The 72,089-nt window shown below is 40.0% G+C and overlaps 1 protein-coding gene and 1 long non-coding RNA gene across 3 annotated transcripts; one reads left to right on the top strand and one right to left on the bottom strand.

The window, feature by feature from the left end:
- The first annotated feature begins 13,172 nt into the window (after window positions 1–13,172).
- LOC143271812 (uncharacterized) lies at window positions 13,173–24,101 on the top strand. Of its 2 annotated transcripts, XR_013048999.1 has the most exons (4): window positions 13,173–13,502; window positions 15,850–15,932; window positions 21,927–22,037; window positions 23,346–24,101. It is a non-coding gene; the product is annotated as an uncharacterized LOC143271812 (long non-coding RNA). The 2 variants fall into 2 exon arrangements; XR_013048998.1 differs by having other exon boundaries at window positions 21,927–24,101.
- A 1,660-nt stretch (window positions 24,102–25,761) lies between these two features.
- Bpnt2 (3'(2'), 5'-bisphosphate nucleotidase 2) lies at window positions 25,762–50,724 on the bottom strand. Its single transcript, XM_006994517.4, has 5 exons — window positions 50,231–50,724; window positions 39,047–39,209; window positions 37,739–37,834; window positions 32,819–32,980; window positions 25,762–31,500 (listed from the first exon to the last, which is right to left on the bottom strand). The coding sequence occupies exons 1-5, from the start codon at window positions 50,609–50,611 to the stop codon at window positions 31,229–31,231; spliced, it is 1,074 nt and encodes a 357-aa protein (XP_006994579.3). The 5' UTR covers window positions 50,612–50,724; the 3' UTR covers window positions 25,762–31,228.
- Between the last annotated feature and the right edge of the window lie 21,365 nt (window positions 50,725–72,089).

Genomic DNA, 72,089 nt, shown 5'->3' with positions numbered 1-72,089 from the left:
GTTTGGCAACATATCCATTTAGAAAAGCAATGATAGTAGCTTGCCCCCTAAAGCCTTTGACCAGCTTTAAAGCATCAGGCATGAATTCTCTTCTATAGAGTGGGCCTCACATCCCTTCAGAAAGCTGCTGGCTACTAGCCTGTCCGTTTGTTTCCTGTTGCCATGATAAAACACTTTGACCAAAAGCAACTTAGGGAGGAAAGGACTCATTTGGCTTAAACTTACAAGTCGGAGTGCATCATTGGAGGAAGTTAAGGCAGGAATTCAAGCAGGAATTAGAAGCAGAAACCACGAAGGAATGCTGCTTTGTGGCTTAGTGGTGGGCATATGCTCAACCAGCTTTCTCATACAGCTACTTAGAGATGGCAAAACTCACAGTGGGCTAGGACCTCCTACATAAATTTATAATTGCAATAGTCCTCCAACAACATGTCCACAGGCAACATGATCTGGGTGATTCTTCAATCAAGACTTTCCTCTCAGGTGATCCTAAGCAATGTCAGGTTGTCAATTAAAAGTAACCAAGACACCCTCATAATCTCACGCTAGTTTTGTACTACTGGGTCCATCCTGCCTGACAGGTGAGTACTGTAGTATTAAACAACCCCAGTCCTCACCATGGCTTACCTCCTGTGAGTTCTTAGTCAGTGAGTTTCCAGAGACCTTTAAATGCAGGCTTTTCCCCTTGTGCTTGGTTGCCCACAGTAAGTAGATGGTAAGTCCCCAGTGCTGAAGACACAACACACTTTCGTTCCAGGACATAAGAAATCAAGCTGGAATTTACCTGAAAACTTCCTCCCTGTTGGCTACTTTCAAAATGGCAGAAGGTTCTCTACAGGCTGCTGGGGGAGATGAAGCATCAGTGGTCTTACTCAGCTCTGGATCTTGAATTCTGTCTCTTGCTGAGTTTTCCAAAACATGCACTCACACTAAATAATTAATTATTTTATTATATATTATGCAGTCCATCATATTAGGCTCTTCATTTATTCATTCTCTGTTTATGCCAGATGGTAAATCATCCACCCACCCATCCATTGCTTGTTGAGTACATACTCCTAGCTACATTTAAGCACAATGAAAATGCAGAAGATTGGGTCTTTTGTACTCAAAAAATATAATTTCTTGGATGAACTAAGCCAATAATGATATATAGTTCACATTCCTATTTAAAACATAAAAAGACAATAATGGCCAAGAGAAATTTAAAGGCTGGATATGGCATACCTGCAATCTTAATACTCTAAATGTTAAAACAGAAAGATCAAGAGTTAGCAATCAGCCAGGGTACACTGTCAAACTAGGTAGGGGAGTGTGGGGAGAGAGAGAGAAAAAATAAAAGAGAATTTGAAAATTCTGATGATTTCTGTTTGTAAAACCTCACTGAAAATGGAATTAATCAAACATAACAAGGAAGGAAAAGGGAAGGGGAGGAGGAAAGGACTAGAGAGGGAGGACAAAGAACATACAGTTGGTAGCACAGAACACAGAATCATTCTGCAAAGGTATTTAAAGAAGGTTTCATAAAATTGTGGCATTTAAGCTAGTTCTGAGAAAATAAGCAGAAAATGTTAGATGTAATTGAGGTAAAAAGACATGTCTTTAATTTTTGCATTCCCATATCTAGGAGAAGTTTTCAGAAGGTTGAGTGAGAAGTTGGAGAACCAGGTGATATGCAAGGGTGACTAATTATTGAGTGGCAATGAACCCCACGTGGAATAGGCAGTACAAAGGGTGATGATGGCTTTTAAGGGTCAGGACTCAGCCCATCTCAAATGTATTCTACACATCACCTCTGTGGTTTGTTAGAGGAGGGTGTTAGGGGCAAACTGGTCTCCTGCCCTCTGAAGCTCACACACCAGACTCACAGAATCTGCAAGTGACTACAGTTTTAGAGTCACTGAATTGAAGCTGAGAATGTGTGATCTAATAGGAAAGTCCAGTGGTTTAACTGAAACTAATGGGAAGACGACATCTGAGCTCCCTGTGTTAGTCAGATTCACTCTATAAATATGCACTGAACAACACAATTCACACACATTGTTCTGGGCACACTTTAAATCAATGGTCCTAAGCCTTCCTGATGTTGTGACCCTTTAAATATCTGATATGCAATATATCTGATAAGCGACCCTCAAAGGTGTCTCAACCCACAGGTCAAGAACTGATGGTTTAAATAAAAAAAGAAAAGAGTCTGGTCACATGAGTTGTGCTTTCTGAAGGAGAAAATTATAAATGCAGTGGTTTACATAGATAACAAGATCAGGGTGAGAGCCAAGGCTCTTTCCCAGCATGTACCAGGCCCTGGGTTCCATCTCAAGCTCAGAAAAAGAAGAACATACATGAAAGGTCCAGCTTGTTTGGTAGGAAGGTCAGAGCTTCATGGTGAAGTGCACCAAAATATGCCCCAACAAGTTTCACATGTGACAAAGGACACTAACATGTGAAGTTCTGGGGAGCAGAAATCATGGGAAGGAAAAGTTAATGGCAAAGATCTGAAGGTGAACACAGCCTTACCTACAGGATACAGTACCAAAGGTCTGCTGAGTTCTAGGAAGTGAAGATCCAAAAGAAACAGAATGAAGTTTGGAAATTATGTCTGGTCAGGGGGTTGGGTGAGCTACTGTCCTGGACTGCTGTAGTGCAGGGATTTCTGGGACAGAAGGAGACCTTCAGTACTAAAGCCAGGAAAGACTTGAGTCAGTGGAATAAGTTGGCCACCTTAGGCCACAATGAAGAAAAGGGAAATGACATTTAAAGTATATTGAGAATGCCCCAAATATGACATAATTTCAGTTCTTCAGTATTGCCTGTATTTTGGGGAGAAAGATTGATAGGGTTGGAGACAGACAGAGAGGACACTCACAGAAAGGTGCTGCTGTCTTATAGGCAAAGATGATGTTTTGTTGACCCAGGTGATAACAAAAAGATGGAGTGAGGTAAAGAGATGGAAGACTTTCGTTAAAAATAGAACCAAAAAGGTTTTGACAGTTAGCTGCAGTTACTGGGTCCCTGGGAATGAAGAAAGGGTAGAATCCTGGCTGGCTGTGATGCTGCCCTTCCTTGGGTGAGTGACAGTCAGGGATCCATGGTGCTGAGGGAAAAGAAACACCTTAGTGAGGGCCTCAGATAGGCAGCTGTATAGATAGATCTGGAGCTCTGAAGCAAGGCAAGGGTAGACTAAAAGCACTAAAATGGAACTAAGAAATTCCCTGAGTTGACTGCAGAACCACCAGGTCCTCTGCTGAGTTTACCCTGTTTCACATCACCTCAATGATCTGTCCCATAATTGTGGTAGATCACCTCTGTACTGGGCTGAGTCTGAGGAAGGACCTTACCCAGCACCATTGTGTCTCTGTCTGGGCAGCCACCATGATACATTTCCCTGAGTTGATATGTAGATCCGCAGAGGGAAAACATCAATACAGGGATTTGGGAACCAGTATTTTCTCTGCTGAATCCATCCTTCTACATGTACATCCTTCCAGGTGTCAAGAAAAGAGGGATGGTTTGCAGCAAGGACTTAACCTCTCCTTTCACACTTCAGCCTTAATGATGAATGCTACAGCATGTAGAAGCTCTGGTGGTATATGTGTTTGATGGAACCTCAAGTCATCCTTATTGTGCCTAGTTTTCATTTGGAAAACACAAATAAGTGAGGTGGCTTTTCTTTTTTTCTATTGGCATAGAGACGAAATAAAAGTACATTCAAAATTGTATACCTGCTTAGGTTAACTTCATAGCATGGAGCCAAATATAAATTCTGTCACCGTCTACAGCAGCTGGTATTTTAGGTATGAATTCAAATAATCTTCCAGGTGATTATTTAACTTCCTCCTCCTTCTCTACCTCTCCCTCCTCCTCCTCTTCCTTCTCCTTCATCATCATTCAAGGCTGCATTCCACTTCATCTGTGGACATAGCTTTCTTTTCTCAAGGTCTCTTCAGATTATTCTCCTTGTTGTTTTTTCCTGTCCCCACCTTACCAGAATCGGGGACCCTTATGGTACCTTGAGCAGGAATCTATCCCCTCCCACAGGTGCTGCAGGTGAGCATCCCAATCTGCTCAGATGTATGGATGGAGTCTCATAGAATAGAGGAAAGCTACCTCTCCCGAGGCTTCACTGATGACCCAACTCTCCAAACAAATTTTTAAACTGAAGTTTACACTGGTGGAATTTCAACCAACAGACCTTTCTTACTAGTGAGATCAGGTTCTGAAATTCTACCTAAATTTCAAAATATGGCTTTTCTAATTCAATCTAGACAGAGCGATGCTTCCCCTGTGTGGTGGAGTTTGATATTTCACTCTGTAGAAATGAATTTACAAGCAGGATCAAGGGGAGAACTGGTGATGTTGAGACATTCGTATTTTTTTGTTTAATAACACAGGTGACAATCTCCATTGTTAGATAAAGAGAGAAGCAGAAACCAAAACAGATGAGCTAACTGATAATATCCTTGGCAAAAAAAAAAAATGCATTGCTGTGAAATGTCAAAAGTTAGTATGTATCTTACTCTGTGAAAATAACTGCAGTAGGTAAAGTTTTTGTTTTTAAGTAACACAATGCTCATATTGCTCAAGAGGGAGGCAATGATAAGTTCATGTCTCTCAATATTGTGTACAAATAATAATAATAATAATAATTAAAATAACACCTATGTAAAAAGAGTGGTTTCCACTCACCAGAAAATGATGCACAGGTGCTCCTCAACTTCCAATATATCGCACCTCAATAAACTTATCACAAATACAAAATATCAGAGGATAAAGTACTGTATTGGCCCCCTCCTCATCTATCAAGCATACTGGGTTAGGAGCACACTGCAGAGCTGTGACTGTTGCCCCTCACGGATGACTAAAAGCTGAAGCTCATTGTCACTGCTGTGAACATGAGAGAATCAGACTGCATAATGCCTGCCTGGGAGCAATCTGGATTCCACCCCAAAAAGTACTGTCTCTATTAAGTACGTATCACATCCATAGCATCATGAACTTGAAGTAGCATAAGTGGAACCATTTCATGTTGAAGTCTTCTGCATATGACATGCAGAAAACTGAAGCTAAGCAGTCCTGGCTGAGGACAGCATTGCCCATCTAGGAAGTTTTTCTTAGAGTCAGTCAAAAATGACAGCAACGTGGAGGATATCTCTTAGGTCCTAGTTCTAACCTAAGATGTGTGACATGTAGCAGGAACAAAGCATTGTGGGGGTTCCGAGAAACCACAAAGGCACATAATTGCCTCAAGTCTTGCTTCTCAGAACCCACTTTCTGGATTAGCAGCATATGAGTGGCCCCTGGAAGCTCCTCGCAAGTGCAGTATCTGACCCCACAAACCCAGAATCCACAAGCAACAAGATAACTCATGCAACTCACATACTTCAATGTTGAGGAATTCCTGGGTAAGAAATTGAAACACCCAGGAAAGGATATGGTCAGATAAAACCACTGGAGTTGAAATGTAAGTCCCAGACTGAAAGGGGCAAAGACAGGCAGGTGATAGTCACATAGTTAGCTTCCCAGGGACAATGAGTAACATCCAAGCCTGTAACAACAACCACAATAGAGACACTAATGTGGGTAAACATCTAGTGGTCACTTGATTGTGGCACTCTAAACTCAGTTCACTGTGCATTATTTAATGGGACTTTGGAAACAACATCCCCATTTTACTACCGGGAGGAAGAACTACCAGGAGGAGGAATTTTATTTATTTATTTGTTTATTTGTGCATTTATTTTATTAGTTTTTGTGGCTCTGGAGAGTGAACACATGGCCTCATGTCTGCCGGTAGATATTCTCCCACAAAACTGCCTTCCCAGCCCTTCTGATTTTGATACAGATACCCAGTCTTGTGAAGTTGTCTACACTGGCTTCACATTCACCTGTGTTCCTGGGTTGCTGTAATTATAGGCTGCTGCCACCTCTGTGCCTGACAAGAGCACAAAACCTGAAACCGGAAACTGGTTTAATTGGCTAAGGCAAATTGTAGCACGCATTTATTCAATCGACAAAACAATTCTCAGACGTCAGAGGACATGCAACATATACTGGGGAATTTGTTAAAACGAGGAATCCAGCACCTGTGTCACCAGTGCTAAATATCCAAAGTGGAGGCTTTAATGACGGCCCGTTGTGTTCTTAAATTGTTTTGTACATGCTGTTTTGAGGCAAGGGACTTAAGGATAATTCAAAGAAATACTGCCTCAGTTTCAGTGGTCAGAAACTTCTCCCACAGAGCCCTCTGCCCACACCTTGTCTTTGAACCTGTGGCCTCCAGAACTATGATTCAAAACTTTCTCTATTATTTGCACCTCCTGGACTGTGGTACTTATGTGAGAGAACTAATTCAACTGACTTTAACCCAGAAAGGCCTGGGTTAAGTCCAACCAACTAGGCCATTAGGTAGTGATAGATAATTGATAATTGAGTCCATAGAACTAAATGAAACATTCACTATAAGAAACAGAGCATACAGAATTCTTGCCTGGAAGTTTGAATCATGGTTGTGAAACTCAATTAGAAACTGAATTTGAAAAAGTTAGTCTAAAGACCAACTGATGCAGAAGCCAAACAAACTTGCAGCCATATATAAGTAGTTTTTAGTCCCTTAGAGAAATCTTAGTACATGGACAGTGTTAAGTGACTTGTTTAAATGACAAATTTACCACTTTGAAAGCACCAAAAACTCCTTCTGTGTCTTTACTCCTTAATAACTCCAAGGAGTGTTCACCTTGTTCCTTTCAGTTTGTGGGTGGCTTCTGTCATGAGCATCATTTTGACATTCCCAAGAAGCCTTACCTGGATTCTAGCTCCCTGAAGAGGAGCTGTCTGAATTACTGGACTTTGTTACACATTCTTACCAATTTTTCCATGGTCTTATTTTTTTAATTAAAATTCTCCAAATTTATTAGGTCTGACAAATTAACAATTTTTTATTATAATCCCAATTTTCTAAAATAGTTCCACTTATTTTGAGTGGTATATCCTCCTTCCACAGTCAGACATAGCCCATAGGTTTACTCCTTGAGAGGCCAAGCCAGAGCCAGCTCAACCCATTGGTTTATTGGATTTATTGAAATAACATCATTTCCTCTCATCATGGATTAAGTCCACAATACTAACCAGTATGGAAGGGAACTTGTGGTCTCATATTCTGCTTTTTTCAGGGTGGAGCTAACACAAGGGATAAATGACAAAAACCTTGAACCTGGGCCTCTGGGCACCAGTACCCATTACATACAGACCCACGTGCTCTTGTTAAATTCGGGCAGTCAGCTAGGCACTACACAGCACTCAGAACTGTAAGCTATTGCTGTAGTTAGAGTTCCTCAGAAGGATCCAGAACCTCTTTGGTTTTATAGCCTGCAGTCTACTCTTGGGGGAAGGATTTCTTTGCCTACCCTAGCCCAAAGGGCCACAGATCAGCAAGCTGCATGTAAGGAGCCTTTGTGGTCAAGGCAAAGGAGGACAAAATTGTGACAGCTTGGGAATGTGGCAGAGTCCCAGGATAAAAGCCTGGAGCAGAAGTTTCTCATAGGTTGTCCCTGACCAGTGGTGAATTGGGTCCCTTTGTCGTCATGGATGGGCGATGGATTATTCAGCTTTCTATCTCTGTAAGGAATACCTGAGGTAGTCAGTTTTGCTTTGTCTCAAAGCTTCAGCCCACAGTAAATTGGCCAGGCTGTTTGGGGTCTCCAGTGGGGCACTGCACCATGGCAAGGGGCATATGCTGCAGCAAAGTGCATGCTGGACCAGAACTAAGAGGGGGGAAGGAAGGAATTCCACAATTCCTTCTGAAGCATGCCCTCAGAGATCAAACATTGTCCCACTGTGCACCACACCCTGAAGGTTCCACTAAAGTCTGGAAGCCAAGCCTTTACCATGAGGTTTGGGTAACACTTTAGTTTTAAACCACAGCAGGCCCTGACTAGTGATGGATGGTGTCCTTCCAGTCATGCCTGGGTAAGTCAGAGTATTGGCAGCTTTTCATCCCTTCAGCCAATGATTTCTGTTTTTCATCAACAGACCTTGCCTGCCCCCCTTTGGCAGTTTTGAGCAAGTGGCCTAAACAGACTGGAGTACTTTCTAGGACTTTTTCTTCATGCATGTGAAGTCACGAAAAGAATGTGGATCTAGATTCACTAAGAGATATGTTTGTCATAGAGTGAAGGGAAAACAAATTCTATAGAAAGTGGGAGGGTGATGGGGGAGATGGGTCAGTTGGTAAAGTGTTTACCAAACAAGCAAGACGACCTGAGCTTGGACTCCTAGCACCCATATAAAAAGCCAGCTGTGGTGGCACAAGCCTATAATCATAGCGTGGGGGAGGCAGAAGCAGATGGAGTCCTGCAGCTTGCTGGCCACGAGTCTAGCCAATCGATGAGCTCAGCTTCAGTGAAAGATCTTGTCTCAAAAAAACAGTGTGGGGAGAAGCTGAGGAAGGCAGTCATCGTCAACCTCTGGCAGTCACACACATGTGCATACATCTGCACTCCCCCCCCCAACATTAACGAATCTGTAGGAAGAGAGAGTGAAAACGAGACAGCATTCAACTGAGAGAACCAAAAGAGAGAGACAGGAGGAAAGGGTAACAAGACCATTCTGAAGAAGTCAATCACTTTTTGCTGAAGCATTCACTTAAGTTCACTTCTGCCCTTACATAGATGGGGGAACTACCTGACAGAGGAACATGTTGGCTAAGATGAGATTAGCTAGGGGTCAGCAGGAAGCAAACACACATTTTTATGTCTGTGTGACTGTTTTAAGGTAGTTGGACATTTAATTTCATGTTACCTTCACTGTAGGCCAAGGACCAGCGCTGCCTTCTCCCGTTTACAGCCGAGGAGCTTGCCTACTTAGACCCTCTAACAAGAGCAGACAGTGTGCTTGCGCCTGGCGCGCCTGCCACCCCTGAGGAGACCCCATCGCAGGCGGCCGCCTGTAACTTTTGCACTCAGAGACCCCTCATTGCTGGAGGCTTCTAACTCTTTTTTGGTTTTTTGAGACAGGGTTTCTCTGTGTAGCTTTACGCCTTTCCTGGAACTCACTTGGTAGCCCAGGCTGGCCTCAAACTCACAGAGTTCCACCTACCTCTGCCTCCCGAGTGCTGGGATTAAGGGCGTGCGCCACCACTGCCCGGTGGCTTCTAACTCTTAGAAACTTTCTTTGAAGGGTGGAACTCAGATCTTCAAGGGCCACAGCTTTCACAGCCATTCCCATCGCTTGTGGGGTCCAGGGCTGACCTTGCCCATCACCACTTTCTGTTGTCTGACAGAACTCAGTACTTTAAATATTTCCTTTTCTTGAGATACGTAATCCGCTGAGGTTTCCAGAATGTATTTGGCTCGAGGTCCCAAACAACTGTTTGACACACTGCAGAATGTTTTATCGCCCCTCCAGAGAATAAAAAGTGTATTCAGTAAAAACCATTTCCCTCCTGCTCTGTACCACCCCAACAGCTGCTTTAGGCAAAATTGCAGCCCCCTTTAAAAATATTTTCCATGACAATGTTCTCTTTGAAAAATTACATCTGGTCCTCTGCCAGATGGAGATTTGATGTAACCAAAGATCTTAATCCAGCTAGAGAACTCAATTCACTGAAAACAGAGGGCGAAGCAGGGCCAAGGGTGCTGTTTGTATTCCTACTGTGAAATAAAGGCTGACCACGCGTGGATGTGGACCTGCTCCCACCAGAGCTGGAGAATTCTTGCTGCATGATAGGAAATCTGGTTTGAGAAAGAAAGTACTCTGCCTTTTGGCCTGACGATATGGAATCCTTCATTTCCGGGTGTGCTCGTGTTTAGCCCCAGAGCGGGATTGGCTGGCAGAGAACGCGGCTGGAGGAAGAGGCTGCAAACTCTGGGAGGAAATGGAGACCATGTGAGTTGCTGGCCTCATCAGTGAGTTCACTGTGAGTCATGCTTTGTCTCCATTGGCTCCAAACTCCAAACTGCTCCAACAAAACAAATTAAAGTTGGGGAAATTGCAAAAGATAGAGAGTCAGATACCATCTCCAAAATACCAGGTTCTATTAGGAGGACTTCTTTCAGTAAAGCTCGAATCCGTGTTGAAAATATGAAAGAGCCAATCTGCAGGCATTGTGCTTTCAAAGTACTAATCTTTGAGAAGTAATAGTGAAACCAACGGTCTGTGCCCTAATGCCTTATTAAAATGTAAAATTACCTATTATTTATTTATTTGAAAAATTAGAACAATTTTTAAAATATGGTAATTTTTAAATATCCTTGACTTCTGCATCTGTGGTTCCTACTCTCATGTCAGTCACATGTAGCTCTCCACACATGAGCACCCAGAGTCGAGTCAACAGGACCCTAATGGCCACAATAAAGAATTCCTCAAACAAGCACCAGATTAAATACTATATGTTCCATTTATCTATTTTGGTGGCATTACTATTAGCATTTAAATTGGCTTACAAATCCTAAATCTTATAGGGGACAATAGTCATCTAGTTGGAAGCTTCATGCTATTCCTTTTGCTCTTGGAAAATAACTCAGGTCACAAACAACTAACACGATGGATACTTCATACAAAAAAAAAAAAGAATATTAACTCTATAGAATTTAATTTAGAACCAAATGAGTAAATACATGTATATCAACCAATGCATGTTCTATAACCACAGAATGAAATCTTGTTTGTGCAGAAAGATATTCATGGTAGAATGCGGATAGATCATGAAACATCTTACTAAGAAGAAAAGTCTAGTCACAAAGGGTCACATATACAATGCCATTTATTATGAAATACTCAGAGTAGGGAAACATACAAAGAAAGTAGACAGATTAGGAATTGTCCAGAACTGGGGGGCGGGGGTACAGTCTGGGAAGAAATGGAGTGATTGTTATTGGGTATAGAGCCTCTAAAATAATGATCATGTTTTAGAGGCAGGTGTGGAAATAGTTGTACAATTTTGTAATATTTTAACGTCTATGGAACTGTTCACTTTAATACAGTATTTTCTCTGGCATGTGAATTGCAGCTCAATAAAGCTTCTATGTTGGAACAAATAAGCAGACACCTGGGAATTTATAATTAACTTTGGCTTAAAGTAGTGGTCCTCAAAGCAGAGTGAGTCTCTGAACCACCTGGACATGTGCAAACGAAGCTTGCTGGACCTCCTCTTCTCATTTCTTTGTTTCCCAGCCAGGCATTCTAGGGTCGGGCTGAGGATTTATATACTGAATGCAGCCACACTTTCTAACTACTACTATAAAGGAATCTCTCTCTCTCCCTCTCATCCCATACCCACCACGTGTGTGTGTGTGTGTGTGTGTGTGTGTGTGTGTGTGTGCGCGCGCACGTGCATATGTGCAAGCATGGATGGAGGGATCTTGATTCCTCAGCAACCATCTAACTTGTGTTTTAAGACAAGGACTCTGTTTGGATGGGGCTCATCAAAACGGTGAGGCAGACTGGTCAATGACCTCCAGGGATAAGCGCGTCTCCCCTACTCTACCACTGGGATTATAAGAATGCATTGTAAGCAATGCCAGGCCTTTTACAATAGTGTTAGGGATTGAACTTGGGTCTTCATGCTCGTGCAGCAGGCATTTTACCAGCTGGGCAATCTCCCCAGCCCCTAAAAAGCAAACTTTTAAACAAGAATGTCACTTGTCACAAACCAAGCCCTGCCTCCTCTTTCATACAGCCTGTGTGTGAAGTAAGCTAACACTTGCTGGGCTCTATGAACTTGGCCAGCAGCAGGAGTCAAGCCCCTCTCTAGGTCACATACACTTATCCATCACTCAGTATAAGTTTTGCTGCACAACACCGGGGTTAAGGTGTGGCTGTTTATGATGAACAGTTGTGGACAGAACTTTGTAATCACCAGTTTGAAGAACAAACTAAGTTTAGTGGAAGACTAAATCCTCCTGTGGCTGTGACTCAGCTTGATTTATTATGTTTTTTTCAGGTTCATGACAGAGCATATTGGCCTTGCAGTCCTATGAGAACAGGTTTAATTAGCATGTTACTCCTACTAGAAAGGGATATTCTTAGCTAAAATGGTGAGGATACGGTTCTACTTCTGAGGATTATTGAGAAGATTGGATAAGTCAGGGTATGTCTTGAGCTTAAAATGGCACCAGCCATACAGCAAGCACTCATGGGCTTTCCTCCAGGTACACCACAACCCCGAATGCATGTCAAAATGTCCAGTACATAGTTCTGAGCATCGGAAGAGGTCACATGTGCTCTCCAAGTCTTTTCTGGTGGTCATGCACTATTGCTGCTCCAGCCCCCAAACTGCTTCAGTCAACTGCCAGTATCTCTGGATTAAGGAGCCAGTCTCCTTAGGGAGCTGGAGGATTATTCCTCCATGCTGTGGCCTGTTTGTTGGAGTCACAGGATCCCTCAATGACAGATGAGCACTGAGAATGTATTTTTTAATAGGGCTTTTATTTACAACAATTGAAGCCACCTTGACGTGAATCAACTTGAAATCATTAACTCATAAAGGGGACTGCAGGGATCTTAGGAAGGTCAGAGAATGAAAGCTAGGAATGAAACTCTAACTATAGTGCGGTTTAAAAACCCAAAGCCACTCGTTCTGGGTTTGGGTCACGAAATGCATAGTACCACAGAAGCTGTCTTTCAAAGTCTCAGCCAGACTTGCTCTGCTGATGGATTACTGATTATCTCACCGTTACCCTTGTGTTCAGTTTTCCTCACCCTCAATTAACCCTGACATTGCTTTCCAGGATGAAGTCACATGTGAGGCTGAGTCATCTGAGCCACAAGCTGCTGGGGAGGAGGCAGAAACAGACAAAGAGTTTCAGCTTCTACTTCATGAAGATGAAGCCATAAACAGAGAAGGTACGGCCCAAAGTTCTGGGTGTCTGGGAAGAGAACAGTATCTGTTCTTCATGACAGCCTCTCATTACACAGAAACAAGCTTAGGAAAAACCGTGTGGATATAGAAGGACACTAATCCCTGATGGAGCCAAAGGTCTAGTCAAAGCAGGCAAAGACAGAGACCAGACCCTGGCAACCAAATTCCACAGTGGGTGATCAGGATGCTTCAGGCATGGCCAAAGGGAGAACAAAGACAATGAGCTGCCTCAACAGAAGGGGGCAGAGAATGGAATGGGCATCTGGCACTGTCATAGTATTCTATTGTTGTGAAGAGACACCATGATGATGGCAACTCTTATAAAGGAAAGCATTTAATTGGGGGTGGCTTATAGTTTTAGAGGTTTAGTCCATTTTCATCATGGTGGGAAGTATGGTAGCACATTGATGCTGGAGGAGGAGCAGAGAGGCAGCTGGAAGAGAAAGAGACACTGGGCCTGGCTTGAGCATTTGAGATCTCAAAGCCCTCTCCCAATGACGCATTTCCTCAAACAAGGCCACACCTTCTAATAATGCCACTCATATGGGGGCCATTCTTATTCAAACCACCACAGGCACCAAACCAGATTTCTTTCTCCAATAGCAAGATGGTCACAGATGTCTCTAGGAATTTGAATCACCTTAAGGTACCAAGGAAAGCAGGTGGCAAGGGTGTGCTGAGTGTGAAAGCATGTAGACCCCACCAAGCCTGGGTCCTTTATCCTAAATCATAGTTTTATTACCTTGAATTGACAAATGTGGAAATAAATATTAACTAAATGAGAATAGCAAAGTGTGTTCTTCCTCAGCTGTCACAGTGAGGCAGTCAGCTACCGTGCCCTCAGATGTGGCAAAGATGCAAAGGCAAAAGAGAAGTGGGAACAACTTTTAGTGGGGAAAAAAGGGAAGGCTGTAGATGTGCTGAGTGGAGGCTCTTGGCCTGGGGGAACTAAAAAAAAGCAGGGAATTCTTATATGATAGCTAAGAATGAATGATTTGGCTTGCTCTGGCTTGTATTGAGTTGGAAGAGAAAACAAAAATGGAGAAATTTGCCACTTATTGACGAAATGGTGGCCACTTTGGGCTGATGGTTACCAGAAATTACTATACAGCACCAGAGATTTTCACAGGAGAAAGCCTGTCAATTTGACTTAGAAGAGACCTCCTTGTTTGTTATAGATAAAGGCTCAGTTTTTTGGGCAAAGGACTACAGCTTGAGATACAAGTTGTTTTCATTTTTCGTCTGACCATTGCCTATAATTCAGTCCCTCACAAGTTTAACTTTGTTTTTATTAACTAGAAAGTAATGTGCTAAGTTGAACTCAGATATAAGTAAATCTGCATTTTTATATATCAGACTTATGGTTACAAATTCTGTTGCTGGAGGGCTTCTCTCCAGGTTCTACTAAGCTCCGCAGTCCCACAATCCACTTATAAAATAATCACTCAGATGCTTATATTACTTATAAACTGTATGGCCATGGCAGGCTTCTTGCTAACTGTTCTTATATCTTAAATTAATCCATTTCTATAAATCTATACCTTGCCACATGGCTGGTGGCTTACCAGCGTCTTTACATGCTGCTTGTCCTGGCCGTGGCTGCAGTGTCTCTCCCCCCTTCTTCCTGTTTCCCCAATTTTCTCTCTTTGTCCTGCCTATACTTCCTGCCTGGTCACTGCCCATCAGTGTTTTATTTATATAGAGTGATATCCACAGCAAATTCTATGTCTACTGGTTGATATTATTGATAATCTCTGTCATTTCCCAGCATGTGAAGTGTCTTCCAGGTCTAAAGAGCTCAGAGCTCCTTATATTGGATAATCAATTAGAACTGCCTAATTGGTTATCTAATTCAGTAGATCAGCCCTGAAACCATAGACACACAAACAAAAAAACAGAGTCAGTTATTTGTATTTATATATTTGTGAATATATGCATATAATAATTAAAGAAAGAAAAGGTATCAATTTGAGAGTGTAAGGACATGGGAGAGGGGGGGAAGGGGAGGGGGGAGTGATATGATTATATGTTTGTTTAAAATGAGTTTTTTAAAAAAAGAGCTCAGAGCTCTTTGTAGGATGGGATCTACACAGAAAAGAAGACAACTGAAAGGCTTCCTAACTTAAACTGCATCAGTTCCTGCTGGTATCTGTGGTCCCCCCTTAAAGACTCCAGCTTTTAAAATAACATTGTTACAATATCCCTAAAGCGTGTACTCGACTCTTAATTCCCAAGAAATAAAAATGAAAAGTCTGTTGAATAACCTCCATTTAAGGTTTCTTTATTCTTTAAATAGTTTTGTTGTTGTTACACAGTTATCTCCGTCCTTGTCTCTGGAGGGAGGGAGTTTTCTTTCCTTGAATCAACAACCACTTCATCTTGCTCCTGGCAGCAACTCCTGCCTCCTCCATCTTATTCTACCACTGTTTCTTATTTTCTGTGCACATTGCTCTTCTCTCATAATGTTGTTTTAGGTCAGCAAATATTTACTGAGCCTTTTTCTGTGTCAGACACCAGTGGTCACTGGGAATACACAGAACAGCTATGAGCATTCTTGTTCTTGGTGACCAGGTGGCCTTTGCAAGAAAGGATGGTGTACTGGGTGGTTTTGTGTGTCAACTTGACACAAGCTAGAGCCATCAGGGGAAGGAGCCTCAGTTGAGGAAATACCTCCATGAGATCCAGCTATCAGGCACTTTCTCATTTAGTAATCAATGGGGAGGGCCCAACCCATTGTGGGTGGTGCCATCAGTGGGCTGTTTGTCCTGGGATCTATAAGAAAGTGGGCTGAGTAAGCCATGGGAAGCAAACCAGTAAGAATCATGGCTGGCTATACTTAATTAGGGTAGTGGCAGACTATGTGTTGTTTTCCAGAGCAGTTTTAATATGGAGTTACAAGTTTTACAGATTTTAAACCATACCCAATTTCTTAGCTGTTTTTCTTTATAATAAGGTAGAACAGCATAAAATAACTTTCTCTGTCATCATATCAGAGTCAGCAAAACCCAGAGCAAATCCTGATTCCGGACAGCAAGTTGTGAACATAGATGAGCTGTTACCAAGACAAATGGTACAGGTAAGCTCAAGCCTTCAAAACCAATCAGAAACAAGTAAGTATACTGTGGCTACATTTCCATCCAGACACACAAAGTAGATGGGATTCTTTAACAGAAAGACAAACAAAATTTTTTTTTGTAGGGATAGACGCTCCCAGGTTGGGAGAAGATCCAGCTGTGAGACATGATAAGTCATAGCTATGGTGAGAGGTGGCGGGAGACCAAAGTGGCGGTGTCCGCAGTGGTGGTGGGGAGGGGGAAAGGGAGTGAACAGAGACAAAGAGGCAGGTTGGAGAAACTGGGGGATCTGCTGATCATAAGTAAGTATGAGATGCAGGCAGGCAGAGAAGCAGAAACAAGGTAGGGGTGGGAATGTAATGCTCACAAACCTGGATGAGGGAGCTAATTTGGATAAATTTTGTAGCAATTGGGAATCAGACATAACCTGCAAGGAACCATTCACAAGCCTTTTTCAAGACACGAAGTCTAGAGTGCTAAGTCCATTGCAATAGGCTTTGGGGTGATACAGAGGAAAATCCAAGGCCTAGATGTCCCAGCATCCCAGGCATTCAGGGAGAATTGGATTGAGTGGGAACAGGTTGGAGTGCCCTAGGCACGGCTGCATCTTGGCAAGTCTACCTCAAAATCGGGGTGTGGAGGGGTGGTAACGGTCCTGGACCCATAACAGCAGTGACGTGGAAGGGGCAACTCACTGGGCCCAGAACTGATCTAGTCTAGTGGAGACTGAGTAAGTAGTGGAGTGGTTTTCCCATGTGGACAGGGGCGAACAGGAAAAAGCTGAGCTCCACCTGGCAAATGATACTGAGTTTCTCCACTGATACAGTAAATCATATCAGGCCAAATTAATAAGTCCAGGTTTAATCTGGCCAAACGTTCTCAGTTGGTCCCAGGAAAGAGGAGAAGCCATGAAGGGAACCACGAGGGGGAAGTCTATGGGCTGGACTTTAAATACTCTCCGGGGCAGAGCCCCTGCTTGGTGGGCTTTCTCACAGGCGGGAGCAGGGGGAGAGAGAGAGATAGAGCTGAGGTGGATCTTCCATCTAAACAGGAAAACTGCAGCCAAACTAACAAAAAGAAAGAGAGAAATGTCCAAATTTAATATAACAAGAATTGAAAGAGGAGCCAGTCTACCAGTGAAATCCAGAGCATCATTAAGGAATACTTTGAAAACATCTCTTTAAACTGGATAAACTAGAAGAAATTGATTGATAAAGACTCCCAAAATAGTATTTAGTATTTTCTAAAACTTGCTTTGTTACACTGAATGTGGCCTATTTTAGAAATGGTTCCATAGGCCAACAAAAAGAATGTCTGTCGGATGGAATTATTCTGTAGATACATGTTAAGTCCATTTGAACTACAGGATAGTTTAACCCTGTGGGTTACTTGATTTTTAGTTTGATTGTCTTTGAATAGATTAATGGAGTATTGAAACTTCCCACTGTAGTATCTGGGTCTATCTGACCTACTAGTGTTTATTTTATAAAATTAAGAGAAAGCGTTGTTTTCCTGAATTGTTTCTTTTATTAATACATGGAGGCATTTGCTATTGCTTCTATTTTTGGTTTGAAATCTACTTTATTCAATGTCCATACAGCTGTACCAGCTTGTAACTGGCTTCTGTTTGCTTGATAAATTGACTCTATCCTTTTGCTTGGGCTGGATCATTGCCAGTGAGGTATTTCTTGGAGACAACATATAGTTGAGTCTTGTTTTTCACTCCAGTCAGCTATTCTGAATTTTTTAATTGAAGTGTTGAAGTCATTTATGTTTAAGGATATTACTGACATCTAAGGATAATTTTGTTAAGTTCTGTAGTTTTGTTGGTTGTGTTTTTAGTAGGATTATTGTTCTTTTTTTCTCTCTCTCATTGGTATTAAGGTTTTGCTGGTCTGTGTGTTGTAAGTGGAGGATCCTTTCCTACTTCTCCTGTTAATCTAGTCCTTTCATGAAATTTTATCCTGTGTGTGCTCTTATAGATAAGACTATCTTCCTTCCTCCTCCGTGTTTGAGATTCCAATATCTTCTGAGGACCTGGCTGGGTGCTCATGAATGGTATCGAACTGTTCGTATTTTAAAATCCCTTTGTTTCTGTTGATTTGAAAAGATTGCTTTGCCAGATATAGAATTTCTATTGGTAGAAATAAACTTTCCTATCTTGAAACAAATCATTCTTCTTCCTAGTTTTTAGTTTCTGATAAGAGGTATGCAGTTATTCCTGTGTTTGCCCTAATAGACAAATTGGCAGTTTTCTCTTCTAGCTTTTAATATTCTTTGTTTTGCAGTTTTGAAGCCTTTACTATATCATAGAAGAGTTATTTTCTATGCATACCTACTTAGGATTCCAAACACCTCTTACATTTGCTCTCTATTTCTTTCTCTAAAAGTGAGGCTTTTACCTGGCTCTAATTTCATTGAGTGGCTAGCCCTTGCTTTTAGTTGTTAATGAGCCTGTCTTCAGGTTTGGTCTCTTGTCATATCCCACAATTCTTGATATTGTGGTAAGGCTCTCTATTTTTCCCTCACTGATGTCTGTAGGTAGCACTGCTCTAATGCTGTCCTCCATCCCCAGGAGTCTTTCTTCTCCTTGATCTTCTCTATTGATGATGTTTTTTACAGTTGTTGAGGAGTTGTGAACATGTGGAGGTGCCTTGTACTCTCAGTACTTCCAGGGGCCTAGACAGGATGATTGTGAGTTCCTGGCCAGTTTAAATTAAAAGAGATGTCTTGCTCCAAAACAAAACAAACAAATAAAAAATAGAAATAGTGATTATCTTTGAAAGGTAGGGTTAGGGTAGATTTTAATTTTTATATTTTACTTTTCTTGATTTTATTTGCTGATAATTAGGAAGAACACTTTATTAAAGCAAAAAACTATTCTCAGTTATGCTTATTAACTAAAATCCAAATCTCTTTAATTAATGACAGAGTCTAAAACTGTTCAGTCAAATGGAAAGAGAGTTTTAATATCCATTTGACAAATACTAGAAGTTCCAGGTTAGAAAGTAAAAACAGGCAGGCAACTAAAGAAAATTGATTTTAAAGTGTTTGTGGGCTTGGGAAGATGGCTTGGTGGACAAGACCCTGTAGATGTAACCAATCGTCTTATTAAAATAAGAAACACAGAGCCAATGTAAAAGAGAAAGCCAAGAGGTCAGAGCTCAGAGATAAAATCTTACCTCCTGCAGTGCTCCTAACTTCCCTGAGAGAGAGCTACTTCCTGTTTGTCTCTGTTTAAATAGTCTTTCTGTTCTGCCTTCTCATTGGTTGTAAACCCAAACACATGACTGCCTCATCACTGCCTGTAAGTACCGCATATGGTACTTAAAGGCGTATGTCTCCAATACTGGCTGTATTCCTGAACACACAGAAATCTACCTAGCTCTTCTAACCACCACGCTCTTGCTATGGCTCTAATAGCTCTGACCCCAGGGCAACTTTATTTATTAACATAAAATTAAAATCACATTTCAGTACAAATCAAATATCACCATAAGACCCTTGTCACACACCTGAGCACCAGAATTGAGTCAGCAGAGCCTGATGTACTTAGTGGGCATGAGTGGGTCACTCATATTCCAGCACTTAGAAGGTAGAGACAAGAAATCCCCAGAGCAAACTTGCAAGCCAGACTATTAGTATCAGAGTTCTCTGGGTTCAATTGAGACCCCCCTTGCCTCCATATATAAGATGGAGGCTAATTGAGACATCAGTTAATGTTAGGTCTCCACATGTACTCACACACATATAGCCATGCACCCCATACACACATACACATGCAAAAAGAAAAACAACTTTTTTAGTTTGAGAGTATTATAAACAGACTTCTTTAGCTGAGGAGACTATAGAGTGTCTTGAAATAGACTATAGAGTGTGTTTGAAATGAAATTACTTTAGGTCTGAGCAAGCTTAAGTTGAGAGGCATTATAGTATAGTCAATTAAATATACCTGTTTTGAAATATGGGTTTAATGCATAGGAAAAAATTTACAGTGTCTGGGAGTAATATAAACATGGGATCATTGACATAGAGGTGATAGCTGAAAATAGTCCTGAGAGAATAAAATTGAAATGATGACTAGAAGCCTATAAACAGACCTCTAAAAGTAAATTGAAAGAATGGTGTGTTAATTTAAATGAGATTGGTCCCCACATGCTTATCTATTTGAATGATTAGTCCTAAGCTGATGCAACTCTTTGGGAAGGATAAAGAGACATGGCCTTATTAGAGGAGATATCACTTGGGGTAGGCTTTGAAGTTTCAAAAGCCCATGCCATCACCAGTTGTCAGAGGCTGGAGCTGCAGTTGGCAATGGAGATTATGGAGTACAGATCACAGGTTAGCACAGTTATGATGAGTGTATCCCAGAGAGGCAAAGCCTCCTACACCCCCGGGGGAGTTGTTTTAATAATGCCTCTTGCTTCTGCTATCATGTTCTTACTGTATTTGGCCTGGTGTGACTGTTGAATCCCAAGGAATCTATGATATGTGATTGTTTCATGGAAAATTCCCACTCCTCATTGGGCAATTTACTTGCAGATCACAATGAAGAGACTTTTAAAAGGCAATCTTGCTTTGTTGGATCAATGATTTAAAGATATAGATTGTTAAGATAGTGAAGATGATTAGGGAAATGGTTTAGGTTGCTTTGCCAATTGCTCCAAAGAGAGATACAAAAAAGACAGAAATAAGATTAGAAGATCCCCCTCTTTTTTGCTAGATGTGACACTAGATGTGACATCCTCTTTGCAGAGGATGAAAAATGAAAACCAGGAAGTTTCACACATTAGAGACACATGAGTCTTGCCTGTGGAAAAGCAGCTGATGATCAAAGGCAGCAATTGTGTCCCTACACCTACCATTAAATCTGAGTTCCTTGGTCATGTAGTTTCCAGATTTAATCACAGGTTTCAGTGTGCACTTTGTAAAAACAAAGCTGTGAAGGGAAATTAATGACCCTATTATGTCTAAAGAAAAAAGAAGAGATGGTTAGCTAGATTAATTAGTAAGGTTTTGTAGAGTAGAATAAGGATAAGAATTTGCTACATTGTAACCACAAACTGCTGTCAACCTATACAAAGCAACTGGCTGAAATATCCTTGGCTTTCTTAAAACTTTGTTAATCAATAATAAAATAATTATTGCTTTGAGGCAAAGATGCTATGGTGGAAAAAATGCAAAGAAAAATGTTTAACTACATGCAAGCTTCTAAAAAATATGTAACTTGTAATCAGTGTGATTTCTTATTGTGTCAAGATTTTGATTTGTTTTTGGAAAATATGTAAGTTGTGATTGTCAAGTGATTTTATCTTGCATAGATACTTTTGCCTTAGGTGGTATAAAAGGAATAAGAGAAAAACAAAAACACAGAATTAAGTTTTTCTCTCTCAGAGGAGTCTTTGTGTGTGGTGTGTAGTGGCCAACTCTACATCATCTCCTCTTCAGTTTTTCTGACTTGCTGGGGCTGGACTCCAGCAACCAGTGTGACACACACACACACACACACACCCCCGTCTTCTTAGTCTCTCTCTCTCTCTCTCTCTCTCTCTCTCTCTCTCTCTCTCTCTCTCTCTCTCTCTCTCTGTCTTCCTCATGGTTGTGGGTCAAGATGTGAACTCTTAGCTGTTCCTTTTCTCTGCCATTATGATTTGTAATGCAAATTAAATGTGTTTTTAAATGAGTTGCCTTAGTCATGGTGTTTTATCAGCAACAGAAAGATAACTGAGACACCTGGATAGCAGCAGAGTACCCTAAAATGAAAGAATACAACAAAAGTCAGAATGAGATCACTGAAATAAGGGATGGAAAGATAATAATACACGCCTTTAATCCAGATCTTGAGGTTGAAGGCACACCTTTAATCTGGACCACACTTTCTGCTGGAAGCCTCTATAAGAACAAGGGAAGAAGGAAGGATTTGTTTGCTCTTCGCCTGCTCGTCCTTGCCTTGCTGTCACATCCATTCCTTCACTGACACTGGTCTACTTCTTCAGGATTCCAGCATATTCAGAAGACCAGCTGAGACACCTGGCCTTGTGAAACTGAGCAGCTGCTAGATTCATCGGGCTTTCCATTCACAGCCAGTGATTGTTGAATTGCAGCCTGTAAGCCATTCCATTATTGAATCTACTTTTAAACTAAAAAAGCAACTACTAGTCTTAAATATTTTACATTGGTATGGATTTTTGTATATTGATATAACTTTAAGGTCATTTTTGTTATACTGTATATACGTTTCTACTCTTAAGGTATTCTGTGTATTGATACAAATTTAAGGTTATTTTTGTTAGAACATACTATACATACATTTCTACTCTTTTAAGGTATTGTACCTATGCAGCTCATTAAACAATGTAATGTAAATTTCAAGTCCTTAAAAGTTATTATTACAAATTATTTAGGATATAAAGAAATGCAGGTTAGTAGTTAGTCACCTACAACAATCAAACTTGTAGTCAGGTATGTTTTCAAGGTCAAACAGATATATTTTATATAGATAGGTGGTCTTCAAATACTTTAGAGATTTATAGACTATGTCATTGAAGATGTTTTAATAACAAGACTTTACATGACAGTGAGACATATCTGCTCCTGGTGGCACCAACTTACTTCAAAAAAGAATGATGGGCATCAAATAACCTCCATATGGAGTTTGCTTTCTTTGTGGTGAAAGCTAGCCATTTAGGCAAGAAACTGCCATTGCCTTGACTGCTGACAGTATGCTGTCCAAATTGAACAAGCAGGACCAGAAAGAAGGCAACTCCGAAATTTGCCATGAAAACGAAGGGCAGTCCTTCAAATTTCATGCTTCACAAGAAAATCTGTCAGATATTCTAGGCCTGTAGGATGAAGATGAATGTCTCAATATTACAGAGGAACCCTGATTGACTGTCCAGGCAGCCAGATGTCTTTGTCATTTCTTAGTTTTGGAAGTTGTTTGCTTTGCACTTCCAGTTTACTCAAGTAAACAGGTCTCTGATGGAGTTGAAGATGACATAGTTATAGTTACAGTTTCCTTTGTTGCCAAATTTAGAAAAGAAACTTACAAAAGAGATGTAAAATGTATAAGATTGAGAAACATAAAAGCTTAGGTTAGTTATTTTTCTAAAAAGATATTTTAAGGCCTAAAAAAGGTATTTTTAGGATGATAATACAAGTTATGACAAAAAATAGTTTAGGTATAAAGCTTTGGACAGATATGCAGGTGGAGGCGTAGCAGCCATGAGTCATGTGACAACATGTAGATGAATAGAAATGAGTTCATTTAAAGTATAAGAACAAGTGGGACAAGCTTAAGCTATAGGCAAAGCTTTCACAATTAATCCTAAATCTCTATGGTTTTTTGTTTGTTGTTTTGTTCTTGGTGTGCTGGCAGCCCAAAGAAAAATCTACCTAATGTTTTCTATGCATAGGATACTACTTAATGTCTCAGTCAGCTTCCTATTGCCTGCAAAATGTACAACACTCCAGCCCCATTTGCCCAAGGGCAGATAAACCTGAAAGCCCCACTTGAACAACTAGAATGTTGGGGCTGTTCAGGTAAGATAACATCTTGTGTTTTCCCTTTGATAAACAAGGTTGGTTGCCCCAACTGCACAAAATGTGCTTGATCACACACAGGTGGAGGTATGTTGGTAGAAAGTACATCAGGATGTAAGATTGCCCCTGATTGGACAAAGCCAGAAGTTTCTAGCCTTGTATGGCCCCCATGGAATAAGTTTTTGAATACTTGGCCCATAGGCACTATTTAGAGGGGTGACCTTGTTGGAGTAGGTGTGGCCTTGTTGGAAGAAATGTGTCACTATGGGAATGAGCTTTGAGATCTCCTATGTTCAAGCTACATCCACTATGGGACAGCCCTCCTTCTGCTGCCTGCTCATCAAGATGTACAACTCTCAGCTCCTTCTCCAGCACCATGTCTGCCTGCACATTGTCATGCTTCTCTCCATATTGGACTAAACCTCTGAAACTGTAAGCCAGCCCCAATTAATTGTTTTCCTTTGTAAGAGTTGCCATGGTCATGGTGTCTCTTCACAGCATAGAAACCCTAAGACAAGCACCTAGTGTAACTCACAGCCATTCTCTTAGAATTCTGGGTATGGATCTGGTCAGTGTCCATCATCCTAGCTAGTATTTAATAAAGCTAGCTTCAAACTTGGCTCAAAAAATTGTAGTAGTGGTCTTATTCTTGCCTGGTGGGATCAACACAGGTACATTTGGTTTCACATATTCCACAACAAAAACTGTCCCAATCCCAAGAGGGCAGCTCTCCTCACATGTTGTGACAGACAGCCAAAGCTAATGAGGCTGTCAAGAAACAACAAAAAAAAATTCATACCATTATGTATTACTGTGGTAGTCACAGAGGTGAGCTGTGACAATCCAAGAGACTACACTACTCAGAAAGCTCACCAGTACCCACTGTCAACACATAAGATTTTCTGGGTGAATAACAGATCTCAAATGAATGCCAAATATTTAAATTACCCCATCCCAGCAATGGTTTACTTCTCTTTCTTGTCCTGACCCCACTTCTAGTGTTGAGGATTCAACCTAGAGCCTCGAATATGCTACAGCTTGTCGGGTAAGTACTCTATCACCATAGTATGTATCCCCAGCATCCTTGTCACTTCTTTAAAAATGTCTGAGGCACTATCTCACCAAATTGCCCAGGCTGGTCTTGAACATGTGCTCTTCTTGCCCCACACCTTGTAAGCAACTGGGATTAGATGCCTGTGCTAATGGACCAGGCTGAAAACTCCATCAAACACTACCTGCTATACTTGGAGGCATTTGTCTCTCAGTGTTCATGTAATAGAGACTTAGTTTTCAATGTAATTATATTCCAGGCTATGCATGCAAGAGATGGAGTCTAGCAAACCATTGGTGGTGTTGCCCTTGCTCTCAAGATTAAGTTCTCCTGTAACCTTGCCAGAGCTCTGGAGAATGAGTTAGAAAAGTCTTCCTGTTTTCCAATATGACCTCTTGGCCCTAACACACTTCCATAATACCATCTACTATAATGTCTTCAGCAGTCAAGCAAAATCAGTACTGTGGTTTGAACCTCCAGAAAGCTAAACTAAATAAATCAAGTTCCAAACTCATACATTTCATTACAGGAACAAAAAGCTAACAAATGTAATGCATTTCTACAAGTGTGTGTGTTACCTGTGGGAAGCCAGACTGACCCAAGACTTTCTTGATGCCCTGATGAGAGGACAAAAGGGACTTTGGTTGTGCCCTTGTCCAGGAATAGACCTGACGAGGTCACTGGAATGAGTGCCTTGGAGGAGTCAAGATTGGAGTTCTAAGAACCCCTCTTTACTCTGGGCTGTGGTACCTACCCCATGTCCTTTGTCAACAATGTCTGACTTAGCTCCTGTCCCAGCTATTGCCTTTGTCTTCTTTCTCATCCCCAGTACTCCCTCTCAACATCTCATCATTTGGGATCCTGATGGCTCAGGTCATGTATTTATTTCCTCCCTCACATGGTTCAAAATCTAACAAAATCCAACTGAAAGAGGTTTTTGTTGTTGGGTTGTTTGTTTTTGGCTGCCCATTCCTACTCACTCTTAAATACATTCCATTTTGTATATGTAGTATGAACAGAGAATGCCACAGAGTTCCCAAGCAGATATATTCAGAGACAAAAAAGTTGTCAGTGACTGTCTGGACAAGCTACTATTTAGTATCATTTAATGTGTACCAGGTTCTGGAAATGAATGCTGAAGATTGCAGGATATTGTAGATGCTCTTAATACTACAGAAATATACATAAAAAAAAAGAGGTAAAATGATAATAGAAAAACAATGACACAGCATACCAACTTTTCAGACATGACCAATTTATTTGAGGAATTCAAATTTCACTTGTCAAAGTATATCCAGGGGCAAGGTTTGGGATAATTATGTCACCAGAAGCAATCACATTTTATACAGTTAATTGACCATGGGGTAGTATCTAGAGGAAAGGCAAAATTTAAAAACAAAACAAAACAAAAATAAAACAAAAACTAGTGTGTGTGGAGCAGTAATTACAAGTATCAGCAAAGGAAACAACTAGCTTATACTACTGAGGCATGAAGCATGCTAACACTAGTAGTGACCCTTTAGTTCAATTCAACACACAATCTGGACTAATTTGTGCGAGACTAGGTATTGGGAATATGGTAAAACACACACATACACACACACACACACACACACAAAAAAAAAAATCAAAGACACACATTCTATCTCTTTATCAAGTGAACTAACAGCCTTTACAAAAGTGGTGTGGGGAAGCACAAAGCAGTCTTCAAAGGCCATGGGAAGAGATTTCTTCCCAATGAAGTTCAGTTGACAATGGCCTCCACTTCAGTCTGGTGGAGTGGGTTGGAAGATCAGAGCCTGCTAAGAAAATGTGGCATCTCTGCATCAAGAAACGGCTTATTTCCTCCATGGCTTTAAATGTGTGAAAAGTACTCAGAGGTAAAATATTTTAATTCCTCTTACTGTTGACCCATTTTCAGAAATGGATTAACAGTAAGTGAGGATGACAAGTTTAGAAGATCAAGGAAACCACAGTCCTGGTGATGCAGGTACAGCTGCTCCAGGCAACACTGTGGATGTATGTTAAATCTTAGCAGTGCTGCAGTCCATCACTACAGACCCCGTTGAGACGACCAAGGCTGGTTCTGGCCACTGCAAGCACAGGACAGGAAGGGTACCTCTCCAGAATACTCCACATAATGAAGGCTGAGGCCACATTTGGGGTCATGAGATTGTTTTCAGATTAAGTATCTCACGTTAACTTATTGTGTTTCTTTCCTAGTTTAAAAAAAATGGAGGAACATGTCTCTCCAGAATGACAAAGGTACCACTTGTTTTACACCTTAAAATAATTTAATTAAATATATTGACAAAACACCACAACCTCTTCTTTTGCACTTTACACGGACACATTATATAATACTTTAGGGAATGATCACAGACATGGTATATAATCAGCTGTTTTAGCATTATTCATCATTATTAACTTCAGTTTGACTTGTATTATCTCAAAGAAAAACATCTCATTTCTTGCATTAAATTAATTTACCACCCATCTCAAAAAATAATTAAAAAACCCCACAAAAATCCTTTGTCAATTTTTGTCAATGCTAAGTCAGAATACCTATAACTGCCAGGCTTTTATAAAAAGGAACAAAGTACACCTATCAGTAGCTCACTGAATTGTGTCATTGCAGAACTCACAACTGTGGCTCGTCAGGGTTAGAATCCTTTCCTCATTAGGAACTCAATGTGTCACAACACACAGTTTATTTAACTAACAGACCACCATAACTCTACCACTAACAGCTATTTTTTTTTTTAAACCAAAATTACCCCAGAGGACTAGAAAAGATAAAGTAGTCCCAAATGATTTACTTAAAAGTAAAATTTGCAAAATGTGATCTATCCTGGTCTTACATTTAATTAAGAACCAAATGATGAAACATCATTTCAGACTTATATACATCATGATCCAGTTCTTAGAAAAATGTACAACTGTAAAGGCTACATTATGCAAAAATAATTTATCAGTTTTATTTAATTTTAATGACTTTCCCCAACTCCGATATAAAAAACATTAAAAGAACTTAAAGTTTAATGGGAAAAAGCTATTTCCCCATATATTAAAAAAAAAGTGTTTTGTATTAGTAACATACAATGCCCTATTTAAGGCACAATTTTTTTTTCTTAAGAAAAAAACCCCACAGACTAGGGTTTTTTGTTTTTGTTTTTTGTTTGTTTTTTTCCTCTACACAGTTATAGGACAGGGCCACTTTGCAGGTATATCATTAAAAACATCTTAATCCAGAACCAAAATGAAAAACTACTTCTGTTTCTACACATCAACCATCTACACAGCCAAGATAGGTAGTTGCAGCTAGAATAATCCCAACAGTTCTTGCCCTAACCTCCTGGGTTGTCCCAGGAAGGTCACCTTTAGCTATCACCAAGCTAAAATGGGCACTTTCTGTTCTACACTGGCCTTCCACTGAATTTCTGTCTGGGTGATCACAGCACTACCACCTCCACAGCCAGAGTAATATTAGGTACTTGAACTTAGGATCTAAGAGCAGGGTAGGGCAGGCAGGGTGAATGCTAGCCTCTCACCCTATTGATATCTCTCCTGAGCTTCTGCACCTTCCTTCTCTTCTCCACCCTGGCCCTACCTACCAACACAGTCTTCAGAACAGTACAAAGCAGGCCCAGGAAACAGAATCCACACAACTGTCAGAAAAACATAAATCTAGATGTTCTTGTCAGTTCACTATACAATGCTAATACCTCATTTGAGTGTTCCAGTCAAAAGGAAAGGAGAAAACTCACAAAGACGAATCTGACTGTCTTGTAGGGCCTTGTAAACTGAACTGAAATAGCGAGAGACATAAGAATGAAAACCAGCCGGGCGGTGGTGGTGCACACCTTTAATCCCAGCACTCGGGAGGCAGAGGCAGGCAGATCTCTGTGAGTTCGAGGCCAGCCTGGGCTACCAAGTGAGTTCCAGGAAAGGCGCAAAGCTATACAGAGAAACCCTGTCTCGAAAAACCAAAAAAAAAAAAAAAAAAAAAAAGAATGAAAACCAACAGTAAAAGCAGGTTTCTTTAAGCGGGCTTACCTATCCAATTCTCTGGCATATTGCAGGCTTGTATAGAGATTATATATAGAGATGGGTAGGAAGATGTGCTTTGTAAAAACATTAGTATTGATACACATGACATGAAGTTTATGGTGTTGAAAGTGATTTTCTTTACTTTTCAGTGAGACTCAAAAATAATGGTTAACCAGATCTCTTCCAGGACTGATCACTTTCACTGAGACCTTTACCAGAGTCTCAATTAAGTCTTCAGTGGCCAACATAAAGAGGAATGAGTTTATAAAAGAATTTTGGGTTTAGTATGGGGCAAGGTGGCGTATCAGCTAAGAAAGAGGGCCAAAAGGAAAGATGGGACAGGGCAGCAAAGCGTTACAAGGGTGGCTGAGGAGAAGACACTGAGGGTCTGGATGTCTGTTTCTACTAAAGGGAAAGCAGGTAAGTTTCCAAATGTAAACGTGCTTAGTTTGTTATGTTTAGAAAGAAAACAATTTAATGTTAATTCTGAGAGATATTACATACTCGATGGCTAGTACATTCTGGCACAATAATACCTCATAAATAAATATAAATACCATTTTCCTTGTAATGTGTATTGGCTCTTAAGCAAAATTTTTAAAAAATGAACTGTCTATAAAAGTATGTAAAAATCATTAGTAACTAGACAACACTAACAAATTATAAAATAATACTTTCAACTTTCAGCCAACACCTTAACTTTTGAGCTTAACACAGAAATCATTCATCAGTTATACAAATTAATGAAATTAGAAAATAAAGCAATCATGCTTGCTAATATGAACTAGTTTTGCTTCTACTCAATGATAAAAGTTTCCGAACATTAAAACATTTTTAATTATATTCCATTTCCTGTTTTGATGTATTATAATGAAAACAAATGTCTGTATTACAGGACTCTGATGAGTATCTGCTTCTGCCACCTCCCTGGAGAAAGCAGGGTTTCATTTATCTTGTTATATTGTTTGGTAATTAGATTATGTGCCTGAAACAGTTTTCAAAATTCACAAGTCCTGTTAAATAAATACCAAGTTTCCAACTTTCAAAACTTTGAATTTTCACTGCATGAAGGCTCATTTGTTACTAGTTGCTAAGTATAAGGTACAGCACTTGTAGTGTGCTAAGATCCATTCCACTACTAAAGAATGATGGACCCTATGACATGCAAACCTACAGTGTGCATGTCCAACAGGCTAGCAAGTCCCTCCTGCTCAATTTTACCTCTAAAATAGGAAAATAAATAGAAAATTGCTTTAGGGTTACATTTTTAAGAAAAGAAAATATGAGAAATTCCTCATTAAAGTTTATAAGGGTATCAAAGCCACATGAAAAACATGATTATTTACATTGATTTTCTAGATCACACTAGGAAAAACCACTCCACTAACAAATACAGCCCAGAAAACAAGTTCCTAGAGCAACACAACAAATCCAGGTAAGAAAACAAGCTCTTGTTATAACAACATGAAAAATGCCACCATCTTTTTCTAACCATATTCTGCCAACTGAGCAAAAACACATCTTCATCAATTTTCATGACAGTAATCTGAGAGGAAACTACAGGCTTGTGTCAAAAGTGATTCCTTTGAGAATCTGGTTATTGAGTCTCCTAACAGCTAAAAAGGAGCTGTGCTCATTCTTGATAATAAGAGAATCTCTACTGACAAACCTGGTAAGGTTTCAAAAATCTACTAAAACAAAATTCCTGAAAAATAACTAAAACTAGTCAGTCCATCTAATGTGAAGTAACTTTCAATTATTACAGAATCATTTATATTCTTATAGTGTCTTACAGCATATTTTATCTCTAATGAGAAAATACAGCAAACCATGATGCTAACATTGAAACAAAACCAACTTTACAGGTAAAGACTAAATGCTGGTCAACAGAGAAAGGATGAATGAGTGCACCTTCCAAAGGGAAATGAAAATCAACAGGAACATGGCAGAAATGTTGAAACCATAGATACACTTTGATCAAAACAAAACACACATTCACAAAAAGTTCCAATTATAATGCAGTTCATCATTTGTCTATATTTTCTATCAGCTGGTGAATCTGTTAGTAAAATTTCAAAGAAAATAATCTACTTAAGCCTTTTCTGCTAAATCCATAGAAATGGTAGATGAACAGAGCACTTGTTGCATATTAATGAATATGAGACTTTTTGTGCTTTCCATCTGAGGAGTAAAAATCACCAATGACTTTATTTTCTATAAGATACAACCTCAAAGTTACACTAAACATCTACATAAAACCAAGCCTTCCTCAAACCCAATTCTATATGAAAGTATCAATAGTACAGACTCATCATTTGTTGAGTGAAAATGGTGACTCATAACAGTATAGACTCAGCTCTAGATTTTAATCCACAAATATATATATATACACACATATATATATATGTGCCTTGTGTATGACAACTGTATGAAAATAGTCTCAAAAATAAAGACAATACTTGAGAAATGAAGCAACCTAACTTCCCTGATTTTGCATCCTATTACAGGGAAAGTAAGTCTCTGATGCTTCATAAGTACTTCCTAAGTTCAGGATGGCCTTAACCATGCATAGTCTCCACCAGTCCTTTGAAGCTTCCAACAGTTCAGGCTGAACAATTCACCCCTGGAAGAGTTGCACCCTGTGGTCAGGAATGCTTATTGATGTCCTGACTTTTCTAAATCTGGGAGTTTTCTGACCAGAGCTTGGTGGTTCATTTTGATGCTAGCAAGGAGTCCCCCTTCAATACCATCAGACCCAGTATAACTGATCTCTTCACCACTCAGAGTGGTCATATGCCCTCCAAGGGCTTTTAGGATGGCATTGCCAGCACATATATCCCACTTTTTGATGTACGTCACGTGAATATATAGATCTGCTTTTTCTTGACTCATATCAGGCACATCCAAGAGTGCTAAAACTTTATAACCTAGAAGAGAAAGAAAAATTTAGGTTATCACTCAAATGACTTGATAAAAAGTGTGCAAACTTTTCAAGTACACAGTTGAAGGGAACAGGATGAGATCTTTATGAGCATTCCATACTGCCTTTGCCTAAATCTAAGAACATAATCATGCTTACAAGTCACAACCCCAATATAGGCTCGATATAGCAACAGTACCGTCAAAATAAGCTTACTAATATAGTTAAGCTAGTCTCAATTAGAGGAAGCCGGTCTATGACACATATTTTAAAAGAGCACTACTCCACTGTCTTTTACTAACGAGGTACAAAAAAAAAAAAAAAAAAAAAAAGAGGAGGAGGAGGAGGAGGAGGAGATCACATCTAGAATCCAGTTCATCTCAACCCTCCTAGCTATTCTGGACATTTACTTTTCCTAACTAACCTAACAGGCATCCTCTATGGAAAAATCTAGGAAAGCAGTATACACAACTGGCAAATTAAACATATCAGGTTGCAAAGTGTCATTTTTCTCCCTTCCAACTACTTCTATCTTAGCACTGCTGAAAATGGACTGGAACACAAATGTTTTCTAATTTTAATTTATCTACTTGAATTAAAAAAATTTCTGACATGATAAACATTCATTAAATGGCCTTTTCAAGCCAAATCCAGGTTACTGTCTGCTCTTGTACAGATCTCATAGTAATAAATTAAACATTTTTAAAGGTGGTTTAATTAAATAATAATATGCCAAAAACTACACATGGCTCACACTATCTGAGTATTTACTACTGTCCATTTTCAGAACTGTGGGCTCTGATTTATAATCAGGCAGTAAAGAACAGGAGATATATGTTAAAATGGGTGAGCATAATACTTTCTTGCTCATCCTAGATGTACAAGTTGAAGAGTTCAGTGATCTAAGGATTAGCCATTCTAGCAATCCCTAGGATGATGCCTGACAGCTTTCTGCCATAAAAACATCTCAAGTCTTCCATCTTTCCTCCTGACAGGCCCACCATTAAACACATAGGACAATTATTTTACAGTCAGGTCATATTTAGAGCAGCCCTGCTGGTGTACAGATGTACACTGAGGGCAGTATGCTTTTGTGGTAATTTATGAAGAGCTACCATGAAGTAAGACTTGGTTTCTGACACAGGTAATGGTAATGCAGTCCTACCCTAGAGATGCCCCATAGGAGTCTGAGCCTGTCTCCAAAATACACTGCCTCCTTATTCTGTGCCTATGTAAGGGACAAACAATTTGGTCTCCTGAGAAATCTGTGCCCATGCTGGAACATACTATGGAACCACAAGATGGGGAGAAGCGGGGGAACATACCAGCACCACCAGCTGGGATGATTGTTGTCTGGTTTCCAAAGGTCTGCAGAGCAACCTGTTTGACCATCCCTGCATGAGAGCGAGACACAATGATCTTTGGGGTCTTCTCATTGTAGGAAGAACGGGCTTTCACATTTGAACCACCATCTACCATTGCCCAAGCTGAAAAGCAAACGGGATGCCCATTAACAGCCCTGAAGGTTTATAATTCCAAAGCATTATACAAATTACAATCTTCAGAGCCAAGTGACTGAAAAAAGAAAAAGTCATTTTCTATAGACTTAATCATTTATTTCCCTCAAACAGATTTTTTTGTTAAGTACAAAAATTACTTAATTTTTTAAAGTAATAAAATAGGCAATTATTGAAACAAAGCTTCCAAGTGCCCTGTGTCCTTCACAATTAGAACAACTATCAAATATTTGGCATAAGAATTCTGGTACCCTCCCCATTACCAAATGGCCTCTATTGAGACCACCTTGTAACTCAATTCCTAGCTATACTTAGCCCATTTTCTTCCCTCCCTTCAAAAATTTCACCTCAGTACAACAGTCCTTAACAAACATCTTGACATTGAGCTCATCATCAAAGTCAGATTCAGAAAGCATAATCTGTGACAAGAACATAACTGTTTGGATAATTCAAATTTCAAACTTGATTTTCTTCTATCTCTACTTCTGATACAGTCATGGTTTTATATACTTGCATACTGCTCATTTTCCCAAATGGCTTTAAACACACAAAATAGTTAATGAAGTGAGTTAGGTTTATACACTGTCATACCAAGGAGCATGTCCTGGTGAGTCGTTGTCTTGACATACTTGTGAAGAAGGAACCTCAACTGAAGAATTGTTTCTATGAAATTGGCCCATGAACATGTCTGTAGGGTATTTTCTTGACTGCTACTTAATGTAGGAGGGTCCAGCCTATGTGGCAGCACTATCCCTAGGCCAGTGGGCCTGGGCTGTATAAGGTAGCTGAGCAGCTAAAGAGATGGTCCAGCATTTAAGAGGACTTGCTGCTCTTCCAGAGAACCTGAGTTCTGTTCCCAGCACAATGTCAGGTATCTCACAATTGCCTTTAACTCCATCCCAAAGGATCCAATTGTCTCTACTAGCTGCTATGGGCACCCTTACATGTGGCATACACTCACTAAGACACATTCAGATACATAAATAACACAGTAGTTGCCTGTGGGAGCCTGGGAACAAGCCAGAAAACAGCATTCCTCTGTAGATTTTGCTTCAAGTTCCTGCCTTGGCTTTCCTTGATAATGGACTGTACTTTCCAAGATGAAATCAACCCTTTCCTTCCTACGTTACTTCTGGTCATGGTGTTTATCCCAGCAACAGAAAGCAAAGTAGGAGAGAGCATAAAAATACAAAGTCAATTGAGTGTGGAAGCTCATACCTAGAATCCCAGCATTAGAGAGGCTGAAGCAGGAGGGCTGCTATGAGTACAAGGCCACTGCAGAATGCATAGTTCCAAGCCACCCTGGTACGGAGTGTGAGACCCTCATCTCAAAAAGACTGAGTCAAAGAAACAAACTACGGAACGGGTGGTGGTGGTAGAAGGAGGTTTCAAAGGAGGGAGGGGCTTCCAGAGATAGCTTAAAGTGCATGCTGGGGTTTAAGTTTTCCTCACTCTGGGGCAAACAATGTAAGAAAGCAACTTCAGTCAAAAGTAAACCAGTTATATTGCTATTCTAACATTCACGAACTATGGGATACCATGGTTAGCAATGAATGTAGTTTATTCCTGGCTAGAGGGAAAAAAAAAAAAAAAAAAAGAGGAAGGTCTGGGTTTCTGAGTCACCATGGATGATGGCAGCCATCCATCTAAAAGCTATACATAACCACAAGGGAAGTGAATATAAAGCCTTTTCATCTGTATCTCCAGAGTAAGTAGGAAACAGAAAGACAAATCCAAACAGATGAGAAAGCAAGGAAACAAACACTGCAAATCAGCAGAACAACTGCCAAATACAATCTCTGTGTGTCCACCACAGCAGGAGCTTCAGAGAAGTACCAAGAGGTTGGCCAATTCTCACTATGGGAGGACTTGGCTAATAGGAGCCAAGGTTCCTTCTTGACCCAAAATTAGTCAATAAAACACTTAGAAAAGACAGGGAAATTGGGGAAGTGAGAGGAAGAAGACATCTCTGACATTTGGAAAGACAACTACAGCTGTAAGGAGGCAGTGGCCTCCCAGGAACAAGACAAAAGAAATAAAGCAGGTGCCTAATAAGAAGCCTCCCATCTCTCAGGGGAGAAAGCTCCTGGAGAAGGAGCATCCAGTGGCATCTGATCAAAACGCCCAGAAGACTAGGTGTCCTACGGGAGAAGTGGCCTGCTCTCCAAAACAAGGAAAGACATGGGGCTAAGAAGTGCTGGAAGCTGTTCCCCATGAAAAGTACATAAGGCAACAGCTTTGTGGCTAGAAGAAATCCACCTCACTTGACAGGACCTTGTTTTAGGGAAGCAGCTATATAAATCCACTCCAGGAACATGCAGAGAAATGAAAATACTGAATGCCATGGGGAATAATGGTTAGCTGAGGCAAAATACAGTATCTTAACTTTAAAATACACTGGAGGAAAAAGCTCGTGAGTACTTACCATAATTTTGTGGCTGTATTTACAAAAAGTTTCAAAAGGTGGAAAAAAAATCTTTAAATTCTTTTCTAATTATCCTTCACTAACTATTCTGTTTACTAAGAAGTGAATTTACAATGCTCTAGCTCTAGGGGTCAGTATTGTGTAGGATACTAGCAATTACTAATTCAGTATTAAAAAGGCACTTCATGTTAAATATGCAATACACTAATATATAGCAGTTACATGGATAAATATTTTTTAGTTTGACTTTTAAATTATGGGTAAGTCTGTGTGTAGGTCTGTAAACATGAGTGCAGATGCTAGGAAGTCAGAATAGGGTGCAGATCCCCTAGAGCAGGAGTTTCAACAGGGAAGCTGAGAACTGAAACTTGGGCCCTCTGCAAGAGTAAATAGGTACCCTTAACTATAGAACCATCTCTCTAGCTTCAATGAACATATTTAAATTAGATTTAGGTGACAAGGTAAAAGAGCAGTTACATAATGTGTTTATTTTGTGATAAATAAAGAAAAGCTCTACCTGTAATCTCCTGATACCTAGCACATGAAGTCCAGTGCAGCACAATGTCTCTTTCTCCTCTGACTGCATTAGTTACATTTAGCTACACAGAATGTAAATCTGATTATTGTGGCTCTGCAAGTAAGCCTAAAAAGCAGGTGTGGTTCAGTGGTTCAAAAACTTAATGTTTGTTTTTGCTTTTTTCATTTTATAAGGTATACTGTGATATATATGTATATGTAGCCCCAAAATATAATCTTGAACTTTTTTATTTTTAATATATTTTTATTATTTCAGTGTTTCATACATGCATAGAATGTTTTTATTTTTTAATTTTAACAGCTGTAAGAAACTAACATACAAATTTGAGGATGACACTAATATTACCCATAATACATGGTCATAGTTTTTAATACTGGCAATGTGGACATTGTCATCTTGGAGAATGGTGGTGCCAAAGCTCATAATATTTGTCCTATGAGTTGAGGGGAATTAACCAATAAAAAGCACCACAAATCCTTGCAGCAGTCAGCAATAATATTTATACTAACTATTCTTCCCCCACAACAGTAATAACTTACGTTGCCATGGTGAACATGAGACTACTGCCCACACCTTAGAAAACCAGAACACAGGCAGCCTTGCTGAATGAGGAACTGTACTGTAATATCTTCCCCACTGAACGGACTCTAGCCAGTCAAAGCATGGCAAACATGGCTCTGGCAAGCCTTGCCCTTCTCCCCTATTCCCTCTGCTTTGCTAAAAAACTGTTAGATTGCATTCCTAAAGCTGGCCATCAAGGTCTATTCCCTTATTTGGCCACTTCCTCCTCCTGAGGCTGACTACCAAGGTCCAGCTAAGAAAGAATTGAAGTCCAATAATCAAAAAACCCCTTTGGCTCACCTAATTACTATGCCCATTAAAATTAAACACCTCATCCTAACACAGGGTTTCTCCTTTCATCTTTATAAACCACCATTTGCTTATGGTCCCCATCTGTCTCTGCTCTAACCAGAGGCAACCAACAAATACCCGTTTCCCCTTTCCCTTCTTTCCTTCCCTTTCTCCCTCATCCTCTATCTTTTGTCTTTGTCTCTTATTTCTTGTCCTTTGTCCCTCTGCAGCAAATAAATCTCCTTTATGTTGAGAACTTGGTCTTAGGGTGTTTTCAGATGACTTCAAGGTTCCCCACACCTGCATCCACTGACTTTGGCAGGGCTATAAGCAAAGGTCATAGCCTAACTGAAGAAGAAGTTCCTTGACATGGTCATCCATGCCTTCTTACAACACAGCCATCAGTGACCTGACCTGCATTTTGTAGGAAACTAACAAACACGATCATATGAAGAAAGGACCCTAAGGTTCTCTAAAAGATGTGTGCTGTAGCTACAAATGGGACAGCTACTCTCCCACTTCTGATGTGTAAGTATCACTCTTCTTTATCACAATATCGAGCTCTGCATAATACAACAGATTTGGCTAGAACAACTATACAGCTTTACAAAAGAATCCAGTGTAAGAATCCTAGACCTCACCTCCAAGAACACCATGAAAGAAATACAAGACACCTTGCTGGAGAATGTTTCTACCTAACAGTATTTCCAACAGATTATTATTATTATTTTTTTTTTAGAAAGCTGTATTTTTTCACATACTATCAGTGTCAACCATAAAATCCTCACTGTAGTCAGTAGTGTACATGGGTGGGGGACATATCAATTACTAAAATCCTAGAATAATGGTTAAGTACTATAGACAAACAGTTCAGTACCACTGCCTCTCAAAGGTGCTCACGTATACTTCATACCTGTATATTCAGAAAATGGCTTATGAATAACTCCTAGCACAGGTTTGCCATTCACAGCTACACACACCATGGTAGTGACATACTTTCGAAGATCCTCTAGGAGAAAACACAAAGGCATGGCTGTTAAAGTATTGTGTTTGATTTCAGTACACAACAGGATACTTACTTCATCAGAATTCAGATGTGTGAAACACCTTTCACAAGCAAAACTGCCCTAAGCAGGAGATCTGCTAAGTAGTTATGAGATCTGGTTACCTGGGTTAATCACTCAGTCCCTCATTTTAGTAACTTCAGTTCTTGGGCAAATTAAACTTAGTTTCCTAACCTATATAATACTGATAATTATTTATCTTTAGATATAAATTAAAGTAATTTTTAATTTTATAATCAAATTTAAAAATCAAGTTAGAAATTTAAACTAGTCTTGTACACAGGGATATGATCACTAATTATGATGATGTACTCAGGCCAGTTAATTTAAAAAACAACTTTTTGCCAACAAGCTCAATAGTCTATGTTTCTAGTATTTACTCATAAAAATCAGTTTTGCAACTTTAGTCATTAAATATATATATATATATATATATATATATATATATATATATGTATACACACACATATACACCCGTGCCTTCTCTTCTTAATAGTAATAATCTATGGAGTACATATTATGGTTCAAATTTAGAATACAGAATGCCAAGGTGTAAAAGTACAAATTCACATATTCTGGGGGTCTTACCTTATAGAGGGACAAATTAATTTTAACATATACCAGAAAAGAGTAAAGCAGGAATTAGATACTGCTGTGTAAGAAAGAACCTGAGAAAAGACCACAGAGATGAAACTTGAGCTGCGCAAGAATAACATGAATGTGTATGTGTTTGGGGGTTGATGGTGATAATCTTATTTTGCTACTTTTCACTTTCTGGCTCCATAAAATTAAGTATTTTGAATTCTTATGTCAGATGTATATATAATAAAACCTGAATTCTCAATACCCAAAGTAAATATTATATTCTGGCTAATACTTTTCCTCAGTACTAGCTGTCTAGTAGTATGCTGGTGCCACTGTATGAGCTAATATTATCAGAGGAATATGCTATGGTATGGGAAACAAGAATGAGAATCAACCATTCAGTCTAAAGGGTTCATAAAATACCTTAATAACCTAACCTGCTTGTCTGGAAATCTAATTGGATTCTTAAAATCTAACTGGAAAATTTGTAAAGTACTTGCCCCCATGCACACACTATCAGCCCTGGTCCATGTTCTCTAATATAAACTGACAATCTACTATTTGAGATTCACCTGTGTATTCCTGTGTAGCATCAAGCGGGTCAATCCAGACAGTCACACTTTCTGCGGGTACCTCCTTAGGAGCAGTTATTTCCTTTAGGATGTCTTCAGGAATCTTACGATTCCATACAATGACCTCCTTGTCAGATGCATCCACGTGTTCCTCGGTATTTATCTACAGTGGAAATAGTTGGTGTGACAAAGGAGAAAATCATTACTTAATAAATCTCAAAAAAAAATGCATCCCAGATAATTCACATAAATTCTTATTAATGAAAACCTTAAAATATTTCAAAGAATTCAATGCAAAATTTAAAAAAAAAAAAGCATCATATAAAAGCACTGGAGCGACATTTTATCTTCAAATACTTTCGAATCTAATCTTCAAGTTTAGTGTTTTGGTTAATATTGACTGAGACTCCGAGTAGAGACAGGGTCCTAATACAAACTGAGAAACATTATTAAAGAAGTGAGTTAGTCAAGGCTGAATCAAGAATAAAAGTCCTGAGGGGTCTGAAGTTGTGGCATGTCTACAGTCCAGTGCAAGGGAGGGTGAGGGAGGAGGAAGAGGGTGCCTCAGGCCACCCTTAGGCTATATATATCATGGAACTCGTTTTTAAAAAACAGTAAAAAAAATTCTAAAGTCTGAAAAGAGATATTTTCTAGAACACTGGATATAAGCAACTGCAGTTAGAAGCAAACAGAACAATAAAAATGCAGTTATACAAAGGATTTGCCTTAAAAACAGAATTTGAATGCTAAAGGATAAAATGGCTGAGGGAATTAGTTGTCTAAAATGAACCATTTAAGCAGTAAGGAAAAGAAATGCTGGATCACTAAATAGATAAGCTAGCATATTACAAAATCTAAATAAATTGAAATAAGCAATAAAAAAGGACACAAAAATGAATGCCTAGCTGTCTTTTAACTATACATCAAAGATGTATCGAAGGGTAAGAAGGTAAAGTAAAAATTTCTGTCTTTTCATTCATGTAAGAAAAAAATTAAAACATAAATCTGACTTATCATAAATACATAAAATTGTGAAGTGAGGAGAGAATACATATAAATATATTTTTATTTCATGTATAGGAATGTTTTGTCTGCACGAACGTCTATGTTATCACATATGCCTAGTGCCCTGGTGGCCAGAAGATGGTATAGAACCCCTACGAACTAGACTTAGATACTTTGTGAGCTGCCACGTAAAGGCTAGAAACTAAACCTGGATTCTTTCTAAGAACAGCAAATACTCTTAACTGCTGAGCCATCTCTCCAGTCCCCAACACACACAGTTTTTAGAGCTGGTACTTTCCATAAACCATCATAAATATGGATACATGCAGTACCATGTATAGTAAGAATTCTGTTGAAAAAAGGATACTGCACATTTCTTTAAATTGGCATTTTCCACCATGGCACCCCAATTACTTTGAGTGAATAAACTTGTTATGAAGCTACCCATCTCGTGCATTGTAGGCTGCTTTGAGCAGCCCTGGCTAGATGCCTATAAAACCTCTCAAGGCATATCCATCAGTTTTGAGAATTAAAAATGTCTCCAGATGTTGCCAAAAAATAGACCTCCATCCTGCCCCACATAGAATCACTGCTTTACATATTGAACTTATTATTGTAAACATTGTCAAAGCCCACTGCTAGGGAGCCTGTAGGCCTGAAGAAGAACTCAATGATGTTATCTTTTTGAATTATATAATCACACTGTCTTCTAAATATTTATGTTTTGGTGTTCATCCATGTATGTAAGTATACCACATGTATGCCCAGGGAGGCCAAAAGGAATTCAATTCCCTGGAACTGGAGTTAGACAGTTGTGAGCAGCCACGTGGGTCCTGGGACGTGAATCTTATTCCTGTGCAATAGGATCAACTGCTCAGGATTAACCACTGAGACATCTTGCTAAACCCTAAATATTTTTATTTATATTCATAGATTTGTGCTGCTCCAACCTTGGTCAGAGAAACTTTTTACTGCAGTGCAGCAGATAGTGGTTAATGCAGGGACACCATGCTGTTCAGACTGCACAGAGTGTTATGATATGAGTGCTCACAGTCACAGATGAGACATCAGCTCTGTCCCCACCAAGGCTCAGGGAACTTCTACAAAGAGGAGGTAGAAAGACTGCAAGAACTGCAGGAGGGAGGGGATGCTGTGAAACACTATCCTGTAACATGGCTGTTTCACACATGAACTCACAGCAGCCGTGGTCATTCACATAAGCCATGATTTGCAACTGATGACTAAGCAATGAGACAACACAAAAGAACTTGAAGAAAAATTCCATATTATCAAGTATAAAATACCATCAACTGCATTTTGATATATTAGTAACAAATATTTTATTTTCTTTGCTTAATACTGACTCCTTCTGAAATTCTTTTCTGCAGTATTCGAATCAAGGATCCCAGCTCCACCTAAGTAGAGGTCTCTGAAAATAATTTCTCGGGCTACCATAGGCTATAGCCTCGGGCCTTTCCTCCCATTGTCACTGACAGTGGGAGTCAGTGAGTCTTGAAGATTCTACCTCCCAATTTTGCACCACCAAGTATATCAAGAAAATACTTAAGTTTAAGCCATTAGGGTCATTTTCTCACTGGATTCCTATAATAGCCTTTCCATTTTTCCTATGTTCTGTATCATATTCACTTATTTATTCAACAAGTATTTAGCTACTGAAATGGAATAATGCATAAATCAGACAAAAATAATTTCCTCTACACAGCTTTCCTTATTTATTTACGTACGTACGTATGTATGCATGTATGTCTCTCATACATTACATCCCAATTGCAGTTTCTCCTCCCTCCACTCCTCTTGCTCTTCCCCAACCCCATCCCCCAGATCCGCTGTTCCTTCATGTCCCTTCAGAAATGATCAGGCTTCTCAGGGATATAAACAGAACATGGTATACAAGATACAATAAGGCTAGACATAAACCCTTATATCAAGGCCAATGAGGCAACCCAGTAGGAGGTAAAGGGTCCCAAGAGCAGGCAAAGGAGTCAGAGACAGGGCTGGAGAGATGGCTCAGTGGTTTAGAGTACTGGCTGCTCTTCCAGAGGTCCTAAGTTCAATTTCCAGCAACCACATAGTAGGTCACAACTATCTATAATGGGATCTGAAACCCTCTTCTATTGTCAAGTCATACATGCAGATAGAGCACTCAACTCATACATGAAATAAATACTACTGTTAGGAGTTACATAAGAACACCAATCTACACAACCACAACATATATGCAGAGGACCTAGCTCAGACCCATACAGTCTCCGTGAGCCCTATGAACTTAGCTGATTCTGTGGGCATGTTCTCCTGGTGTCCTCAACCCCTCTACAATCCTTCATTTCTGCAGGGTTCCCCAAGCTCCACCTAATGTTTAGCTGTGGGTCTCTGCATCTGCTCCCATGAGTTGCTAGATGAATATTCTCTGATAACAACTGGGCTAAGCACTGATCTATGAATATAGCAGAATATATTTAGGAATCATTTCACATATATATTCAGTTGTATTTGGTTCTATCCTAGGTCTCTGGGCTATCCAGCCTCTGAGTCCTGGTCCTCCAGGCAGTGTTAGGAGACATACTTAGCCATTAGGTAAATATAAGTCAAAACAACTTTGAGATTCCATCTTATACCTGTCAGAATTGCTAAGATCAAAAACAAGTGACAGCTCATGCTAGCAAGAATGTGGAGCAAAGGAGCACTCATCCATTGCTGGTGGGACTACAAACTTGTACAGCCACTATGGAAATCAACTGGGAATCAATTGATCTACCTCAAGACTCAGCTATACTATTTCTGGGTATATACCCAAAGGATGCTTCATCCTACCACAAGGACACTTGATCAAGTCTGTTCATAGCAGCCTTATTCAAAATAGCCCAAAACTACAAACAGCTTCCCTTCTTAAAACTGCCATTATGTTAAATGAGATCATGCCATTCCCAATTTAAACAACACCAACACCACTATCAACAATAAAACTCCCAATAACTTTCAGCATGTAGAGATTAAATCCAGAGTTGTCACATCTACAAGGTAAATCGTAGATGATCTAATGCTAACAAACACTATGCAGGATGTCTCTCAGGTTGCATATTTATGTATGGACTCCAAAACTTACCATCTTCTTACAGGGGTCTTTATACGTGCTGTACTCCTCTGCGAAATCACTCTCTCCAGTTACTTACAATAGTCTACAGAACTGAATTCAAATGAAACTATCTCAGTCTGACCTTTCTGTACTACCATAAAGATCCCTATATACTCTTCTCACAAAACAAGACTTTGTCCTCTTCAAAGCCCTTATAAATTCCCAAAATGACCATGTTTGTTTGCATGTTAACTTACTCATCTTGAATAGACAAGGCATACATTCTCTTGCAAAACACCTATGAATAGCTGCACAGTCTAAACCAAGCATAAATGTTCATTCCCTATTTGAGGATACTATTCTTAGGCTATGGTGGTTTGCTTTTTTTCCTCCCTCATTTATTCTCCCACACTCCCCTCCTGTGTTAGCAATTATGCCTCCTTCATGCTCAATGTCTCTGTCCATGGACTTCAACAGTGAACTAAGTATAACAAAATCACAAAAGCTTAGGACTTCCTACAGACAACAGTTTTCACCAATCACTAACCATCCCTTCTTATCCCAACCTGGCTACCCTCAGAGAAGTCATTTATGATAGGAATGGAAAATGAAGTTTTCAAAGAACCTATAATTTGGGTGATGTCAAATGTTTCTTAAAACCAGAAAATTGTACACTGACCATAGGTTATTCCTGTAAGTGATGCCTAGTCTTGCAATTCCCACTCATTCTTGGCAACTGTTTATCTGACATCGTTGTTTATTAGCCTTAAGTATTATTAAGGACACATTTCTTTTGGCCAGCTGTTTTTCTTTATAAGTCTGCCTAGTGCTCACAAAATCTAGTTCTCATTTCCTTCCCAGGCATATAAAAGTTCATAGATGCAATCTCCTTTGCAGTTAGAAAACACACTAGATGTTCTAGCAAATGAAATACGGACAAAAATGTGACACATCTAACTTTTTGGCTCATGAAAAGAAAAAGTTTTTCACGTTTCTCTGCCATGTTGCCATGGCAGAACTACACATTAACAACACCAACTGGGTCAGAGTCACAGTATGAAGGATAGCTTTGCTGGACAATGTTTCTACAGAATTGCCTACTCAGTCTTTCGTGATCAATGTATTTCTCCTTTCATATCTAATACTCTAAGCAGTTTAAGAAGCAGAATAAATTCTTACATGTATGATTCAATTTAATTTGATTCTCTTCCTCTAAACCTCAACATGGAAGAGGAACAGAAGGGAAAAATTGTAAGTGGTTTGAGAGGTAAAATATAAGATACATTTTAAAAAACAGTAAAAAGCAAGATGCAGATCTAAGAGATAAAAATCTTAAGGGAAGCATAAATCATTATAGATTATGGTTTTAGATACAACATCCCATATCCACTATAATGGATGATAGGGTACCCAGATTTTTGTGATTTACGTGTGGTAGCTGTAACATAGTAGATGTGATTTATAACTTTTAAAATGGAAAATGTTAATTTGTGCAGCCACAGGAGGGATCAGCAATCATATATTTATTGAATATAAAGGTTGTTACATTAGTACCCTATATGTACTTATATGTATATATAGTACTGTGATGGTATTGTGTTCCCCAAAATATTGTGCACGCTAATAAACTTATCTGGGGTCAGAGAACAGGACAGCCATAATATTAAACATAGAGGATAAGCAGTGCTAGCACACGCCTTTAATCCTAGCATTCCAGAGGCAGAAATCCCTCCTGGATATCTGTGAGTTCAAGGCCACACTGGAAACAGCCAGGCATGGTGACACACGCCTTTAATCCCAAGAAGTGAGCCTTTAATCCCAGGGAGTGATGGCAGAAAGCAATATATATATAAATATATATATATATATAGTGTGAAGACCAGAAACTAGAAGCATTTGGCTGGTTAAGCTTTTAGGCTTTTGAGCAGCACAGTTCAGCTGAGACCCATTCTGATGAGAACACAGATGCTTCCAGTCTGAGGAACTGGTGAGGTAAGGTAGCTGTGGCTTGTTCTGCTTCTCTGATCTTCCAGCATTCATCCCAATAACTGGCTTCAGGTTTGATTTTATTAATAAGACTCTTTAAGATTCGTGCTACATAGTACATATATACAGATATTCAGGCTAGTCTTGTAACTTGGGACTCCAGAGAGGTGAAACAAACCATTCTTCCTCAGTATTATGAAAGCTCAAGGCCCTAAACACGGTTAATTTGGGGTTGAAGGGGCTTTTGGACTTTAGAAGAATCAACCATCTAGTGCATTTATCTATAAACAATTATATAATTAGCCAGGCGGTGGTGGCGCATGCCTTTAATCCCAGTACTCGGGGAGGATCTCTGTGAGTTCGAGGCCAGCCTGGTCTACAGAGCAAGATCCAGGACAGGCACCAAAACTACACAGAGAAACCCTGTCTCAAAAAAACAAAAACAAATAAAAACCAATTTCATAATTAATATGGTTTTAGATATAATATCTCACACATAATTTTGCATATGCACTATAATGGACGATAGGGTACCCAGATTTTTGACTGAACTTATTATTTCTGGTTGTGACTTGAGTGTTTCATGATAAATTATTGTTTAAAAGAGCAAATGCAGTAAAGCAGTTCTTCAGCCTTATGTTAATGGACCTTACTCAATCCTGTGAAAACCTGAAGAAACAAAAGGGAAGGAAAAGGGAATGTGCCCCTTCAACATGATTGCTGGAATGGAGACAGAAATCTTTCCTCTCCTCTGACAAAGACTTACACTATTGGGTCCATGGTTCTTATGCCTTTGGCTTTTAGCTGAACCATACCACCAACTTTCCTGGGTCTCCAGTGTGCAGGCTGAAGACTGACTTCTCAGCCTCCTAAAGAGCCAGGTCCTCCTACTAAATATCCATCAGCTATTTCTCTGGAGAATGGCTACTTTCAAAAATTATATATAGGCTGCCATCCATACCTGTCCTATTCTATTTTCACCTTCAAAAGACATTTTCTTACCACCTGCCTCTCAAATACAACTTTGTAACAGTTAGAAACCTTCTTCTGTTTTAAATGTTAAAAACAAATACCACAAAAACTAAAACCAAACAAACAAAACTAGACTCTTCTCCTAGCTCCATGTAACAGGAACTAATTCCTGAGAGGCCCAACTTTTTATTCTTAAGACTTACTATTATTCACTGCCTCTACTTGCTTACCAGCTTACCAATTTGGCTTCTTCTACATCATGCTACAAGACATGTTCACACAAAGTAACTAACCAGCTCCACAGAGGACTGCCATTAAAACTTTGTTAAGGGATGGGAATATAGCTGAGTATTTGAGTAGTTGCCTACCATGTGTAAGGCTCTAAGTTCAATTCCCAGCACTGAAAAAAGAAAATAAATAAATAAAATAAACAAACAAATAAAAAAATTGAAGGTCAGTTTCCAGCATGCAAGTCCAGCAGCTCACAAATGCCTCTGATCTCTGAGGGAATTTGTGCTCATGTATACACACCAACAGTCACACACAATCAAAAATCTTCTGTAACATGCTAGTTAAAAGAAAAGGCATTCCTCTTCATTCATTTTTTTCTTGTAGAACTAGGAATTGAACACAGAGTTTTCCATGGTTGTAGATGCTCTACCACAAGCCACAAGTCTGGTTTAGTCATTTTTATGTATCCCTGAAGACACATTATCCTTATCTATCTCCCTCATCTACAACCACAACACACTTAAAAACCCTCCAGATTTCCTTGTAACACTTTGCTTCCTAAATCTCTGAGCATCTACTCTGTGTTCTTTTATTCATCCAAAACACTGTAGCTAAGATTAAAGTTTGTTCTATCACCTCTATTGCTTTTACTTAGAACCAGGCAGGTAGTTGCAAGATGGCTGTCAATTACCACTGCTTTGAAGCAGTGAAATTAAGCATTGCCAAACTGCTTAGGGGTAAAGCAGCTGCCCTGAAGACAGAGAATAACTGATGACCAAAGGAAACACAGCAATCAGAGATGAAACTTGTGTTTGACTAGGCAGCATGCATTTCTGGGGAGTGCTGTCCATCTAAGCATGAGCTCACAAACTAAGCCCGACACGCATTTCCTAAGCAGGGCTGTTTGGGGGCATTATAGGATGAGCTCTATTCACTTGATGTTAGTTATCATTGTACCCCTGGGTGAGATATCCTAGTGTCACTGGCCTCAGTGAAGAACACTGCTCCCTACCACACAAGTGCTCTAGAGAGACTCCCATTATAGTCAAGTAAGGTGAGAACATCAAACAGGCAATTTCATGCTTCAAAAATGGTGAGAACATCAAACAGGCAATTTCATGCTTCAGACTCCAGACAGAGAAGTAGTGGGGAAAAAGGAAAACATACCCCTCTCATTTTGAAAGGCAATAAGATTTAAAAGGAAAGGGGAGAGTTGTGTCTTTTAAATGGTTACTTTGCACTAGGAAATGAATTGGATGGAGAATATCAGGTAAGCTTCATAAAATAAATAAATATATAAATACATTGAGGTGAGGCTTCAAAAATGAGCAGCATTGAGGACAGTGCTATTGGACGTTGAAGGAGAGGGGAAAAGGAAAAAAAAAACAAATCGAACATCTAAGGCTAGGTCTTTACTTAAATGGCTCCATTTGTTTTCTAGTCTAATAAATTGTAGTAAAAGGACATCCTATGTCCACTGATGTACATAAATGAATACAACATTCTGTTATATCAATCAATACCTAACCTGAACCCCCAAGGCAGCCAAAGATTCAGCCACAAGAAAAGTTATTTTCTATTAAGGCACTGTGTTAACACCTCGAATCCAAAAGCTTAGTGTTATAATAAAACATCACGCTACCCTTGGTAGTTATTCTGTTTTCTAATGTGCGAAAATTTGAGCACTTATATGTACACACACACACACACACACACACACACACACACGGATGTTTAAAAACTTACCATGTAGGTGACTTTATCTTAATTTAATAAAGCAGCTTTGCTTGCTACATTTCTGTTATGGAGTATTAGTTGAAGATGTGTTACATTTGTTTATGCTGTGGATACAAAGATGCGTTGTATTCTTTTATGATGCATTTGTTTACCTCTGTGAAGCTGTGTTACTTTGCCTCTCTGAAATACTTAATTGATCTAATAAAGAGCTGAATGGCCAATAGCTAGGCCAGGAGAGAGGATAGGCTGGGCTAGCAGGAAGAGAGAATAAATAGAAGAAGAAATTTGGGGAAGGGAACAGAGAAGAAAGAGAGAGGACACCAGGGGCCAGTCACCCAGCCACACAACAAACCATAGTGTAAGAAGTAAAGAAAGGTATATAGAATAGAGAAAGATAAAAGCCCAGAGGCAAAAGGCAAACAGGATAATTTGTTAAGAAAAGCTGGCTAGAAACAAGACAAGCTAAAGCGAGGCATTCATAACTAAGAAAAAGTCTCTATTTACTTGGGAGCTGGGTGGCAGGGCCCCAAAGAGCGAAGAGTAAAAACAACAACAAAAACTCACATTTCACTATCACTACCTTAATAGTTGCATGTTTTTTCCTCCAAGAGGAGCTCACATAAGCTGTGGAGTGTTATGAACCTGACTACCCATTTGCAAAATAGGCACAAATGAAATATACTTTAAAGGATTGCTATGAAGTTCAATTAAAGTCCTATGTGACCACTATGTGGGCCACCAGCTATATTACAATAATGTATTCATTGCAGTACTATATAACTATCATATATCAATAGCTCCCAAACTCCCATTTTTTCCCACAAACTTTTAAGGAAATTCATGTGTTTCGAGAAGACAACAGCATTTCTCAAGTATATCTCACATCTAGATGCAAATTACTTGCCATGGTAATAAATAAAAGGGTAAGGTACAAGTAAAAGTGGGAATAATTAGTGTTTTGTTTGGGAAGCCATTAAAAAAAATCCACTAATGTCAATGGCATCTGATATCCAGCAGCTTAACAGTTGAAATCCAATGTTTCATGGGGGGAAACGGGGGAGATAATGACACAAACACAGGAATGAAAGAAACCCAAAACAGTAGATACATCAGATAGGAGATTCTTCAATGATGATACTCTAATTCTTTGAAGATCAGGAAACTCCCAAAGAAACCTGAGTTTAATTTTTACTGTTTATCTAATCAATAAAACTCTTGGATGCAACTTTTCTTTCCAGAAGCCAAAATCTATTGTTAGGTAATACATTTAAAAGATTCTGTTACATTAGGCTGAGCCTTTTCCCCTGAACTACAATAAACTGGAAATGGCCCATTGAAAAATCAGAAGTTGTTTAAGATACAGCATTCAAGAAGCTGAGGTTAAGTGGATCCTGAATTCAAGTCTAAGCTTAGTGAGTTCCAACTCCGCCTGTACTACTTAACCCTGCAAGAAACCAAGCATATGCACGCGTGCATACGCATGCATGCATACACACACACACACACACACACACACACACACAGAAAGCAGCCTCAATGAAACGATTAATTCCAAGAGAAAAAAATAATAATGACGTCTAGATTAAGAAAATGTCAACTCTTATCCAAGAAACCTACCACAGAGAAGGTAGGTGGTTACTTAACTCTGACATAAATAAGAATCTTGAGTGCTAGGATACAACGAAGTGAAACTTCAAGAAAGCCTATCTCCAAACGTTTCCTTGAAAAGCAGCACAAGCTACAGAGTATTTATAAACTACTATACAGCTTTTGGCAATTCATGAGCACATCCCCTTCCTCCCGAAGGTCTCTCTGCACACTAAACATATCTACAGGCCTTGCCCTATCTGCCCGGGTTATCTGCCCAGAAAACACGGACTCAACAGCCACGACCTCCTCTAGGCATAAAATCCTAGGAGAACACAAAGGCCCAAGGGGTTCAACCCATTTTCTTAGAAAGCAGCCTGTTACAGACGTGTGGTTCACTTCGCCAGCATCCCGGCATCAAAGCCCAGCTCTCCAGTGCGGACACACCCGCCACCCACAACCAGGGAGAGGAGGAAAGCTACAAGTTCCGCCAGCTCCACTTGCGTGACCTTGCACGCGTTACCTCGGTGTCTCCCGGCCCGCGAGGAGGCAGGCTGGGGCCCAGCACCCACCTGCACGTTCGGGAAGGCCGTCTTGAGCAGGTAAAACATCTTGCGGTTGGACAGCACGTCGCCGCTGGTCATCTTGTCCTCTGCGCCCTCGCGCGTCTTCCCCTTGGACTTCTCGTGGAGGACGTTGCTCTCGCGGACCCGCCTCACCTCGTCGCCGCCGCGCTCGGCCGCCAGCACCGCCACGGCCAGCATCTCGCGCAGGTCCACCGCGCCCCCGTCGGCTGCCGACTCGGCCGCCCCGCCCGCCGGCTCGCCGCCCAGGCCGAAGAGGCTGAAGCGGCCGGCCAAGAAGCCCGAGTAGAGGTGGTAGAGCACCCCGAGCCCCAGCAGGAAGAACACGGCCACCCCCAGCGGGGACAGGCGGATGCCCATGGGGGCCATGGCGCGCGATGGGCGCTAGGGCCGCCCCAGGCCCGCCGCTGAGTCCGCTACAACGGCGCCCGCCTCCCGGCGCCCGCGCGCGCCATCACCGCCCGGGGAAGCCGCCCCGCGCCCCGCGCCCCGCGCCCCGCGCCCGCGCCCCGAGCGCCTGCCTAGCAGCAGCCGGCCGCGCGCCCTTCCGCCTAGGCCAACGGCCGACCGCGAGGTGAAAGGGGAGCAAGAGTGTGTATCCGGGTTACGTGGGGGGAGGGGGCGGGGAATATCCGAACTGGCCCCGCCCTGGGGCGGGCCCACAATTGGGGGCGGAGCCTGGGCGAGAACGTGGCTGTTGAAGGCAGGTCCATGGCTCCTGTGCCACTCTGAGCGTTTGATACAGAGCCACGGTGACAGTGGCTGCCTATCGCTCTTGATTATTCAAAAGAGGACGACAAGGCATTTTAGAACGAGCCTACTTGAGCCTCCCCCGTGGCGCGTGTCCGGTGGACCTGAAGCTCTAAATCGCCTGCCTTGGGGCTTCCAAGCTGGGCGGGGCTGATGCAGAGGGAGGAATGTCATTTAATTCGTTTTGCTGGCCTTGTGATAGTTTAAACCAGAGCTTCTCACACTGTGGGTCTCACCCCCTTGGGGTTGGAATGAGCCTTTCACAGGAATTGCATATCAGATAGCTTGCATATCAAATATTTACATTACCTTTCATAACAGTAGCAAAATTAGATATGACGTAGCAACAAAAATAATTTCATGGTTGGGGGTCCCCACAGCATGAGGAACTGTATTAAAGGGTTACAGCATAAGGAAGGTTGAAAAACACTGGTCTAAACGGTTATGTGTTGATGTGTAGATTATTTTTTGCTCTATTTGCCATCCTCTGTGAAGCTGTGAATCAGCATTACCTGATCTGGAGTTTTACTAGGGAAAACAGTGAAGGATTCTCTCCTTTCCAAGGAGATTTTAGCACCACTTTCTGTACAGAGGTTAAGGGGGAAGAATTGCTGGACCAGGACCATTTGGTTTAAAGTACATCTAGATTACATCATTATGAGCCAATCAATGTCCACCAAATGTGGTATAATACAGATGTATTTAAGAGAAATAACTGCCTACTACAATAACACCAATCATTGATAATAACAAATTCTCAATTTTAGTATTTAATATTCGGAAGTTTCTCTTCATTTTTAAAAGCACATATGATAATATACTAACTAGCCAGGCATAGTGGCTCATACCTATAAAACCACCATTCAGGAAACCAGGGCAGAAAGAATGCTGTGAATCTGAGGCTAGCCTGAGCTACATAAAAGTTACAGGCCAGCCCTGGTTAAAGAATGAGATTTAGTCTCAAAAACAAACCAGTACATAAAAAGTGCAACTCCTATATGCTGAAATATTTATATAAAAATCAAAATCCAACCCATTTTGCTCCTCAGTTAAAAATCATGGGTGTAAACTGGATTTTAATATTGATCACTTTAAACTACAAGTATCAAAACTGGTGAGTATCCATTATTTGTTGATAAGTCCTATGGAGTTTGACCTTTATGTTTCTGTACTGATCAGGCACTTCTAGAATTTACCCATAGTTAGTTTGCATGATTTTTCCTTCCTGATAACTAGCTTAAAAGTAAGGCCATCTGAAAACTAACCACCCAGCTGACTCAGTAAAAGGACAGTCCCTCAAGCACTGGCAGCCAGAGAGCCTAAGGAACCAGCATGATGCCATACAGCCATCTGCTTTTAAAACAGATCTGGAAGTGAGGTCATAGAATAGCTGTGGGTCCCCACTCCAGCATGAAGATAAAGGCTGAGCTCAGCTCTATAGGCTAGGCTACCTCAAGCTGACATTCACCAACCAAACAAACAAACAAACAAAAAACCGAGATGGGTAGTATGCAGGAAAAGCTCAAGAGTCTGGGAAGTCTAGTGACATTTATCAGAATAAGTTGAACAGTGCTTTGCAGGGATTTTAGAAAGAATTTAGGGGTGTATTCACTGGGGCACTCGACATTGCATCAGTGGGGTCACTAGGGGAGACAATAATAGGTACATGAGCATTTCTGCCAAAGGAAAGGTATCTAAGACCAGAGGAAGGAAGGGCCAAGGCACAGAAAAGGAGTTTAAAAACCATTGCTCTAAGAGATACTTCAGTATTTGGTGATAAGTGATGTTAGATAATGATAGAATAATAAGAGAATGTATGAGCTGAAGAAAACATTTATTTAAATACATTCCGAATGTTATGGGAGGGGTGTTGCTAAGGATTGAACTCAAGATTCCCTTGTTGATGTAACCAATCGTATTATTAAAATAAGAAACACAGAGCCAAGGTAAAAGAGAAAAGCCGAGAGGTCAGAGCTCAGAGATAAAATCTTACCTCCTGCAGTGCTCCTAGCTTCCCCGAGAGAGGGAGGTACTTCCTGTGTCCCTGTTTAAATAATCTTTCTGTTCTGCCTTCTCATTGGTTGTAAACCCAACCACATGACTGCCTCATCACTGCCTGTAAGTACCGCCCTCCAGGTCTTAAAGGCGTATGTCTCCAATACTGGCTGTATCCCTGAACACACAGAAATCTACCTAGCTCTTCTAACCACCACGCTCTCACTATGGCTCTAATAGCTCTGACCCCAGGGCAACTTTATTTATTAACATAAAATTAAAATAACATTTCAGTACAAATAAAATATCACCACATTTCCCCTTTTCTATTTTAATAAAAAGAAAAAAGGCAAAAGGTTATAACTAACAAAAGAAAAACTATATACAAAAGTACAATAACTATATACAATATATACAAGTAACAAATACCTAAACGATGTCTAGTCCATTTGTATTTGACAAATCAGAGAAAATAATTCCCTTATCTATCCTATTTTAGTAAGTCCAAAATGTATCTAATTCACTTTCTATCCTAATTAATCTTCAACTATAACTAACTAATCTTCAACTCCCTCAGAGACCCAAGAAGGAAATAATATTAGCTAACAAAAATAAAAACAGGAAGTGCACAAAAGCAACTTCCAAAAATTTTGTGAGTTGACAGAAACAGCCAGCTGCCTGGACAGTCACCTGAGGTTTCTCCACAGTGTTGGGGCATCATCTTCAGCCTATAGGCTTAGCGTATCTGACAGACTCATTTGTGAAGTAGGTTGTACACAAGGTCAACAGTTCAACCTCACACTGGGTGAGAGCAGTCCATGTACCAGAAACACCTGAATTCCACTAGTGTCATGTCATGATTCAGGATTTTAAATTCTGGAAATTGTTGATGGTTTTTGAATTCAGCTGTCCATTCTTCTTGGCTGTGTATATATGGCTTCATCTAAGCATGCCCTTCTCCACATCCCTCTATTAAATGCCAGTCTACTATTGAGAGGCGTGAGCTTTCAGTTGCTGTTCCATTGCACAACAGAAGCCATCGGCCCACTGCCTGTTCAGCTGCCTTCAAAGAAAAGGGCACTGTACCTTTTCCAGATTGTGAAGGCCACTTCAGGGATGGTGCCATATTGTCCTGGCCTCAGAAGATGCCTTCTGATAAAGCCATAACCATACTTGTTTTGGCAGGAATCGGTAGTCCTTTGTTTCGTGTTCTGTCTGTCCATTTTGTCCTGTTGATTTGAGGATACTTTGTTGTCCAGTGACTAACTTTTGCCACAATGAAAATTAACTCCATATGCAGTTTCTTCAATGCCCATATTTTCTCTGAAGTAGATTGGTACTGCCAGGAGCTGACATGTCTCAAAAAAGAAAAATTTCTAAGTTATTAAAATATTTTAAATGCCATATTCGTTAGATCTCTGAAGGGTTTGAAGATGACCTGTCTAAAATATATCTGCTCAATTTTTAAAACATATCTAATATGACTACAATTTCTATTGTAATGTCTAACTACTAACTTTCATTTCTTTATATCCTAATAGTTGGTAATAATGTAAAGTATTTAAAACTAGTAATTGTCTTTTTCTTTTCTTTCTTTTTTTTTTTTTAAACAAGAACCTTAAATCTAATCTCCTTTGCTTAGCCTTTTTCCTAACCCTTGACAACTTGTAACCTACCCCCCTAAATAATGAAAATTATCCCAGACCCAAAACCCATTAAAAGAACCAAAAAAAAACCACCCGCCCCACACCACCTCTTTGGGAATGTGGGCGTCATTCTTAAAATTGCTTCCTGCTGGGTATGGGCGAAGTTATCTTTATCCTGAAAGAAAATTTTTTAGGTTAATTGTCAAATTCTAGGAAAGGTAACTATATCCTTCATTATTATCCAGTCTGTGTATAAAGCCAAAGTTCAGGGTTTATCTCAAGTCCTTATTCAAGTAGTCTTTGAGACTGGATCATCTCAGCTAGTCATCTCAAAATTGTTCTGAGCACCTTGTAGTTCAAAGCTGATCTGTAGATGATGTTTGTCAGCTTAGTGATATTATTATTGTCCACGTGGAATTGTTGTTGTTGTTGTTGTTGTGGGGCCCCATCTTCTTTCCGGAGACTTCAGTTGATGTTAGGCCTGGCCGTGATTTCCTGCAGAAAACTGATAAGAGACTCGAACACAAAGACATATATATGCAGCTAACTGAAGCCTTTTTTCTAGAATTAGTTAGTACTCTATATGACCATTCATATCTTAACAAAGTTTAAAATGTATATATATATTAATCTTGTAAATTTTGATATAAAATTTATACTTTAAGAAAAGTTTAAAGAATCAGAATAGAATCAAAGAGTTGAGATTAGTAATAGAATAGTCCCTTAATTAATTTGGCTTTTGTCCTGTCCCATAGCAGAAAATGGCTCTTTTATTCTGTCATGATACAGGGAGTTTGTATTTTCATTTTAACAACATGCTTGAGTTTAAAGAAGGAGAGAGCCATTCTCCAACTCCAAAGTCAGCTTTAAATTTTAATTGAACTGGGACTATTAGAAAACCAATAGTGTTAAATCTTTAGAGAAAAGCAGAAACAAACATTTAAGAAGACATAAATTTTTTTAGATAATATATACCCATATGCCATATACTCCAATATACTCTGTTTCCTGGGATAGATGATTTGTCCCTTTTCTTCAGTTGTCTCATTTGTCTTGTGTCCTTCAGATTCCTTAACCTTCATTCTCCTAAAAGACAAAAACAAAAACCTTCCCCCAAGACTAATTTTGGGGATGTTCCTTTTTGGCAAGTTATTATCTGATTAAATGAAAAGACATGTGTTACAGGTACAAGTTAGTTTAAATTGGATGTTCATGCTGGTTGATGAACTATCACCTCCTCTAATTAAGAGGTTTCTCTTGTTCAAATCGAACCTTTATCAATTTTGATGGTACCCACAGCTTATCTTCTCCTATAGAAACAAAAGCAAAACCTCGTCCCCAACGTAATACATACCCTGGCTTCCATTCTGAGGTCAGCACATCCTTAAAGTATATAGGCTGATTTAATTCTGTAGTTTTTTCTATTACCCAATGTCTCTCTGCAGCTGTTGTTCCTTTCTCATTGGCATTCAGAAAATTCAAAGTTAATAGAGCATTATGCAGTCTATTTCTGGGGGTTTTTGTTACTCCTTTCTGTTTATTTAGCATATCCTTTAGAGTTCTGTTTGACCTTTCTATAACTGCTTGACCTGTAGGATTATGTGGTATACCTGTAATATGCTTTATATTGTAATAAGCAAAAAACTGTTTCATTTTAACAGAGACATATGATGAAGCATTGTCAGTTTTGATTTGTGCAGGTATACCCATAATGGCCATAACTTCTAGCAAATGAGTGATTACAGAATCAGCTTTTTCAGAACTCAAAGCAGTTGCCCATTGAAATCCTGAATAAGTATCGATAGTGTGGTGTACATATTTCAGTTTTCCAAATTCTGCAAAGTGAAACACGTCCATCTGCCAGATTTCATTCCTCTGAGTACCCTTTGGGTTACATCCTGCTGGTAATGGTGTTTGATTATAGAAGGAACAAGTAGGACATTTCTTTACTATTTCTTTGGCTTGTGGCCAGGTTATGGGAAAATCCTTTTTTAAACCTTTACTATTGACATGATGTTTTTTATGAAATTCTGAGGCCTCCAGCACATTTCCTATCAATAATTTATCAATCTCATCATTGCCTTGTGCTAGAGGGCCTGGCAGACCAGTATGAGATCGGATGTGAGTTATATATAAAGGATGACTCCTTTTCCTGATTGTATCTTGTAATTGAATAAATAGTGAAGTTAATTCTGAAGCATCAGGGATAAATTCTGCAGTCTCAATATGTAATACCACTCTTTCAGCATACTGAGAGTCAGTTACTATGTTGAGAGGTTCTGAAAAATCCATTAATACCAACAGAATAGCATACAATTCTGATTTTTGCACTGAATTATAAGGACTTTGTACCACTTTACTTAAATTTTCTGATTTGTAACCTGCCTTTCCTTGTTTGTTGGCATCTGTATAAAATGTACGAACTCCAGGTATGGGTTTTTGCCGTACAATTCGAGGCAAGATCCAATCAGCTCTCTTTATAAAATCAATTCTGTTGCTTTTGGGATATTTGCTGTTAATTTCTCCCAAAAAATTACTGCAAGCTCTTTGCCAAGGTTCACTTTCTGTCCATAATTTTTCAATGTCCTCCTTAGTTAAAGGTACGACAATTTCTGCTGGGTCTATTCCTGCTAATTGACGAAGTCTCAATTTTCCTTTCCAAATCAAGTCAGAGATTTTTTCCCCATAAGTTTTTAATTTTTTATTTGGTTTATTTGGTAAAAATATCCATTCCAATATAATATCTTCCCTCTGCATTAATATTCCAGTAGGGGAATGCCTAGAGGGTAAAATAACCAAAATGCAATCCAGCTTTGGATCAATACGATCCACGTGCCCTTCATGTACTTTCTTTTCTACCAAGGCCAATTCTTTCTCAGCTTCAGGTGATAATTCTCTTGGACTATTTAAGTCCTTGTCACCTTCTAAGGTTTTGAACAAATTAGTCAGTTCATCATTTTTTACCCCAACAATAGTTCGTAGATGAGAAATATCTCCAAATAATCTTTGAAAGTCATTAAGAGTCTGTAGTCTATCTCTCCTAATTTGCACCTTTTGGGGTCTAATTTTTTGTAGCTCTATTTTATATCCTAAATAATTAATAGAATCTCCTCTTTGTATTTTTTCAGGAGCAATTTGTAATCCCCAGCAAGGCAAAATTTTCTTTACTTCTTCAAACATTCTTTCTAAAGTATCTGCATTTGAGTCAGCTAGTAAAATATCATCCATATAATGATAAATTATAGATTTAGGAAATTTTTTACGTATCACTTCCAATGGCTGTTGTACAAAATATTGGCACAGAGTTGGGCTATTTAACATTCCCTGTGGGAGGACCCTCCATTGAAATCTTTTAACCGGTTGAGAATTATTATAAGTAGGCACTGTGAAAGCAAATCTTTCTTTGTCCTTTTCTTGTAAGGGTATTGAAAAGAAACAGTCTTTTAAATCAATAACTATGAGAGGCCATCCTTTTGGTAACAGAGTAGGCAAAGGAATTCCAGATTGTAGAGAGCCCATCGGCTGAATTACTTTGTTAATTGCTCTAAGGTCTGTTACCATTCTCCATTTACCAGATTTCTTTTTAATAACAAATACAGGAGAATTCCAAGGGCTGGTTGACTGTTCAATATGCTGAGCATTTAACTGTTCTTCTACCAGCTCTTCTAAAGCCTGGAGTTTCTCTGTTGTTAAAGGCCATTGCTGAACCCATACAGGCTTGTCTGTTAACCATTTTAAAGGTAGAGCTGTTGGTATTTTTGGAAGATTATCAGTTGTTGTGCCCTGTTCCTGTATAATATGGATGGCTGGTGACCACTCAAAATAATGCCTTCTAATATTTCTCTCAGAAACATGTGCTAGTTTATGATTTGTTTCTGAGATTGGAGGGATTTTAATCTGAGTATTCCATTGTTGCAACAAGTCTCGACCCCACAGGTTCATAGCTATGTTAGCGACATATGGTTTTAATTTTCCTCTCTGTCCTTCTGGACCTATACATTCCAGCCATCTTGCACTCTGTTTCACTCCAGATAATGTCCCAATTCCTAACAGTTGAACGTTTACCTCCTGAAGAGGCCAAGCTGGATGCCAAAATTCTGGTGCAATTATGGTAATGTCCGCACCTGTGTCTACCAGACCAGACAACAAAACACCATTTATTTTTATCGTTAATTTTGGTCTCTGTTCATTAATAGAAGTTTGCCAAAAAATTTTCTTTATGTTTTCTCCTGAATTTTCTATTCTCTCTTTTTCATCATCCTGACCAGCCTGATTTATTCCAATAGTCATTTGGTTATTTAATCGCTCAGAGCAGGGATTTCCTCTACAGCTGCAGGAAAGGTTTGAACTGGTTTTGCTATGGGGGCCTGCATGAGGCCCCTCCGGGAGTTTCCCGAAAACTGAGGCAAAGGATTACCCTGTCTGTCCTTTGTTGATCTACATTCGTTGGTCCAGTGTTTTCCCTTACCACACCTTCTGCATACTCCAGAAGGAAGGGGCATTCTGTTGCCATTGTTCCTTGAAGAAACATTGCTTCTAGGATTGACCTGTTTACAGTCCCTTTTAAAATGTCCTTGCTTTCCACACCCAAAACATCTAACATTCCTCAAACCTTTTGAAATTACTTCTCCTACCCACGTATCATGCTCATCAACCTCAACATTAATTGTTTCTCTAATCCAATCTTCCAAAGGTGCAGATCTTGCCCTTAACGGCCTGATTATTCTTTTGCATGCTGCATTCGCATTCTCAAATGCCAAAGCTTCAATTATTGCCTTACTAGCTTCTGATCCTGAGACCATTCTGTTTACTGCTGAAGCCAGTCTTTCTAAAAAATCTGTGAAAGATTCTTTTGGGCCTTGCATAACCTTTGTGAATGACTCAGGTTTTTTTCCTGGTTCATCAACTCTGTCCCATGCATTCAAGGCTGCCATTCGACATAAAATTACGGTTTGAACATCATATAAACATTGTGTTTGTATTGAAGCATATTGGCCTTCTCCAATAAGCTGATCCTGACAAACTTGTATTCCTTTTTCCCTCCATTGTGTTTCTACGTTTCTAGCTTCCTCCTTAAACCACGTTAGAAATTGAATTCTCTGGCTGGGTTCCAGAACAGCTTGTGCAAGGTCCCGCCAGTCCTGTGGTATAATCCTATTATATGTTGACCAAGAGTTTAACATTTGCTTTACATATGGGGAATGCATGCCATAAGATACTATTGCCTCCTTAAACCTTTTAAAATCCATCAGTTCAATTGGAGCCCAGATATTTTGTGTAGCCATTTGATCAGGCATCTGCTGTACGGTTACAGGATAAATTAAGGATGACTGTGTGAAAACAGGCTTTCTTTCTGTAACCTTATGATCCAAACTTGAACCAACTTCACTGTTAAAATTAACAGGTTTTTCTAAAGCTGTTATCCTGGCACTTAAATCGACTATCTTTTTAAATAGTAAAATGAGAATAAGCATGGTGATTAACTGCATAATTCCCATAATACTAATCTTTTCATATAGTTGTTCCATTGTCAGACTGCCTAAAATTTCAAACAAAACCCAATTTTCTTCCAATGTACACAGGAAACCCATTTTTTTAAATGTGGAAAAAATTTGTCTTTTAAATAGTTTCCTTTATGACTTACCAAATCTGCGTAGAACAGTAGAAATCCGAGCAAATTTCAAAACAGCCACCTAGAGTCCTAGGTGTAAATCCAGAGAGAGAGAGAGAGAGAGAGAGAGAGAGAGAGAGAGAGAGAGAGAGAAAGAGAAAGAGAGAGAAACAGAGAGACAGAGAGAAAGCAAGAGAGAAAGCAAAAGCGAAAGTGAAAGTGAAAGTGAAAGTGAAAGCGAAGGGGTAGCCGGCTAAAGCTTAAAGCCAGCCACTTGTTCCCTCTGAGCCGAGTCAAGGCTTGGCTTTACAGGCAGGGGCCCTGTTTAGCAGGGCAGGCCTGAGCTGTTTGTAGCACTGGCTTTAAGCAAGCAGCTCACAGTCCGGCCTGAGCCCAAGCAGACCTGGGCTGGGGCTAGGGAGCTGGCTGCTCCGGCTAGGGAGCCGGCCCCAAGCAGTTTTTAATGGATTCTTGTCACGTTGGGCGCCAGATGTTGATGTAACCAATCGTATTATTAAAATAAGAAACACAGAGCCAAGGTAAAAGAGAAAAGCCGAGAGGTCAGAGCTCAGAGATAAAATCTTACCTCCTGCAGTGCTCCTAGCTTCCCCGAGAGAGGGAGGTACTTCCTGTGTCCCTGTTTAAATAATCTTTCTGTTCTGCCTTCTCATTGGTTGTAAACCCAACCACATGACTGCCTCATCACTGCCTGTAAGTACCGCCCTCCAGGTCTTAAAGGCGTATGTCTCCAATACTGGCTGTATCCCTGAACACACAGAAATCTACCTAGCTCTTCTAACCACCACGCTCTCACTATGGCTCTAATAGCTCTGACCCCAGGGCAACTTTATTTATTAACATAAAATTAAAATAACATTTCAGTACAAATAAAATATCACCACATTCCCTCATTCCTCAAGAGTTCCTGGGATAAATAAGTGTGGGGGCTGGTCTTCTACAAGAGACCATGGAGGAGTGCTGCTTACTGGCTTGCTCTTCATGGCTTGATCAGCCTGCTTTTTTTCCTTTTTTGTTTTAATTACTTTTTTTCATTTATTTTACATACCATCCATAGTTTCCCCTCCCTCCTCTCTTCCTGTTCCCTCCACACACCTCTGGTCTACTCCCTGCCCCCCCCCCCACATCCATTCCTCTGTTCAGAAAGGGGCAGACCTCCCATGGGAGTCAACAAAGCATGGCACATCGAATTAAGGCAGGACCAAGCTCCTACCCCTGCATCAAGGCTCGGAGAGGCATCCCAGCATGGGAAATAGGTTTCAAGAAGCCAGCTCATGCGCCTTCTTGAAAGGTCCTGGGCCCACAGCGAGGGTTCTCACAAACAGACCAAGCTACACAACTGTCACCCACATGCAGAGGACCTAGGTTGGTTTCATGCAGTCAGCCTGCTTTCTTATAGAACCCAGGACCAACAGAACAAGGATGGCCCCACCCACAGTGGGCTGGGTAATCCAGTGACCATTAGAATGACTGACAGACAGCTGGTCAGGTCTGTGGGCAGGCTGCCCCTGCTTCCCTTCTTCATAACCTCTCATTTCCTCAGGCTCTTGCCACTGACCTCTGGGCCATGTAGTGTGGAACACTGAGCATACTCTGTGACATCATTTTCCTGCCCATGTAAGAACACTGGCCTTTAGGGAACAGGGCACACATCCCTGTTTTTCATGGCTTCACTAGCGTTAGGCTATTCCACCTGGAATGTATGCTGTAGGCTTAATGTGTTTAAATAAAAGCCAGTTATTTAGTTTATCACAATGCTGAATTCTTGAGGGCAATAATCTCGTTTTCCTTTGTAACTTCCTTGCTATCTGACACATAACTCACTAGATAATATTGTTCACTGAGTACATGATGCCATGATGCTTCGTGATTGGAAAAAAGAGAGAGAATCCACATGGATTACCACACATAGCAAGACATTTCATATGTTTTTTTTCTGCTGTCTTAAAACTTTAACTGGTATTCACAAGTTGATAATAGTGGCCCAGGAGTGCCTATATTCTCAAGAAAACATATAGCTACCATATATTACCGTGCCAGAACAGCTGACCAATCACTCTTGCAGACATGGAGAAGAGAAAGGTGATGAGAGGAGATGGATGAGTATGCTTTTCTTTAAACAGTGGCTAGATGCTGTGCTTACTGTTACCAAAGCCTTGCTCTTGCGACCATCTTTACCTCTTCCTGAATGAGAGGAGTTTGAATTAAGAAAATAATATCTCAAGGACAGGGAAGTAGAAAAGTGAGATGAGAACTGGGAATGGTGGAGGCTGAGGCAGGGAAGCACAATGAGTTCCAGGCTAGTCTGAGCTACATAGTAAGTTCAAGGCCAGACAGGATTGCACAGTAAAATCTTGTCAAAAGGAGGAGGAGGAGGAGGAGGAGGAGGAGGAGGAGGAGGAGGAGGAGGAAGAAAGAAAGGAAGGAAGGAAGGAAGGAAGAGAGTGAGAGAGAAAGAAAGAAAGAGAAAGAAAGAAAGAGAGAGAGAGAGAGAGAGAGAGAGAGAAAGAAAGAAAGAAAGAAAGAAAGAAAGAAAGAAAGAAAGAAAGAAAGAAAGAAAGAAAGAAAGAAAGAAAGAAAGAAAGAAAAAGAAAGAAACCTGAGATGGTATTGAAAAGGGAAAGGAGAGGAAAGTGGGGTCTTGACAAAGCCAATCCCAGGGAAAGGATCCTTAGAGCAGCATCAGCTCTCAGAGTCAGGAGCGGAGGGTGAATCAGTTTGTGAAATCTCTGTACTGGCCTCCTAAGTTTACACTGAACATAAGCAGCACAAAATAAAGTCATATTATCATAGCTGCTCTGGGTGTCAGAATAAGCCTAGAATCCCCTCTAGAGGGGAACCTCAATTGAGGAGTTGCCTCCATCAGATTGGCCTGTGGGCATGTCTGAGAGGCATTTTTAAAAGTTGCTAATTGATGTGGGAGGGTCCGTCCCACTGTTCACAGTGCTATCCCTAGCTAGGCAGGGCTTGGCAGGATAAGAAAGCTAACTGAGCAAGCCCCTGGAAAACAAGTCAGTAAGCAATGTGCCTATGTGGTTGCCGCTTCAGCTTCTGACTCCAATGTCTTGTACTTGAGCCTTCACTGGCTTCCCTTGATGGTGGGCGGTCACCTACACCAACTGACAGGGCTTGGGTCATGGAACCCTGACTAGGGGCAGCAAGGGAATGAAGAAAGGACAGACACACAGACACACCTCCAGGAAAGCTTGGGTCAGGTGGTGTGGTGATGCAATATTATGAAAGCATCTGTTACATTCTAAGAGATTGGAACTTTTGTTATGCCTAACAGCCAGAGTTAGTTAATAATACACCTTGAGATCATTTAAGGTTTAAGATTGCTCTCCTACTGCGTACTTAGTCTGTTTAACCTCTCTTTACGAGAAGAGAATATTCTAACAACCTTGCTTGCCTTGGATTTCCCATGTAATCACCTTTCACAACATAAGCCAATGCATAGGAGCAGTCTTAAGTTGTATGTCTGTGGTGGTTTGAATGAGAATGGCCCCCAAAGGCTCATATGTTTGAATATTTGGTCACTGGTTAGTGGAACTGTTTAGTAACTATTAAGAGGTGTGGCCTTGTTGGAGGAGGTATGTCACTGGAGGTTGGCTTTGAAGTGTCAAAAGCCCATGCCAGGCCCAGTTTCCAGTCTCTCTCTCTCTCCACTCTCCTACCTGCCTGTGGATCAGGATGCAATCTCTTAGGTATATCACAGGGGGAAGTGTTAGCTAACTTTGGTAGGAAGTCTCTGTAGGCAAATAGTCTCAGCTGTTCAGCTGTAAATATCCAGGAGGAGAAGGATTATATATATATATATATATATATATAATTTTATACACATTTATTGATCATCATAAACACGTTTATACTTGAACCAGAGGAAAATATGTGATACATTGCCTTTCCAAGCATGTCTTCAACATGGCAGTCCCTATGTTGACAATACACAGTCACTCAGTCATCTTTGGTGTTCATTACAGAAACAAAAAGCAAGCCAGGACAGAAATTGTTACTTGGGGTGTGGCATGGCTGTGACAGACCAGACTGTGTTGTTTTGGGGAGCTGGAAAACCTGTTGAGTGCCCAGAGCTTTGTGGGTTGTTCTGTGGGAGCTTGGAAGATAAGAATGCTGAGAGAGGGCAGTAGTGATGGCTCTTCCAGAGGTCCTGAGTTCAATTCCCAGCACCCACATGGTGGCTGACAACCATCTGTAATGAGATCTGGTATCCTCTCCTGGCCTGCAGACATACATGCAGACAGAACACTGTATACATAATGAATAAATAAATCTTTAAAAAAAAAGAATGCTGAGAGAAGTGCAGACAGTGGAGGCTTGGCTTGTGAGGTTTCAGAGAAAAGCACACACCAGTGGGGCTGTTGGTGTGACATTTTCACGAGTCTGTGGAAGTGAAATATTCTGCGCTGGACTTGGACAATGGATGAAGAGTTCTCTGTGACTAAGGGACCAGAATCATTGAGGTAAAATCTTCAGGAAAGTACTTCCTCGGGGTCAGCCCACATAAGCTGTGGGCCAGTGGAGGACAGGGCTTCAGTTCAGGGTGGCAGCTGAACTTGACAACGTATCAGTCTCCCACCTGGTACTGGATTTACTGGCATTAAAGCTTCTAAGATTGAAGGAGTCATGGAGTCTTTGAAAAGAAGCCAGGAGCCTCCAGGATGCTGGAGATGCCAGGGCCATGGGAAAACCACCCATGACAGTAGCAGCTGTGGAGTGGAGCCAGCCTGAGCCTACAAGACCAGCTGTGCTCATCGTGGATTACAGAGCCGGAGGAGCAGGAATGTCTATGCCGCTTGGCACCCAGCAGATCACGAATGAATTCCAGACATTGAACCCTGAGCTACAGGATTAATTTGTACTATTTAATTTTGTTTTTGCTTTAATTTGATTAGAACTAACTTTAATTTGATTAGGACTAACCTAGTTCTTCACTCTTAGAAGAAGAAAAGTATGTAACATTTTGGATTTTATAGGAGCCTATGGTTATGAGAGTTCAGATTTTTAAAGATTTTAAAAAAATTTAAAAAGTATTAACTTTTAAGTTGTAGTAGATTAAAATACAATGTAATACTAACATGAGCTCTTGGGAACAACCAATAAAGGAAATTATATATATGTATATATATAATTATACATATATATAATATATATAATTATACATAAAATATATATATACATGTATATATATATATATATATATATATATAGTGTGTGTGTGTGTGTGTGTGTGTGTGTGTGTGTGTGTGTGTTTTGATACAGGATTTCTTTGTGTAGCTTTGCACCTGTCCTGGATCTCGCTCTGTAGACCAGGCTGGCCTCAAACTCACAAAGATCCACCTGCCTCTGCCTCCCAAGTGCTGGGATTAAAGTCGTGTGCCACCACTGCCGGGCGAAAGGTTATATTTTAAATTGAAGTGTTTATGTCAAAGTTAACAAGGCATGGAATATTATATCTATGTATGTATACATGTATGTGTATGTACATATATATGCATGCATGTGTGTACTATATGTTAATAACATTTATATAGAATCTGTGGAGGGTGGTAGGCAAAGCAAAATGGAAATAGAGAAAATTGTAGGAAAGCAAAAGTTGTGTCAAATGATTGTGAGTTGAGCTGCTGCTGGAGTCTCAATATTCATCACAACCACCCTTCCCAGTAGGCCAGTTTAGCAGTTACAATAGAAGGTAGGGACGATTTACACAACCTTTACCAAAGGAGTCATTATTTGGAACTGTGGGCTTGCAATGTTTGAATATAACTATGTCAGTGTATCTAAATATTTCTTCTCAGCAATTACCTTAAATATTTCTCCTTAAGACAAATTGATGGCAAACTAAACACTGACCTGTGCTACAAGGACTCTGTGAGAGAAATGGGAGGTTCCTTGGTTATGAGGAGATGGAGAAGCAAAAAGTGGCAAGGAGACACACAGGGCTAGGTCATCAGTAGGAAAGGATTTTATCTTTCAAAAGTAGTGCAGAAATGTTTCTTGGCCAAGGCCAAATATACATGTGTAAAAACAAAGTAGAAGTCCCGGGACTTTTCCTTTGTAATAGTTCACTATTAGTCTTAATGGCAAATGACAATAAAAAAAATGGTAAATATAAGAGCATGCCTGTAGTAAGATTTGTGTGCTGGGCTCTGCTCCCCATGGGAGACCTCGATTTGGGGCATGTGGGGATGTGGGGTGGCTTGGGAAAGAGGGCTGGGGGATGGGAAAAGGGAGGAGGGGGATCTGTGGATAGTATGTGGAGTGAGTAGAAAATTTCTTAATAAAGAAAAACGAAAGACAAAATATAAAGATTTCCAGTACTGATGATAAAAAAGAAGAGGAGTCGGGGAGTGGGAGGTGGGGGGTGGGGGGAGATGAGAGGAGGCAAGGGGCTGAGGTAAAGCACCCAACCAGTGAACAGGCACCCTCTGCATAAACTACAATGTATCTGCCCCATCTCACACACAAAGCTGACTTCCACATTGTTCATTTTGATTTTCTTTACTGTGAGAGCATTTGATTGATGCCATTGTCCTGGTAAATGCCTTCTTTCTTGAATGTAAGTACTTTGTGGACTTTAAGAAGGCAGAGGATCCTTAGAAATAAATCAACATTAAAGCAAGCCAGAACTCTGAGGCTGGGGACATGAAGTCAGAGAGTGTCCTTCATACAAACACATTGTTTGAGCACAAAATTGTCAGCTTTAGGAACCAGAGTTTATGCTCAAGCTTCTGGGTTTGGGGTGGGAGTCTCTGCAGCAGCTGGTGTGGAAAATTCTACAGCTCTACACTGTGGACTCACAGATCCTAACACACTGTGGCCTTCTAGAACTCATCTTGCTCTGTACTAAGAATATGCTCCTTTACCTTTTCCACTATTAGATTTTTATTTACAATAGAATTTTGTTCTTGATGCCTAATATTACATTTAACATTGGCCAATCATTCAGAGATTCGGCACCCTAACTCTCACTACTCAATAGTTCATTAAAAATATAAAGACTTCCTCTTTTTACATTTATTCAGTGTGTGTGTGTGTGTGTGTGTGTTTGTGTGTATGTGTGTACATGTCACAGTATACATGAGAAGGTCAGAAGACAATTTGGAAGAAAGAAAGCTCTCTGCTTCCACTATATGGATCCCTGGGATTGAACTGGGTTTTTAGGCTTAGAGGTAAGTACCTTATTTGCTGAACCATATCACTGGACTAATAAAATTACTCCTTTGCTTATTACCCAGTCAGAATATATTTAAGCAATATTTCATTAAAATCTTTCCCACTATTTAATAAAAAATGTACAATGTAAATGTAAGAACTGAAAAGAATGTATTATTAGTGAAAGGCTTTTCTGCTCTTGTTTCTTTCCAGAAAGAGACTACCCCAAGGAAGAAAAGAACATGGAACCCAGGTCTGCTACTAATGGCAGAGAAATTGCTTAGTTTCTTGGATCATGAAATAATTGGGTTTCTCTCAGGTTTATGAGTTCAGATTGCCTGAAAACAGCTTCTAATCTGCCATCTTACCAGGTGGACTTACTGAATAGATTCTGGGATGAGTCTCCTGTCAATGCAAATTTGAGCCTAGTTTCACATAGCTTCCAACTGAAAAATGGTTCAGACAGGCTTTGTTTACCCATCTTAGGAAACTCTTCCTACAACCAAGGGTCTTGCATCAATGACCATTACATTGCTCAGCTGCAGTAGTGTGGACACTTTCATTTAGATGAGGTACCTATGATCCCCTTTGCTATTAGGTAAAAAGAGCCCAGAGGCTCTCCCTTAGGCTCCTATGAGTTGTCACACTTCTACTCCTAAGTGTTCACCCCTGATAGCACTTGGGTGTTAGCTCCTTATGGGAAGTGTCAGGTCTGCAGGCTCAAGTTAGTTGGAATGTGGCCTGGGCACCATATGGAGGTTTTCTAGTCACCCTTTGATCATCCTCAGGGCTTACAAGACTTAGAAACCCTGGGAGAGTCAAGGATAGAACTGAAGGAAAATTTATAGCTTTTGCCTATTCTTTACTGCTGGCCCTGCTACTGCAGAGGGCACAAACCATGTAAATCTCATAGTTGCTGATAATCTGGTTCAAACAGGTTCTCAATTTCCAATTGAGATGTCTCCAGCCTTTTGTTGGAGAATATCATTTAAAGTGTATTTCATTTTTTCCTACTGTTTTTCTTAACAAAAAAAGATGAGTTTGATTAAATAAAATTAATGTACCAGCAGGAGGCTGAGTCAGCAAGTAGCTGACAGGAGGTGGTAAGGAGAAACCATGTGTAGCAAGGATTTTTTAAATGGGGGCTGAGAAAAGGATGGTGAGTTTTTTGTTTTTGTTTTATTGTTTTGGGTTTTTTGGTTTTGTTTTTTTTTTTTTGTTTTTTGTTTTGTTTTGTTTTTCGAGACAAGGTCTCTCTGTGTAGCTTTGCTGCCTATCTTGGATCTTGCTCTGTAGACCAGGCTGGCCTCGAACTTACAGAGATCTGACTGGCTCTGCCTCCCTTTTGAAGACACCAGCAAAGGGAGAATGTTAGCTACTGACTATTCAGCCTCTCTGAATGAGCAGAATTCTACCTAAACCATTGAATCATGAGTTCTTTAGATTTAGGTAAGTTCCCTTAGTAGCTTTGAAAGAGTCAGTTCCTGAGGGAACCGAATCCCCTCAAGCTGAGGCCCTTGTGTCCAAAGCCATTGCTTAAGGGGCAGCCACCGTATATAATAAAAAACTGTTTACAATAATTGTCACCCAACGGGTGATAGAACCACTTGGAAGGAGGGTTCATGCCACCCAGCTCTGCTGCATCTGCCATTTGGGGCTCTCCACACTAGCAGTTTGCAGCTGCTTGCCCAGAGAAGTCAACAAAATTAGTGGAGACTTGGGAAATCCTTTAGGAGAGTAGGAGAGAGTTAAATAATATTGAAAAGATTTTTTTTTCTACGTTAAGAACGGGACACAACAATGCAGGGTGCGAGGGGTCTTTATACTGCTACCTTAGAAGGCTTTAAGTTAGAATCAGAATATGGAAAGATTAATGATTTAACTAACACTGATATACCAATAATACATACTATCAATATGGTAATTGATATCAATAATAGCTTTGGTGGGTTTTTTGTGCTAAATGTGACAAGTGAATTAATAGGATGCAGGCCTTAGAAAAAAGAAAAAAAGAGAAATGCTCAGACACAGACAGAGGAAATTAGAGCAGAATTCACCACACTATTACATTGTGAAACTGGAGAGGAATGGTTTAAGGTTATTGGAACACCAACTTTAATATATCCAATTACTGTTCAAAAACAACCACCAGATGATATGTAGCCCCAAAGCTATGTACAAGTTAATTGGAATCTTGTAGATATGTAAGACTTAAAGAGATTTAAGAAAGCAGTAGTTTCACCTGGTATGCATTCACTATTTGTAAGAGAGATATTAAATGCATCAGCAACTAGGAATAAAATTATTCCACAATATTGGAAGGATTTAGTTTCAGCAGAATTAGAAGCTGGTCCTCAATTACAATGAAGAACTTTGGGGAGAGAGGAAGCCAGGGCCCTGGAACAATGAGGTAGGGCTAGAGGTCATGAGATTTCCCAAGACCAAATTCTTAGTGAGGACCAGTATGCTGATTTGCAAAGATAGTATATATTGGATGATAACACCCTGATTTTATGTCATATAGCAGCTTTGAAAGTGTGGACAGGATTGAAGAATCAGGGAAGAGGACTGAATAATTTATTAAAAGTATACAAGGCTCGAAAAAAAGCTTTCACTGATTGTTTTTTTCCAAGACAGGGTTTCTCCATGTAGTTTTGGTGCCTATCCTGGATCTCACTTCTGTAGACCAGGCTGGCCTTGAACTCACAGAGATCCACCTGGCCCTACCTCCCAAGTGCTGCGGTTAAAGGTGTGTGCTACTGCTGCCCAGCAGTTTCACTGATTTTCTTTTTACCCAAATTAACATTGGCTGTAAATAGAATGATATCTGGTCTAGATGCTAGACAAATATTAATTGATACTTTGGCTTTTGAAAATGCTAATGTAGAATGTAAAAGGGTGATTAGACCTTTAAGGGCAAGATCAGCACCCATAAAAGAATGGATCAGAAATACAGTTGGTATTTGCTCCAATACTTCTAATGATGATACTTGGATAGGAGCACTGCTTTCTAAAAATATGAAGAAAAATCAAAATGTTAAGTGTTTTAATTGTGGTAGACAAGGTCATCTGAAAAGGGAATGTAGGCAAGGTGCTCCTAGATACAATGTTTATTCTAGAAATAATTTAAAGAGAATGTCCCAGCCTTCTGAAATATGCAGAAGATGTGGCAAAGGCCAGCACTGGACTAATGAATGGAGATCAACAAGGGACATTGCCATTGGTGAATGCCCTGCAGGGACTCTCACAGGCTCCAATATCAAATGTCATTCAATCATTCCCTGCCAGCATTGGAGAGAATCCTCCACAAAATGATTAATTGATTTAATGCCTATTGTTAAAAACCATACTGATCTGGATGCCAGAATAGCTTTAGAAGATAAAACAAATTTTCAGGAGAAACTATAAAGCAAATATTTTGGCAAACTTCTATAAATGATCAAAGACCAAAGTTAAAAGTAAGAATAAATGGCATAGAAATTGAGGGTTTGGTTGACACAGGTATGGATATAATACTAATTGCACCAAAATCATGGCATCCAGGTTGGCCTCTTTAGGAAGTAAGTGTTCAGCTTTTAGGAATTGGCAGTTTATCTCAAGTAAAACAAAATGTAAGATGGGTTGAATGTATAGGGCCAGAAGGACAAAGAAGAAAAATAAAGCCATATGTAGCTAATATAGCAATGAATTTATAGAGACATGATTTACTACAGCAATGGAATACTCAGATTAACATCTCCCCAATCTCAGAAACAAACTATAATGAGGAATGCTTCTGAGAGAAATATTAAAAAATACTATCAAGGACAATCACAGACCATTCAAGCTGTACATAAGCAGGGCACCACAGCTGTTGGTATTTCAAAGGTACCAACAGCCTTACCTTTAAAATGGCTGACTAACAAACCTGTTTGGGTGGAACAATGTTCTTTCACACCAGAAATATTACAGGCCTTTGAAAGATGGTACAGGAGCAGTTAAATGCTCAACATATTGAAGAATCAACCAGTCCTTAGAATTCTCCAGTATTTGTTATTAAACAAAAATCTGGAAAATGGAGAATGATAACAGACCTAAGAGCTATTAATAAGGTGATTCAGCCAGTGGGCTCTTTACAGTCTGGAATTCCCCTGTTTTCTCTGTTACCTAAAGGATGGCCTATTATAGTGACTGATTTGAAGGACTGTTTGTTCACTATACCTTTACCACAAAAAGATAGAGAAAAATATGCTTTCATGGTGCCTACTTATAATAATTCTCAGCCTGTTAAGAGGGGGATGTGGGAATGTAGGATGGTTTGGGAGGGAGGGCTGGAAGGTGGGAGGAAGAAGGAAGGGGGATCTGTGGGTGGTATGTAGAGTCAGTAGAAATTTTCTTAATAAAGAAAAATGAAAAGAAAAAAGAGACATCAATGGAAGGTTCTCCCACAAGGGATGTTAAACAGCCCCACCTTGTGCCAATATTTTTTTGACTTCAAAAATTGTTGGGCGACATTGCCTGCCATGACTTACTGTTGAAGTAACAAATTAAGAACTGAGTAATTTGTTTCAAACTTTAAATGGTGACAAGGACTTAAATAGTCCAGGAGAATTATTAGCTGAAGCCAAGAGAGAATTGGCTTTGGTGGAAAAGAAATTACAGGATACTCATGTGGGTC

The sequence above is a fragment of the Peromyscus maniculatus genome, chromosome 2 (genome assembly GCF_049852395.1).
Source record: "Peromyscus maniculatus bairdii isolate BWxNUB_F1_BW_parent chromosome 2, HU_Pman_BW_mat_3.1, whole genome shotgun sequence".
NCBI classification, from domain to species: domain Eukaryota; kingdom Metazoa; phylum Chordata; class Mammalia; order Rodentia; family Cricetidae; genus Peromyscus; species Peromyscus maniculatus.
The sequence above is the reverse complement of the archived record's forward strand: the minus strand, read 5'-3'. Positions and strand labels throughout refer to the sequence as shown.

Bases quoted from the DNA above. Each gene is read 5' to 3' on its own strand.
- Bpnt2 (XM_006994517.4), bottom strand. From the start codon at position 50,611: ATGGCCCCCATGGGCATCCGCCTGTCCCCGCTGGGGGTGGCCGTGTTC. The intron at 32,981-37,738 runs GTATGAAGTATA...TTTGCTTTTCAG, and splicing joins GCCATTTTCTGAATATACAG to CTTGGGCAATGGTAGATGGT. The intron at 31,501-32,818 runs GTATGTTCCCCC...TTTCTCTTCTAG, and splicing joins CATCCCAGCTGGTGGTGCTG to GTTATAAAGTTTTAGCACTC.